At 39.3% G+C, this 55,454-nt stretch overlaps 3 protein-coding genes and 1 pseudogene across 3 annotated transcripts; 3 read left to right on the plus strand and 1 right to left on the minus strand.

The window, feature by feature from the left end:
• Positions 1–2,379: 2,379 nt before the first annotated feature.
• LOC115231924 lies at positions 2,380–3,516 on the plus strand (annotated as a pseudogene).
• Positions 3,517–14,579: 11,063 nt separating this feature from the next.
• Positions 14,580–15,506, plus strand: LOC115231927 (innexin-11-like). The gene has a single exon (XM_029801813.1). It carries the CDS (start codon positions 14,580–14,582, stop codon positions 15,504–15,506), a length of 927 nt encoding a protein of 308 aa, XP_029657673.1.
• A 2,137-nt stretch (positions 15,507–17,643) lies between these two features.
• Positions 17,644–18,821, plus strand: LOC115231928 (innexin-11-like). Its single transcript, XM_036500179.1, has one exon. The coding sequence runs from the start codon at positions 18,219–18,221 to the stop codon at positions 18,819–18,821; it is 603 nt and encodes a 200-aa protein (XP_036356072.1). The 5' UTR covers positions 17,644–18,218.
• A 35,927-nt stretch (positions 18,822–54,748) lies between these two features.
• Positions 54,749–55,120, minus strand: LOC115231929 (dynein light chain Tctex-type 1-like). Its single transcript, XM_036500180.1, has one exon. It carries the CDS (start codon positions 55,118–55,120, stop codon positions 54,749–54,751), a length of 372 nt encoding a protein of 123 aa, XP_036356073.1.
• Positions 55,121–55,454: the final 334 nt, after the last annotated feature.

The following is a 55,454-nucleotide window of genomic DNA, read 5'->3' on the forward strand; positions in this document are numbered from 1 at the left end:
TGAAGACTCAAATAAGTATTGGAAACTCACTCGGACTTGGAGACTGTTTTTTTCGTTTCTGTGCGCCTGGAAGTCTCTCCACGAGATTAACCAACCCATGTGATTGACAACTTGACAGCGGATGATCGGGAAACGTGGAACTCCTCCATCTGGAAATGAGGGGTGGTTATATTACAATGTGCGAGGACAAAACTCTGTAGAGACATGTACAGTCATGGCAGGTCTTAAGTAGGCAGTCACTTCTCGACCATAATTTCCTTGCGGACATTTGGATACCGAAGAATCGACTGAGATAGAGGACACGTATGTTGGTTAGATTGCCGAATCCCAACTTCTGAAAGGAGAGAGGAGACAGGGACGTTGCTACCATGTGCTAAACATCCAAACCTTTTCTCGGATGAGTTTCTTCTCAAAAGCATTTTCTTGAGACGGAACATATTTTTGGAGTCATTGTTGACTATTTCCATGAGGCCTGTGCTACTGGCGGTGTAGACTCCGTAGTGCCTCGCTCTACACTCAGTCACACACACTCACCGGCCTATTCTCTCCAACAGACAGTACATGGTTAAGGACACCTTCCCTTCGCAGTCGCCGAGTAAGCACTTCTCCCTCTCCTTTTGACTCGACACAAAAACAAGTCTTTTCCCCATCTTTGATAAGTTAATTTCAAAATATAAATAAATGGCGGGCGTTTACTTTTCAATTGCCGCGCTGTGGGTAATATTGGGGACAAATCAGACTTTGGTAGTAATTCACGTTCAAAGTAGGCAGAACAGGATCCACGGACTTGGCCTTGGTCGATCAGAGCAAATGGATATATTTTGTCCTCCTGTGGTTGTAGGGTCACGTGATACCTCGAGTATTCGCCGAAATGCTTCTGTGGTGTCATCGGGTGACTGGCTATCGTCTGACTTTACCACGGATGATGTGAAATCTGCTCGATTTTGGGGCAATATGTAAAATTGGAGTGACTTGCAGTTTTTTAGTAGTCTCCAAATTTGGTCTTTGATTGTTTCGTCGAGGACTGGGAAGTTTTCCGAACCTTTCTTTCTTCCAGTCTCAGCCATAACATGTTTAGGGTTATTCCTTTGGTTATATTCACTGTGATGATACTTCGAGTCCTTCTAGGCTGATTTCCTCCACTAAAATGTTTTGATCAATGTCCATTTTTGTATTTTTAATACAATCCCGCTCGGTACCACTTAAAAATAAATAATATTTTATTTATTTTGTCGTTTAAATTTACAAGATTTCTTCTCTTATAAATTAATTTAAATTAATAATTCCATTTCATAAAAACGAATCATTTATTTTTTTGTACTGGAGTACAAAGTTCCGACCGGGTTTGAAAAGTAACGCCATCGTGGATATCTTATCACATACGGACTCCGCATGGGAATGGATTCTCCAGATAGGATATTGAGCTACTTAGCATTTATTTGACCGCGCTACAATAAAAAGAAACTATAAGACAAGAGTAACTAAAAGACTTCCCAACTCGGATTTTATTCAAAAATAATTAACTTTCTTGTTTCTCTCTTAAAAATTGTGTGTGGCTGGCACAAAGAATGTCCCTGGGTGCCCATGTCTGTCGGTAGTGCCGCTAAAGTCAAATAAATTCGAAAGGTTTTCTCTTAGGATCAAAGTTAAAAGATTTGTTAATGTACACAGCCACTATTTTTGAACTGAGCTGAGATGGTTTCGTGAAATAAGGTGTGAAATGTTCTCGAACAAAGCACTATTGAACTTACTGTGGTTGTGGTAGGAATGTGGCTATAAATATATTGTCTCGGTCTAATGTAATGGGAAAATTCGTCGTCTTTGAAAAATTGACACATAGATACATATTGGGAGTCATTCTATCCGTGTCGGGAACCTCCCTGATCTACGGATACGGCAACGGAGTGCTCGACGGTATCGAGGCGGTTGATTCCGAATATTATAATACTCATAGCCCGCCAGAATATTCACTCAAAACATTCTAAGGGAGCGCTACAATAAGTATTACATGGATGGGACGGAATGGGGACTCATCTGGTCGGGGATCGCGAGCATCTACCTAATCGGGGCCACGATCGGAGCCTTCGTTTCACCCATATTGGCTGACTCTGTCGGAAGGAAGCATGGACTTCTCTACAACAGCATCATAGTCATCGTGGCTGCCGTTTTGGGGGCCATCAGCAAGAGCATTAACTCGTTCGAAATTCTCTTTGTAGCTCGGTTGATATCCGGACTGAGTGTGGGTTGGCGGCATTTAGTAGTGCTTAGGCATTCTTGTTCCGATCGTCAGCATGTACGTCAGCGAGATCAGTCCTAAGGAGATCCGTGGGACTGTTATTGCCATACACCAGTTTGCAATAACCTTCGGGATCTTTCTTTCCGAAGTCGTCAACCTGGATTCAATATTTGGTGTTTTTGTGGTGTTTAATCACAGGGAATGAGAAAAACTGGCCTATTTCTCTTCTCATTCCGGGAATCATTGCCGGGGTGTTTATTTGTCTTTTTTACTTCTTCCCGGAAAGTCCCGCTACCTTTTGCTGTCACGGAATAACGAAGCCGAAGCCAGAAAAGGTTGGTGCAGACTGATCAGTGCAGCCATGAGTGAATACAGGACCTCGAATCTCATCGTCGAGGAGGAAATAGAGGAAATGATCGTCGAGTCAAAAAATATTTCCTCCAACAACATTTCCTGGGGAGAACTCGTCAGACAAAAAAATCTCAAAAATCGCTTGCAATCGTAATCGTCTGTTTCATCGTCGCTCAACTCACCGGAATTAATGTGGTAGTCCTCCTCATGCCAAATGGTCTGTCAGATCTTCACCTTTTCGCGGAATATATACAAAAGTGCCAAAATCCCCGACGACAAGATCCAATACGCCTCCATGGGAACGGGAATCATCAACTGCGTCGCCACCATCATCGCTGTTTGAGAACTGATTTAATTTAGACCCCATTCGTGGACATTGTGGGTCGAAGACCACTACTCATATGGCCTCTGCTATCTATCATCATTAGCCTTATCCTGGAAGTCATTTCCCTGGTTTACTCAGTCCCCATTCTCTCTGTTCTGGCGGTCTACCTTTTGTCATTTCATTTGCCATTTCCTTTGGGATTGTCCCTCAGGCTATCATGGTCGAGTACTTCAGACAGGATGTCAGAGCAAAGGCTGCTGCGGCGGGAATTCTCATTGCAAACGCGGCCAACTTTCTTGCTTTTTGGATATTCAAACCTGCAATTGAAAATGTAAATGTCAGTGCTTTATTCTGCTTATAGGAATCAGTCAAAAATTATATTTGCTTGTATTTGCGGCTTTTTGCTCCCTTGGCTTTATTTTCATATTTCTTTTTACTCCAGAAACAATGGGGGAAACATACAACGAAAATTCAATTGCACTTGCTAACTGGAACACCGTTTTCTCTCGACAAAAACCCAGTTCAGTTACTGACTTTTAGTATCCCTTCTAAATTCGGCTAATTATTATTCTCACTAAACTAATTTTTGTGACCAATTTTAATATTACCCCCATTAAACCTTTTATTTCTAGGGGTGTGTTTACTTAAATGACTCCCATTAAAAGAGATAATGAGTGACCAGTATTTCCACGGATTCGCCAATAATAAATGACAATTGGATCTTGTTTTATTGTCAAAAATTAAGATCATTTTTATCAGAAATTCTCTAATAGATTTGTGAGCTTACATGAATTGATATGATAGGATGTTATCCAGTCATTTACAAAAACAACAAAAAGCACACCGCAAAGTAGGTGACTAAGGTTTTGTTTATGCCAGCCATACAATTTTTCAATAACAAATAAGATAGTTATTCTACTTAATTTCGAATTGAGACATGAATTAGTTTCTCTTGATTATACGTTTTATTTTTAGTGGAATGCGACTGTTGAATACTAATAACATCCCATCTGGAAATCCATTCATATTTTGAATACGTATGTGATAAGATGTCTATACGACGTAACTCGTCAAACTTGACCGAAACTTCTAGCAAGGAGTCGGCAACCTTTTTGTGGCAAAAAGCCACTTTTTACTTAAACAGCAATTAAGCATAATTAAAGAGCCACCGTATAATAATATTTTGTAAAGAAAACATGAAAGAAAATTTAAACATAGAAAGTATAAAATAATTAATGCGACGATTGTCCCTGTAATTCCAGCAATAATCACATGATTTAAATAAGACAACGAAAATCGTTAAGTCCCAGCGGCCAGGACGCAGTGTGCGTTGCCCCGAACAATGGCCAGGCCGATGCGCTGGCGGAACCAGAGGCCCTCTCTCGTGTCCTTGAGCCTCCTCCCGATGGACTGCCCGACCTCGTTGAGGAACGAGTCAGTCTCCTTTCCCGCCGTAACGCGGTAGCGGTTGGTAGCGGTTCGAGAGCGAAAATATTTTGTATTTTCGACGTGGTTTGCAGCCGAACAAGGGTTTGCGGCGGAAGAAAGGATCCTCTAGCAACAGATTCTCGACCATCCAGTCATTTACAATTATTTAAATTGCTTCTTGTTTACAATTTTTTTTGAATTGCACTTCAAATACAAAAATTAAATATTTCCATTTATTTTGAGCACCTTTCTTCAAGTACTGTTAAAACTAATTCAAATTATCTCATACCGTCATTTCTCAATTTTATTGTACCCCACTTTGAACAAATCTTAAAATGTATTTGTTCATTTTCATATAATTTGATAGTAAAAATGTGAAAAAATGCAATTTATTGTATTAAAATAGAATTAATGAGTATGTTTGCTTCTCAGCATTTGTTTTTTCAACAATGTATTAGAACAACGATTATATTTTATTAGTTGATTAGGTTAGGGTAGATTATTATTTAACGTTTGAGTTATCGATCAAGTCCCGATAGAAAAGCGAATAATTTACCAAATCTTGTGTGTTTTTCTCAGTGCAGATGGATTGAGTTACGTTTGGGGTTTTCCAGTCAAGCACATTCACTAAATTTTTGTAATCGATTTTCTGATCTTCGTCACAAAATCTGCCAATTATAGCAACCACATTTTACCTCCCGATCAACATCTTTAACAATTCGGGACGGATAGGAATTCTGATGGACTTTAGAGCGTTTGAGGTATTCTGTAAACTCAATGACCCAGTCCTAACCACTATAAATCGCATTTATACCTGTCGACATCTAGATGTTCGAAAAGTAACAGTAATTCCTTAAAATCAGTCCACAAATTTTTTCTCAAAGATTCTATCGCAACATTGATTAAGCAGTCGGTGGAGATCTCCGCCTGTTTTTCGCAGGAGTATTTCCTCGTGGTATTGGGGAATGCCAAACCTGGCCACTGTCATGATTTCCTGGAGAACGAGAGAAGGAAAGGCACGACTTAAAACTTCCCTGAACTGGTTGTATTCCATGGGTTTGTCTCGATCGACCAAATCTAACATTTCTTTGATTTGACTATTTTCTTTCAGTTCTGAATTGATTTTTTTGGAAATCAAATCAAAGTCGGAATAAGGGAACTTTATGAGTCAAAGATGACATACCTGACTTGGGTGGGCTTCCATGTAATTGAAGGCGTACTTGTCCGCATTCGATAGCAGGAAAACGAACGAATTTATTTTTAGTGTGTTGCCAATGTACATGTCTTGTAATGAGTAATATTTTGAGAGTTCTGTGGGTGTACCGGGTTGGTCTGGCAACCGAACTTTTTGTCTGCTCATAAACTTGCCTGCAGAAAAGCCTGGAATGAAAATATTCCAAAATACCGGAATTGTTTTTAGAATTCTCAAAAATCAGAAATGTATCGTCCGACAAAAAGTATGATATAACAAAGTTCCGTTCAGAATCGATAGGCTTGTCTGACACAATTTTTGCAGTAAATCTCAGGACGTTGCTAATATACCCGCATCCTCCATATTCGAAAAATTGGGAGAGGTCTTTGAAAGGAGGTTTCAGTTCCATCATCATGCACGACACGAGAGAGTCTTCTTCTGTTCCATACCCAGTGTATGGTGGGAACTTTGTGCTCGTGGGGGGCAGTCTTGGTTTTTGTACTCAATTGGCTTGAAGTCATCTAATTTGTAAGATTTAACAGCACGTGCCTAGTCCATAGACTTGTTTGTAGTAACTTTGAGTGAACTCATCACAACTGACAAGGACCACCTCCCTCCCGTACACATTCAACGAGTTTCCAATTCTCAAATCCGAGTCTGTGTAATAGTCTATTGGTTGCTCTCCAGTCTAAGTGTAATAGGGGAGGAGTCCTCACCCTGAGGCTGTCTAAAATGCTTCTACTGCCTGCACCCATCGGGCCAAACACGTTAAGCACTGTTCTTTTCGTGACTTGTCCGTGTATTGGAAGTCTTTCCAACGATTTTGGTAACTTGGCTCGTCTGAGAAACACGGGAGATTTGTCACGCCCGCAATTTTTGGGGAATATCTTTGCTAACAAACAAGTCACGCACCTCAATAATCTCGATTGTGTCGTCACTCAAATAATAGTGCAAAATCAAGTTGCGGACATCTCCGTAGAGAGTCTTTGAGTCATCCCAGTAGCAGCGGAAACACAACACCCGTTTGTCCATGGCCAGGAACTGTCCCAGAGTGTCGATAACTTGGTAAGGCTTGAGAGGATGCATTTGTCCCTCGACCTAGAAATGGGATGTTTAACCCTCTAACTGAATTTCTGTATTTATTGTACGGATCCTGAGGCAGTTCTTCAGGGTCGTTGATTTTAATTCCGATTTTATACAGAAAATCCCTCGTAAAACTATCGCAGTTGATAATTCGGTAGGTTCTTCCATAAATCTCCAAATCCATCGCAAGATTCAAGTCCTCGACCCCCCAATAACTATTTTCACATGTCGAGTCTTTCAAAACTCGGTGTCGTTTCACAACATTCCCTGAATGTCATCATTTTATAGCAACCCTGTGTCAATCCTGATTTTTGAATCGCGGTTCGATGATCTGTATTGTGGAGTCCTCCAAATAGAAGTAAATTTTGCAATAACGAATTCTGTACTTTTCGAAACGACTCTCATCCACTTTTTCGCGGTACCAACTGTCAAAACAAAGAACCTAATTTGCTGTTTTTGACAGTTTGTAACTTTTTGTCAAATGCAATCCAAGGCGGGATTTGATTTTCGTATTTATTTGCAAAAATGTCATTTCTTTTCTCTTTAGTGCCGAGTAGTTTTGTCCCCCAATCCCAGGTTTTCCTTCGACAAGAATTGGTTCGTCCGAAGAAAAGTTAAAATGTTGGGGTTTGTGAAATTTTTCAAATCCCAACTGGAAAAATCAGTTTGGCTAAAAAAGTACTTTTCTATTAAAACAATTTCCAGGCAGGAAAGGCAACGCCATTTGAATTATTGCATAGTAACAAAATTTGAGTTAAAGATGGTCAAAAATCCAAAATTTTAAATAATATTTCGTTTATTTTAATAATTTTACACAGTTTATATTCCTGTCAAATTGACTAAATTTTTTAGCAACATTCCAGCACCAATGTTATAGAAAATAAATAGGTTAAGTACTTATGGGGACAGGAGATTCTTAAAATTCGACAAAAATTACCATAAAATAGAAAAAAAGTCCAATTTGTGCCAATACATGTCGAATTTCCGCTTAAATTTCCGCTTAATAAGGAAATGGTTCAGGATTCACATAATATAATTTCAGTCATCTACTTAATAGGTCAAATAACGAATTAAATATTTTAAAAGGCAGCGAGGAGATGCTCTAAGAAAGCCACATGCATGTAGCGACAATTTGCGCATGTACAGTTCTGAAATTTTAATTTCGTGAAACCAGTAGAGATGGCACCTAAGTAGACTAATTGCAAAAAATGGCAGAAATAATGCTAAAAACTATACAGCAAAATCAAACAGTCAATGTACTGGAAAATAGGCCATTAAAAGTAGTAATAAAGACCACAAAAATGTATAACTGATTACTCCATCAAACTATTCACCAAAAGTGAGGATTCTTAACATCTGGACTATAAATGAGAGAAAGCACATCAATAATATATGAAAATAATCTACAAAACAATGTCACGTCTCTTTTTTATGCTTATCGTGCTGGGCCAACACATCAGGAGGGACAAGAGCTCTCAGAGAGTGGATTTCATCAAGCAAAACTGCCCTGTCGCCCAGGTCGTCAGGACTCTTGACAAGTCTCCCAATCTCGGCCGTGACATCACGGATAAGGTGATCCTTCACCATGTCCTACACGTCGATATATCCCCTAACCATGGCCTTCTCGATCCTCTGACTTATCGACTCTCTTCCGTCGGGGAGGCCAAATTACGACCATCCACAATCAGAGGGTCGGAAGTGACAGACTCGGAGGTCTTCTCGGGGGCAGGCTCCAAAACTTTTTCCTGAATTTCGGGGGTCGTAGAAGAAGCCTTGGATGAATTGAAAGATGCTACCGTGATTTGGGTGCGTTCGATGGACTTGCTGGTGGCAGGGGGGTCAAAAAATCAACGCATTTCCACCTCCCGTAAGAGTGCGTTTTCAGGGTAATCACCGTAAAACGTTTAGAGGAAGTTTCGATCGGTTTTTGAACTGAAGGCTTCACGTCCACGATTTTGTAGGAAACACACTTCTTCTGCGAGTTCTTCGAATCGGATAACTCGCTGGTTTTATGTGTCGAGTCCATGAGGATTCCTCCTTTGAGAGATAAATAGATTTTGTGGTAATGATTTAACACAAATCAGCACCAACCTACGCCACTAAACGAGTAATAGGATTCAAACAAATAAAAATTCAGTTTTTGAACATTTTACTTGATAAAAAATGTTATACTTTTAACAAAATATATAATTCGATTAAAATTTTTCACCTATTTTACACATTTTTATATATTCATTAATTATAAAATAAACACATTTCTTTATTCTCAAAACTTGGTCTCTCAAATACGTTAAACTGAGTCTGCGAGATCTCAACGTCACTCAATTTCAACAGCTTTTTTTGCACTTTCCAGAGTCATCAAAAACCTTTCAGTTACAAAGATCTAATCATTCCTTTTTCCCTAATTCACCTTACCGACAACGCTGGATCATGAATTCAAAACAATTTGGAAGAAAAACTGAAATCGATAGATGATCTGAACGACCTGAGAGATCTTGCATAAAACAGGAGAAAATGGAAACTACTAACAGAGCGTATTCTGAGTTGCGTGGTAAAAATATAATCTTAACTAACCTTTTGATTTCGCGTGAATTGCATAATAATAAAAAATTCACTTGAAAAGAATCAAAAAACTCCTCTTTACAAAGAAATTTGTTCAATTCGATTTCATCTCTGGACCTCTTTGTGGTCCTTTTTTTCAAAATTTCCCTTTTTCGAACGTTTTGAGTTGTCAAATTTCGAAGTCGCTCTAGACATAAGGTTTATTTATCTAGAAATTGCGGAAAATAAATGTTCCCAAATGGAGTGAGATGCATTTATTGTAAATCTATTCTGAAAAATCTACGCTCCTGTTCTGACTAACTTGATCTAGCTGCCGTGAACACTCTTTGCCACGCCCATTCTGGTGATTAGCTTGGTGCTGTCTCTTAGGCTTTCACAAAATTCTTCTTTGATGAAGAGTCTGTTTAGATCGTCGTTGGCATTCGTCTGGCTCTTAAAGTGGGCCAGCTTTATGCTTTTCGGTGCGGGAAAGTTATCGACTTTAAGGGATTTTATCTTCTTTCTAGAAAACTGAGTTCCAAACATTACCCTTTGGCAGGCTTCCGTTCCATTTTAGAGACTGTGAATCTTGATGGCAAAGACAGGAAACCTTTAGACCAGATGATGCTTCTTCCTTTTGAAATAACAAATTTCTCGTCTGGGATGTCGCCTGTCATCTTTAAAAAAATATAGTTAATTCTGCGGTCCCGCATCCGAGTGCGGTCAGTACTGGAGATTTCTGGGTGACAAATATCGCGGAAAAAACCATCGGTATTCTCGGAGTGGAAAAATGTAAATTCTTTTTTTATGGATTCTCTTATCTCAAAAAGACCGTGAGACTTCAGAAAGTCAAGCTAGCTGTTTCAGCGTGTCTTTTTTGCAACTATACGCAAAAATTGTATTTAATTCTCTGGGGACAAGGGTGTTTGCTTTTTTGCTTATGAACTTTTTTTGCATTAATTGACTTGACTTTGAACACATTTTTTGCACAAAATGGCAAAAACCGAATTGCAATTCTTTAGTGGTCAACAAGTCTCACACGTCACATTTAAACAAAGGTGAAAATTTATTGATTGCTCAAATTTTCAGTTCTAAATTGTCTCCCAAACACATAAGAAATGCTGTATCTCTATACGATAAATACCTGACGCATTCACGGGCGAATTTTTTGTTCTAATTTTCCGCAGGCCTGTTCAAGAAATTATTTGATTCAATACTGTTGTAAAAATACGGAAGTAGACGCAGCAGGAGTTTAATAAAATCCTAAAAAATGCAAAAAATGTTTTTAATTCAAATAAAGATTAAATTCTGCGATTTTAGAATTTTTGAATGCGGTGAAGACAAAAAAGTGATTTTCAGATAGAGTTCTGTATTTGATAGTTTTATATCATCCATCTTGTTCGCAACATGTCCTGGAAATCTTTTTTTATTCGCCAGCATGATTATACATTTGCAAAATTTGCAACTTATCTAATTGTTGCAATTTTTATTTTACTTTTTAGAGGAATAAATAACCAACACCACCCTCTATTTCTAAATCAGTTCCTTTTCCCCACTTGGTTCAATTATGAGGTTACTGGTTGAATTTATCTCTCCGTCAGTGATTTTGATCTCGTAACTATCTATTACCATCATACTCTTTAATGTTTTATCAACATTTTGTGTGGATATGATCGACTGGACTCGAGTATCCTTTCAATTGTTTGACTGCTGATTCCATACTTCCTACAAAGATGCAAGTATATCTCAAGACTTCGCTATCTTTTCTGACATAATCACTGTTTAGCATTTTTCCACAGTAGGTTGCAAATGATTAACGGTTTTTTGCTTCTTGTTGTAGTTTAGATGCACATTCCACCTGTTTATCACAATTGCAACAAATTTGATAAACCAAGAAGGAAACTTGCGTTTCACAGGCACTCAACGAAGTAGGCCTGATCAACCAAGTCATATGCCTTCTTCACATTTACCCACATCGACACTGGTGAGTTTCCGTGGACTCTGGAGGCATTTTTTGGTTAGTGCCGGCTCCTTAGATCCCTGGCAATCCCGCCAAGTATCTAACTGGTTCTCGGACAGAATCCCATTCACCTCCACAAAATTTCTGACCTCAGTAGCCACCACCTTAGTCATCAACTTGTACAGGTTGGGAATACAGGTTATCGAACGATAATCTGTCGAAGCGGAAGGATTATCTACTTTAAGAATCAAATAAGTGACTCCAGTACATAACCACTCTGGAATCGAGTCAGGGTCAACGGTAAACTGTTGATTGCTTGACACATGCAATCATGGATTGGTTTGCAATTTTTTATAGAGAAATTATACACCCTATCGACCCCAAGTATCTTTCAGTCAGAGAGACAAATTACTGACAAACGGAAACGACACACCACTGCGAGAACGTGCTTTCCACATACTCCCCCGTGTATCAAGAATTTTGGCTTTTTCTGGGTACCCTCCTTTGTCTCTCCGTGCAGCCGCTGATAGAACAGCCTGCGATTAAACTCAAACAAGTTGTTTTCTCGCTTGCGCTGACACCGAGATTCTGATAAACGAGGTATAAATAGAGCCTTACGCACGATCGCATAAGATATTGCATGATTGATGCAAATCATAGCGTCACTCCTGAGTTCCCACCAAGGTATCTTTCGGGTCACTTTGCGGTCCGAAAGGGGGACAACACGATTCGCAGAGATATGCCTACTAAATATCTTCTTAACTTGCAAGAGTAGCAACAACTCGCTACTCTGGTGCTCGTGTTGTATAGAACACAGGGGCATCCCCTCGGCGTAGGCGTCTTGGCCAGCTTCTTCAGTGCCTTCAACAATAATTTCGAGCTAAAGCAAGAATTCGCATATTGATTTTCTTAGTTTATAATAGATCTCACGTCTTGAGACGGCGTATTATGAATCCTTAATTTGAGATGATAGAAAGGGATTAAAGAAGGTCGAACAAGTTAATATAGTGAACAATCACGGGGACCATTTTCCGGAAAATATAAGTATATTTTTACAGAAAATTAGAGTAAAATCGTTTGAAAAATTTCTGTCCCTGGTCTAAATCATTAATTGATTGCTTAAAATCATCAGTGAAAACAATTTGTAACAAAGTGCGTATTTCATTCTATCTGCTAGTTTTTTAAATTCTTAATGACTTCAAAGTCAAGGAAGTAAATGCGATGATAAAAAGTATTCTAAGAAAAGGAATGATAAGAATGAGATTATTTCGATAAAAGAATTCATTTTAACAAATATGTTGCATTTTTGAGAAGATTGAACAGAAAAGTCAATACAGTGTGCGGAAAAAAACGGTTTTCTAATTTCTGTATAAATCAACTCCATGATATGAGGTACTTAAAATAAAATGAGATTTGAGTTATATTAAAAGTCAAATTTCCTTAACTATTATAAGAACAGGAACTAGCTAATCCTGTGACTCAATTTCCATTAAGAATTCTAAGTGGAAAATGACAAGTCAACTTTTATAGTCGACTTCCCCACAGAACACGTTATTCTTCAATAGTTCGTCGGTTTCTTCGGCCGTCAAAGAATCCCCTGAGATGAGTCATTGCTGACTAACCAGTGAATGTCAGTAAATTTCTGAACTCTCTTTCTGAAATCTTTCCGTTTTGTTCTCTGTCGACCGTACTGAAAACTTGGACAAATTCGTTAAATCCGTTTGTTGTTTTGGCCCCCATTACTGATTTTACAATGGACAAGACTTCCTCGATAGTTACGCGTGAGTCTAAGTGAAGAAAACATAAGAAAACTTAAATTGTAGTTCGTTGTGCATTTATTAATTTCGGCCATACTGGCACAAATTCCGAGGTTATAAATCACATCTGCAATGTTTTTGTGAGGGATTTTATTGTCGCCAATATTGTCGAATATCGAAAAAATATCCTCACACTCTTAGATTTTTAATCGAAGGAATACCGGCAATGAGGTCTGGTGATAACGTCTCATTTCTAGTCATTTGCAGACACACTTTTTAAAACAGTTTATTTATTTGGATTAACCTTCAGAAAAAAATTTTTGTCACACTTAGTATTTTTGTAAAATAATTTTACTAAAAATTTGTTCCTTTTCATTATTTCTAAACAAGTTTTTGAGCTTGTTTAAACAGCAAAAAGTCCGTAATACTATTTACTTTGTGACATATTTCAGTTATAAGTTAATTTAACTATTCAGATGAGTTTATTAAGGACAATAGTTATAAAAATTCATTTGTTTTTATGGGGCTATAATATCATATTTTCAATATGCGTGATTGAAGTAGAAATAGTCTAATTTATCATTTAAAGTACTTATTTAACTGATAAAATGTCGAAAATCAAAAAATCAGTTTTTTAAATTAATATTTCTTTAATCTTGTCCTGTCTCATTTAAAGACTCCATGGTCTCTTTTTTGCCCGAATGTTTTTTCCTAAAATGATTCAACAATTTGGACGGTTTCATTGCATCATTTATTAATGACTTATTACACAGTAAGCAATATAGTCCACTATAAAAGAATTTTTATAAATCCAAATTCCAAATATTCATTTTTAGGACGACTCATACAAAAACAAAAAACAAAGGTTTACCACTTTTAAAAATAAACTAACTTAATTTAAAATAAAAAATTTTTAATTATTAAATTGATTTCGATCCCAGGTTGAGAATATTTCAATTGGACTTAAGAAAATTATAAATCTCATTCCTGACTAAAAAAAGTTTTCTCCGACAGATTCTCTCCAAACAAACTGATCTCGTCAGTTGCCGAGGCTGGGTCGGTGGCCAAACTCGCGGAGTTCAAAAAATTAAGAAAATACTCTTCCCTGACCAGAAATCATATTTTTGCGCCAATAGCGGTCAAGACATCTAGGGTAATAAGTTCGGAAACACTTTCTTTCCTTCGTCGGCTTAGGACGAAGATCGCCAAGAAAAGCAAAAATTCCAACGAGACTCGTCATCTTCTCTAAGGAGTCTCGTTGGCGATCGCCCGGGGAACAGCCAGGATATCCTATGTGCCGGATATTCAAAATTGTGAATTCAAATTAAACTGTGTTAACAAAAACGTTTAAAAATCGCGAAAAAGAACCTCGAAATTCCATCCTCTCTAAATTCGAAAAATTAGCACTTTCGGGATTTATAAACCCTACAAAACATGAAAGTAGTCCCGGCAATGGATTTGGTCGAGATTGTGAAAGGAGTAGCTGATAATAGAAAAGACGACGACGTCAACGACCGTTTCAACCACTCCTACACAGCAATGGCTCTCATTTTGTTTGCACTAATTATGACTACTGAAAGCTATGTTGGAAATCCAATAAAATGCATGGTTGAAGGTGAAGCAGGTAATTCTCATTTTCTAAGTTCAAAGGCATTGGTTCTTACGCCGAATCCATGTGCTGGGTTAAAAACACGTACCACGTCCCAATGAACCAACAAATCCCCGAAACAAATTTTTACGAAGGAAAACCACAGCTGAGATACTACCAGTGGGCGCCGTTCATTTTCATCGTGTTTGCATTTATGTGCCAACTCCCACGTCTTTTTTGGAGGTCAAATAATGAGACGTGTGGCCTAAACCTGCAAAATGTTATCGAGATCGGGGAAATTTATCACAATGCAGAAGAAAGGGAAAAAAGAGACGACCAAATAAAACTAATCACCATACATTTCAATCGCTACTTCAATTTTAAGAACCGGCAGAAAAAAGGCTTTAACATTTTTTGGACAAAATCGCTCACTATGACTTATCTCTTTACCAAACTGCTATATTCTCTGAACGCTGTGGCACAGTTCTTAATAACAGATCTCCTGCTTTCAAATGGGAAATTAAAACTCTATGGTATCACTTTACTCAGAAATCTTATCACTGGAGCCTCACCAGACTCAGGTTTCTTTCCAGGGCAGACTTTGTGCGACTTTAATGTTCGAAAAATAGGAATGGAGAAATTTGGGCAAAACTATACTGCCCAGTGCGTTTTGTCAGTAAATTTTTATTTGCAGGCTATTTTTTCATTTTACTGGTTTTGGCTTGTTTTTGTGATTTTCTATAACTGTTCTAACACATCATATTGGATGTATCACCTTCTTTCAAAAACAAATTCTCGTTATTATGTCCGCAAACACATCCGTCGAGAACTTTTTTTAAATTCTCAGAGTCAGGAAAATTGCAATGAAAAAGAAATGATGAATAATTTTATTAATCAGTACCTCAAAACTGACGGAATCTTTGCACTCAGACTCATGTCAAAAAATGTCAGCGACATTGTTTTGACTGACTTTATAAGTGCCCTTTATGAAAATTACAAAATCATGGAAATTGCTAAAAAGACCGAAAGCAGTTCTATTTTATAATTCTTGATTTCTTAACGTTCCTTGGTTTTAATACAATTAATTTACTTATTTGCTTTTACACGACTTTACAGCGCCCTGCCTATCAAGTTCAATGTTTATCTGAAGACAAACTTTAATGGGAGACTCTGAAGCGTATAGATTTAATAGAATTTGACCATCTTTTCAAATATTCTCATGCTCACGTGCAGAGTTCTATTCACTCTCGGTCTTATCTGACAATTTCATCATGGACTTTTGGTTTTGAAAATTTCGTGAATCATTGTGTCCAAAGCAATTGGAACGAGATCAAATACTAAAAATCGCGCTGAATTTTCAAGCTGAGGCTGGCCAATGAATGCATTGAATAACAACCTTTTTTTAAAGTGTGAAAATTACCTTTGAAGAATCTTTTTTGCTGTGATTCCCGGATATGACACTTCCAACGATCCGCTTTTTCAGGTGCTATTTTTGTTTCCCTTGCCTTTGATACCAGTGCTGTCTTCTGCAAAGCACGGATCTCCAGGAGAATACGCTACAAAAATTGAAAATTATTTCTGTAAAGCACTGCCAGAATATTCTTGTGTATTATTGAAAACCATAAAAGTTAGATAAGCATTTATTAGTTTTAAATCTATTCTAATTGATTTTTTAAAGAAACAAGTTCTTGAGCGAGTAAATGCCAGAACAAGTGGCGTCCCAAACAAGGCATTTCCTGTCCGATTAAGAAAAGCCATGATTCTGTTTATACGTTCTGCTCCGGTAATTTGAACTAACTGAGGCGACTCATTTATAGTCTGATTTTGAGGGGATCCTGCACCGTCTGCAGAATAGATCGGATATCCAGACACAAGCCAACTGTCATCGTCTAGCAAAGTCTCCAAGAGTGGAGATTGTACTGCATCTAGACAAAGTTGGCTAAAGGTAGGCATCCTTAGTGACAACAACTTGTCGGAAGCATCCTTTCAACAATGATCCATAGTAAGCTCCAGGAAGTAGCCCTTTTATAAGACAAGCTTCAGAAGAAGTACATGTTCTCCACATGAGTTGTAGATAGGCCTGAAAAGTGAGTCAGGTTGCCGCAAAAAATTCCCCAGAAGTGCACAATAAATAAACAAAGTGCAAGTTTTGTATGTTCACGTCGAGGCCGATAAAGCAAAAAAACAGGTTACAAAGAAAAGATATTGGGAACCCCCAATGATAATGTCATTGAGAGCAATTTGATTTTCTAGACAGCTCGATCGATTTTTGCAGAAACAACTTGATCACAGTTTTACCAATCAATATAGAACTCCCACAAATGTAGGCCAGGCAGATCAGGCCAAAGATCTCTGGTGATCGTTCCAATCATGTTTATAGGATGCAGTCTCTCGTGAGGGGCTGTTTTTAATGTCTAGTTGATCGCATGGGGCTTGGCTTGAATGGCGTATCAGAGTTGGCTTAAAATTCCCATGTGACTTACATCCGTTGGGGATTCAAACCCCAAACTGTGACGGCACGACTTTTGACACCTCTGAGGAAAAGCCTCGATGTCAGACGGCTGAGTATTTAAAAAACTATATTTTTAAACAAATTTATAATTCTGCAAACATTTGATTTACTGTCGTGTTTTGTTTGCGTGTGTCATTTTATGGTAGAAGTTGACACACTTAAGAGGAATTAATGTCTATTTACTTTCGAGTGGGATACTCAATTAGAAACTTCTGAAGCAATTTAATTGTTATTTATTAAAAATAATCATTTAATCCGGTCTGGTTCTATAATCTCAATAATCCAGACTTAATCTAATGACAAAACTATCGACTAATCACTGAATCCCCATTGGAAAATCTTATTATTGTTGTCACGCTGTTGAACATTGAAAATCAGCTTTGATTGGCATTTCTGTCTCAATGATTTTATTTTTTGTGAAAAGGGAATAATTATGTGAGTAATCCAAAACTCCCAAAATTGAATTTCGCTTTTTACAGGTGATAAACATTAATAAATTGAGGGCCATAGTGGAAATTTTAATTTTTAATTATAAAAGACAAGATCGATATAAAAGATGATGCAATGCAGGCTAAAAATTGCATCTTCTGTTAAATCTGAACGATCGTACAGTCTGAATTTATATAACGCTCATTACGCAGAAAATAGTGTTCGTGATGGATTTGGTTGACATTGTCAAAGGAATAGTAAATACAAGAAAAGATGATGACATCAACGACCGCTTTAATCACTCGTACACAGCAATGGTCCTCGTCTTGTTTGCAGTGGTAGTGACCACCGAAAATTATGTTGGCAATCCAATCAAGTGCTGGACGCCTCCCCAATTCACCGGTAACTTTTTTTTGATATGTAGACAATTTTAATTCTTACACCCATTCCATTTGCTGGGTCAAAAACACGTATTACATTCGATTGAACGAAACAATCCCTGAAACAGACTTTTACGAAAGGAAACCTCAGTTGCGATATTATCAGTGGGCTCCGTTTATCTTCCTCGTGTTTGCACTGCTATATCAACTCCCTTGTCTTTTTTGGAGGTCGAATAATGAGACATCGGGCATCAACCTCCAAAATATTGTCGAGATTGGGGAAAAGTACCACGAAGCAGAAACCAACGAAAACAGAGACGAGCAAATCAAACTTATTACCAGACATTTTAATCGCTATTTTGGGCTTAAACAACGATGCAAGAGTGGATCTATCATTTGGAAAAAATCGCTCAGTGTGACTTATTTGGCCACAAAAATGTTGTATTTCCTCAATGCTCTGGCTCAGTTCATAATCACCGATCTTTTGCTTTCCAACGGCAACTTGAGTGTCTATGGTGTTACTTTAGTGAGGGATCTTCTGTCTGGGAGGACACCGGAGTCTATTTTCTTCCCCAGACAGACTTTGTGTGACTTTTATGTCCGAGAATTGGGATTGGAGATTATTGGGACCAGACATACTGTTCAGTGTGTCCTTTCTATCAATTTGTTTTTGCAAGCCATATTTTCATTCTATTGGTTTTGGCTCCTTCTGGTCCTTCTCTATAATCTTTCTAACACATTCCATTGGATGGTCCACCTTTGCTCAAAAAGCAATTCTCGTTCTTATGTCCTCAAACACATTCGTCAAGAACTTTTACTCAATTCCAATCCTGACAAGTGTTGTAGAAACGACCCGCAGATTAACAAATTCATCGACCAGTACCTCCAGACTGACGGAATCTTTGTATTGAGACTGATTTCCCGAAATATCAGTGATATTGTTATGACTGATCTCACGAGCGCCCTCTATGAAAATTTCAAAATTATGGAAAGTGTGTCTAACCTGGAATCCAGTTTTAGTTTCGCTAAAAATGTTTGATTTAATAATTTCTCTTTATTTTCCGAATGTTTGAGGTTTCTTGATCACAATCAAATAAATCGTTTTTTCGGCTAAGCTAATTCCCCCGCTGATAAGTGATTTGCCAAAATATATTTACATTACTTTTATATCAAAAAAATTGTTTTCTTACTGCCTAGAATTTAATTCGTTAGAATGGCCGTACTACAGAAATACGGGCATACGTATCTACCAACAATTTTTTTCACTTGAGTTAAAAATTCACTTGGGATAACTGCGTAAACTGTGGCTCACTAAAATATATTGTAGGTTACCTTTTCTCCTGCCCACCCCGTCCGTTTCCTTTTATGGATATAAATTCGAGGCGGAACAAGAAAAAAAATATTTTCTTATATCTACAATTTGATCTCCAAAATTTAAAGTCTCTTTATTAAGTGTGACGGAATTCAGATAAACAAATTTAATCGTGCAAGTTGGGTTGCAGATTATATATCAAATATAAGTATTCAGATTATTTAGGGGTTTCGTTCTTATCTCAGCAAAATTTGCATCAAAAACAAGTTTAGCCAATTAATAGTCTTGACACTGGAAGAATTTAATCTATACATCATTTGATCTCTACATGTCCCGTATAATAGATATAGTCAGAAGGTATCGACAAATTAGCAAGTTTTGCCTGACAGAAACAGATAAATTTAACCTTTTTTTGTTAATTAACATTTTTAAAGATCCTGTGACCAAGGGCTGTTCATAATTTACCTAGAAGCGAAGTAATTTACGCCAACGACATTGATTTTGTCTGTCGAAATCAGAACTCATTTGAAAACTAACCGCGAATCGAGATGGTTTTTCGAGCGGATATCCCTTGCGATAGTACGCTCTAATTCTCTCTCGATCGCGTCGGCTCCCCGCCCATGAAGCTTTTAATTAATTAACTTGTAATTAAATACTTGTTTCATTAAAAAAAATTAAAAGTGATCTTTCATTTTTTGAAGGACTTGTCTCTGGTAATAAATTCAAACAAAACAAACTACCATATCCTTTGTCGGGACGAAAAATGAGAAAAAGTGAAGAACATGCAGGAAAGTTGGATCTATTCTTGAAGACTCAGAAAACGTCATTCAAAAAAGTGCAGCCTGTTACCTCTTTCGAGAAAATATGGACGATCTGGATGCGGCGCAAGTACGTAAAACACGCCTTCGAATTCGATTGTACAACTTCTTTGTCGAATCAATCTTGCTATATATCGCGGAGACGTGGGGTCTAACTGCCAAAAAACAAAAACAGCTCAACTCTTTACACAGAAAACAATTAAGACTAGTCCTAGGAAATGCTGGCCACAAAAGATGAACCACAAAGTACTCTAAAGAATTACTTATACATCCGAGATCGCAAAAAAAATAATGTCCAAAAAATCGCTGTTCTTTGGACATGTCCTATGAGCCTCGCAAATGATGCCAGCCAATCAGGCCATGGAATCTTACTTCTGCTTACCAAACAAAACAACATATCTGGGCCGACAAAATATAACATTTGGATGACATATTTATCATGATATTTTTTATAATTTTTAAGCATCGAATTCACTTTGGTTTAAAAACAACACTATTTAAATTTACCATTATTTAAGTTTTGAATAAAATTTCACTTGGCCGTGGTATGTCGTTGGGGGATGAGGATGCATGTGATAACCAGGACAATAAACGAATCGAACAAACTTCAACCGAGGAATTAGGGCTAAAGATAATTGTTATACAATATGATAACAAATATGACAGAAACGGTACCTGAATCCGAATTTTGATCTCTACAACATAACACACAAACCAATCACTCTCTCTCAAGTCGATGCTGACGGGGAATATACTCTATTCAACAAACTGATAGCTGAACTGGACATTGGGAATATATCCGGCAAGACTGAGATAGTCTGCAATGCTATTCACGTGCTGGGAGTGTCTCACATGAGCACTGAAAATGTGTTCTCCTCGTTCTCTGAATATTTCCCAGCAGAAGTGGAGTGGATCGACGACAATTCATGTGTCCCATTATAAGCACTAATCATAGGCAATGTCCTGTTCCCTTCCCCTACCCAAGTGGCCGAGTTGCTTGGGGAAATGTTGGTCCCGGCGGGAGATTGGGACTGTCCTTTCTCGGTCTCCGAATATGGAACTTTGGGCACTCACTGGAAGGTCTTTCGCTTAGCAGACGAGCGATTACTCCACATTCGACTTAAATTGATCAGTTTGATGGTCACGCGTCATTTCAGGTGATCGGAAGAGGGCTGGGGCCGAATCGCGGAGTGAATATTACCGTATTCACGGAAACCCCAACTACAAGAACATGAAAGGGTTGATAACAAGTTCTTATCGTTCACGTGCTAAACGGAGACCAAATCGGGGCAATGGGGCAAAACAGGAGTCGGGGAATAACGATTTGCGGAGTCTAATCAATCGAGCTGATCGTTTTTCTTAATTTTCTCATTCATTGTTTGTATTCAGTCGGGCTTGCTTTCTTCTCAGGGGGCACGTCGATGGTGATAAACGTGGAAATATTTGGTAGAAACACAGATAAAGAGAGTAAAATAAGCATGATTGTCAGAGAGCGTGGAATCGTTTCATGTTCATTCGTACCGAGCCGAGTTGTCTGTCAATTTCGTCCAAGCGAGTTTCGATTTCTTGCTAAGAAATGAGTGGGCTGATTACGCGTTTGTTGCGATTTCTCAGTGACACCTTTCCACTCCCGAAATTGCAGGATATTCTAGAAAGCAGGGATGAGAGCTGCCATTAGTTGGGCTCAAACCTCGTTTTTTTCGCTTATCAGTTTTTTCATCTCCTCTTTTAGATTATCCACCGTTTTTATAGTTGTGTTGTCGTTGTTTTTTGGACTTGACTTGGTTTGTTTCTTTTCGGCTAATTTTTCGTTGGATTGTGAGCATATTTTGCCTTCCCGAATCCGGTCGAGTGCAGCCGTGATTGCTGAATGCATTTCTAAGTCTCCTTCTGTCGGTGCTTCAAACGAACGAGCCTGCTTTTCTTCTAATTTGGGTGTCTCAAGTGTGTCTCTCTCATTCAATCTCGACCTTTTGAGGATTTCCTCAGCAAGGATCAGCGGGGAGTTAAATTGGTAGTTTTTGCTTGTCCCACTGAAGTAATCACGTGTAAAATTACTTTTCTGTGGTTACAGGTGTTTTTTTTGGTGAAGCATGGACACTTGTCGGCATTTTCGCTGATTCTCTGGTCCTCGCCGTCCTGTTAAGTCAGGGTCCGTAAAATACAGTTTGAAGTCCTCAACCTCATTTCTCAATTCCGAAATGACGTTTTCATTCCAAGCCAACTGCTGACGTAGTTTGGTCTCCTGTGCCATTCGGGTGTCCATTTCTATGCACATCTGGATGTGAATGGAAATGATTACTTTTTCGTACTTTTGGCATTCGACGGTGAACTTTTCCTTCCAAATGGTTGTTTTCTAATTATAAACAAGACAGAAGACGTGGAGAGAGTTGTTAAGCTGGTCTTTCAAACTGTCACATTCTTGTTCTAACATTGAAATCGACTCGTTCTTTTCCACATTCTCAGCTCTCACCTCGTCGATTTTAGAATTCAATTCGTTGATGATGGCTGTGCCTTGAGCATTTTGTTGTCTCCATCGTTGGAATGTCTGCCTGTTCTCCTCCAACTGTTCGTGCATCTCCTTTATGGTTCTGCCAACTCAAGGCCACAATCCAACTCGAGAGCTTCGTCATATTTGCTTTTTATTGCCTCGATATCTTCGGTAGAAACATTTTCCTGGATCTCCGCTTTGATCTTGTTTATTTCGACTTCAATAAAATGTTCTCTGGTCTCTGCGTCTCTTTTGAGTTGAGTGAGCTGGGTTTCGTAGTAGTTTTTGATATCTGCAAGATGCCTCGCGTGTTTAGTCTTGAGTTGACTGATTCTGAAATAGTTTACAAGTCACAAGCCTTTTATCCTCAGAATTGCTGTCCCTGTCCCTCGTCGGGTGAGGATTTTGAGCTTCATCAGTGGAACTATTTTTCAGTGTGTCGTGCAGTTCTGTTTTTGCAGTCTTTGAGTCATTTCCCAACAAATTTATGTCAGCACAAACTGTAGGTGACTGAGACGTGGTCGGGTTGTAGGAGGAATTAAGCAAAGAGAAACGCTGGACATAATTAATTAATGGAAAACTAACTTGTTCAAATTCTTGGTGAATGTTCTCTTTCACGGAATCTTTAAAACAAGTCATCAAATCCAACAATTCCGACCGCAGTCCTTCCATCATGTTAAAATCAATCTATTGGGTAATGATGTTAACAAACTGATTTGTTTGAAGCAATTTCCAGGTCGTCATGTTTACTATTATACTGGAAAAGTGTCTACCCTTGTTCGTCGTTCTCACTTTCTTCAAATTCCGAGGATTTACTGAAAGTGATTCGTTTAGGATTAGATATGGACTCTTGGTCGGTCACTTCGCTGTCTTCCAACACATCCTGAAGATAATTAATGCTTGATATTAAATCCCGGTCGACATCTTCCCCAAATTCCACGTCAGTCAATTCCTTTTCTTTTGTGATTAGATTTGTAACCAGTAACCCATTTCCGTGTTCATTGGTGCTGACATTTCCATTATTTGTTGTCAAGGTGAATAGTCGTTTTAAATTCGAATGCGATTAAAATGGAATTGCGTTTATAAGTTTAACACTACAGATTTATTATTTTTAGCAGTTCTGGTTGAGATATAGGCAGTAAAGGAATCTTTATTAAATAAACTAATAAGTACAGTACCGCTCAAATGTTTCGGACCACCCTATTTTTCTCAATTTCCAAGTCAATCCTAAATTATTTTTATACGGTTCTTTAGAGAAACTTATTAGATAAGCTTAAATACATTTATTCTATTCTAAAATTTTCTTTAAATATTTTTGTTTGGCGCCAATTGAATATAATTGATTTTTGACTCGATCATATGTTCCGGACCAGTTGCAATCATATGTTTCGAACCAGTTAAATCTCTTTAAATTTAAATAATTTTTGATTCAATTAAAAACAAAAGACTAATAAATAACAAATGCCGCGTGTTTCACTGGTTGATCGGGTCGCTATCATCACTTTTTTTAAAGATGGAGCTTCACAAAGAGAAATTGCCGAAAAATTAAAAATATCCAAAACTGCTGTTCAAAGAACAATTTCCAGATATTCATCCGTTGGACTATATTCCGACAGACCCAAATCTGGTCGACCGAGATTGTTATCCCCAAGATCTGAACGCAAATTAGTGAGAATTTCGAAAGCAGACCCCACAAAAACGGCAAATCAAATTAAATTTGATATGAAATTAAATTCTATTGTAAGCACAAATACAATTAAAAGATGCCTACAAAGAAATAATTTGAATGGGCGAAAGCAATGCCCAAAACCAAGTCTTTCCATATGCCATAAAAAGGCTAGAAAAAATTGGTGCATTGAGAAATTAACTTGGAGCCAAAATGATTGGGGTAAAATTATTTTTAGTGATGAATGCAAAATAAATTTGCATTCAAACACAAAAAATTATGTTAGAAGGCCACCAAACTCTAGATTTGACTCAAAATATTGTTTAAAAACACGAAAATTTTCTCCTAGCATTATGGTCTGGGGAGCTATTGCTGCAAATGGATGGAGAAACATTGTCTTATGCATTAAAAATGTTGATTCCGCAGAGTATCAGAGAATTATAAATGTTGGACTCGAAAATTTTATGATGAGACCATGTATCTCCAGCAAGACGGCGCTCCTTCCCATCGGTCCATGTCGACAATGAATTTTTTTCAAAGGAAACAAATAAAAATCTTAGAAACTTGGCCGAGCCAGTCACCCGAACTGAATATTATTGAAAATATGTGGTCGGTACTAAAACAAAAACTTTATGATCTGGAACCAAAAGATCTTCCAGAGCTCTGGAATTTGACCAAAAAATTTGGTACGAGATTGATAATTCGTACATTGAAAAATTATACAATTCACTTCCAGAGCGAATAAATGCTGTTATAACGAACAACGGAGGAAATATTAATTATTAACTTTTTATAAGTTTAATAAATTTTCGGTTTTTTTTAAACTGGTCCGGAACATATGATCGAGTATAAAATCGATAATTTTAAAATTGCGCCAAACATGAATATCTGTCCAAGTTTTTAAAATAGAATAAATGTGTTTAAGCTTATCTAATAAGTTTCTCTAAAGAACCGTATAAAAATAATTTAGGATTGACTTGGAAATTGAGAAAAATAGGGTGGTCCGAAACATTTGAGCGGTACTGTACTAAGTCTTGGATTGCCAACAATGGACGTCGCCCTGTAATATTCATCTCTAGCAAAACCCTGGGATGAGCTAGGATGATGTTATTTTGATTTCTAAAGGTGCCAGGTACTCAATGATCCGACCAACTTTAAAATCTCAACAACATATGCCAAGTGCTTCCGTCTTCGGCAACTCGGATTGTGGACAGAAATGAAAATCTTTAGTTATATTGATGACTTTCTGTTTTTAGTGACTTGATCTGTACACGTGATCTGTCTGGACATGATTTTTCCATAATGATGAAAAATATACGCCACAATTCTGATTTAGGAAGTCAGTGACAGAATGATGGGCCACATCAACCTAATGAAGAACATCGAGGACATTTGATATCTGTCCAGGAGGTTTAAATAATAACATTATGCGAAAATGAATAATCGACATATGGACAGCTCAATTTAATCTGAGGAATAAAACAATAAAAAAATAGATTCCTGAATAATTTTTGAGGTTGACCGAATTTAATAAAATTGTCTTCTTTTCCACAGTAGGGTTAGTAAATAGCACATGTGTGATACCAGCACCTTCAGGCGGCAGAATATGACAATAGATTATACTAAGAACAAAAATAAGATATCGAATGTCCGCATTTTAAATATTTCTATTTTTATTAGTATTTAAAAGGGAAAAAAAGTCAGGACAAGCATGAATGTTGTTGTCAGTGGCTGCCGTTCGGTTCTCGGCAATGAAACAGTCAGTGCCTTTCTTTCCAAGGGGTACAACGTATTTGGCATCGACAAAAAATCTCCCGACGAATTCTCCGACCACAAAGACCAGTACCAGTACATAGAGACTGACGTTACAATAAAAATATTTTATTATCAGATAACTCAATTTGGACAAGTGGAAGGGGTATTCCACATGCTGCAGCAAAAGGAGTGCATTCCTCGAGTCATCGTCAACTGTGCTCAATTCGCCTACAGCCAGAGTTGCTACAACATGCACACAGACTCCACTTTGGCAAGTCTTATTTTAATAAAATTCAAATGGTATGGATAACCTGTGACCCCCAGACTAACGTGGTGGGCACCTACAACATCTGCAGGGCGGCGATTGGACAAAACACGGGGTTAGGGAACAAATGTCTCTCAGCATTGTCAATACCTCCTCCTTCGCAGAACACGGCATGGCCGGACATTCTGCCCTCGCCTCCACCTCTGCGGCCATCAATTGCCTCACTATGAGTTTGGCAAGGTCGGTTAGTCGCACGAGGATCAGACTGGTGGCTGTGTCTCCTGGTACTTGGTTGGGTAATCAGGCTTGTTCGACACGGAATTGATCGGAAACATTCCCGACGAAGTTAAAAAGACTCTTTCCTTCATGAATGCTTTTCCTTACAGATTCGGGAAGGCTGAGGAATTTGCCAAACTTGTCACGGATGTGGCCGACTATGATCTCGGGAGTCTGGTCATTCCAATCGACGGAGGACTCAGACTGTGCCCCTGAAATGATCACTTTTTTATTTTTGTTGTGTTAAATTAAACTTATTAATTTGTTATAAGTTGTGTTTGTTGGATGGGTTATTCTTTTTATGTCCAGTGTAGGCAGAGAGAAGGGAGTGCAGGCCTCCTCCAGTGAGCAGGAGGACATCATAGCAAGGCAACTGTCCCGAATCAACTCTCTCGAGTATAGACTTGAGAAAAGCGACCAATTCTCCAACCAGGAATTAATTCAAATAAAACTCGAGTTTAATCAACAACTGACCAAGGTTGGTCGACATGTTGACTGTCAGTACATCCAAACAATCGACCGACTTGAGAAAGAGAAAAAATGTCTGGAAGCCCGGATTGAGTCCAACGAGTCAAAACTGTCCGAACTGACTCAACTCAACGCCCAGCAATGCGACCAACTGAAGGATGCCATTGTCAGTGCCTCCAAACTGACCATTGATTTGGAGAACTCTGCTTTCGAGAACATGGCCCTCCAACAGGACATCCAACAACTCCGTTCGACCATTCAATCAAAGAACGAAATCTTTTCCCAAACCACCAGTTTGGCAGATCGACTGGAAGGACAATTGAAGGTAGTCACATTACTTATTTGTGCAGGAAATGCGTGGAAGGTTTCTCAATGTGGAGGACCAGTTGGAGAAACAGTTGCTGGCCAACTCACAACTAGTCCATGAAGGGGAGATGCTCAAAGACTGTTTGGCAGAGCACAAATTGGAGGGGACTCAACTCAATGGGCGTGTGAAGACATTGATGGCAGAAATGGAAATCAAGGAAAGACAACTCGAGCAATTCAAACATGATCTGAGAACTCGGGAGGAGAGAGTGAGTCCATTCCATTATATCCCAGCACAAGACTGAGTTGGAGGACAGAACATCGCAGATTGAGGAGTTGGAAGGGACTATTCAAGAACTAAGACACAGTTATGAAGACCGTGAGTCCTACGAGGAGACAATTCGGGGACTGCGAGAGGAAGTGAGTGAGTTGACAGGAGAGAGGAGACGAGTGGAGACGGAGGGTATGTGTGAGGACTGAGTGTTGAGGGGCGGCCAGTGCGAGGGAGTTGGCCATCGTGAAGGCCACTCTTTGCAAAGAGAGAAGACGATTTGTCTTGGAGAATAGAGTATTGTGTCTGATTGGCAATTGAGAGAGCCTAACCAGAGACATTATTAACCTGCGGAGACTCCAGAAAGGGGAGGAGATTGTGTCCCTCGATAACAATGACGGGAGTAGTGGAGAACGTACGTCTCTGTCCTCCTTCCTCGACGTGCATGAGTTGTGGGATCGTGTCATTCTCCACAAACAAGAGATATGCCACTACAAGGAACTTTGCGACAATCTCAAGGACTCGGTCGACAGTCTTAAGGCTCAACTTGAGCAGAAAGATAGGTTGGATTGGTCAGGCCACGCTTAGTGTTGTCAGGTATTGCCTTCTCCTCGTCGGGAATGTCGATCCCTCACATTTGCTCGAGGTTGGTCGTGATATGCAGAGTTGCAGAATTTGTCAACAATCAACGGGATTGACGACCGACTTATCAGTGCGGGGTTTTCTCCGGAGAGATCTGATTTGTCTCAGTTCTGTTCGAAGGATCTCACTCTCAAATTGGCCGTGGAAGTAAACAGACGACTACAGTCAGTTCTCGAGTCCCTCATCATGGCTATGGACAATGCTCGATAGAAATTTTATTTTTAACTTTTGTAATTAATGATCAAATTTGCTTCTTTTTGCATTGACGGTAATAAATGATTTGGAGAGCCAGAATTCCACTGGAGACACAACCCGAGATGTACCCCACCAGGAGAATTCGGTCCCCACTTTCCTGCAGGGTGGTAAACACCCTCGCCAAAGCCCCCAAACTCATAATAGCCACTGTAGAGAAGGACAGTTTCCCAGTCCCCTTGTTTGTGTGGTTAGCAACAATTTGGAGCAACTGGGACAATAAACCAGAAGGGAACCCTCCCAGATATGGCGAATGGGATAGTCATTAGCTGAGCTGCCCCCAGTGCCCTCACATTGCAGTAGGGGACTGACAGTAAGCCCAAAGTCGTCCCCGACAACAAAAACAGGACATGTCTGTGTCGCTTGTGTAGGTACAAACACATGACCAACAGCCACCAATTCTGCAAGGCCAAGCAAAGACTGTCTCCATAAGCTCTGGGAATAATGTAAATGGATGCCTGAGGGGGTAATTGTTGGTGTATGAATATATACTGGTCAGTTGATAAGCACAGGTCTCCAGGAAGAGGAGAGGCAGCTCAGTCCCTCTGCTGTGCCACTGGACATGATTAGCACAATTTGGGGCAGTTTAACTGACTAATATCACACCCAAACTACCAAGTGCTGATCCCGCCGAAATGGCATATCCGAGAACTCTGGCCAAAGCGAGTTTGAGGCAGACAACTATTCAAAATTAGATATGCTCTTACAGTCAGTCCAGTCCTGGCACTGTGGAAGCAACAAGAACATGTTCTCTTCAATGACGTGTATTATTTAAATCGAATAAATAATATATTTTGAATTGTGGGTGATGCGGTCTGTGGGGACAGTGCTGAGGAGGATCTCGACCTGGGACATTCTGACCAAGAATGAGGAACATGTGACCTTCAATTCTCCATTCGTCAAGTCAATTACTTCCAACCAACTCCCCTCCAACCCCACTTGCGAGGATTTTATGTTTCGCACTAAATACGGGAAAAGAACGACTTTATGGTGGGGGTGGTGGACGGGCATGGGGGATCCACTTGCGGAGACATGTGTGCTCGAATGCTGCCTTATTTCATGGCTGGTTCTCTTTACCCTGCACTAATCCAGTCCTACATCACTCACAACGTTGGTTTGGGCTGTAGTGTTGTAGACTCCACTCTTTGAAGAGCACGTCCATAAAGTCACCGACCAGTCCTTCATTGACCCTATGATTGGGCCGGACACTGCTTTGTCGGAACTTTTGTCTTTGAGCTTTGTTAGATTGGACCAGTCAATTGCCGACTATGCCCTGGCTGGCCTAACCGAGCAAGTGAGTGGCCTGGAATCCATTTATAGTCCCTCAGCACTGCACTCTCCGGCGCCTGCACATGTGTGGCATATATTACTGACAATCGGGTGACTGTGGCCAATGTGGGTGACTGTGCTGCCTTTGTTGTCAGGCAAATGGACGGACAGTTCAAACCCATCCGGCTGAGCAACCCGCACTGCATGGAGAACTCGAATGAGGTTGCCCGTGTCCTTTCATCTGTCCCTGACAACGAGAAGAACGTGTTGTTGTGGAATCGGAGACTCCTGGGCAGACTTATCCCCTTCAGAGCATTCGGGGACTTTCAATTCAAATGGTCTCGGGATATTCTTCTGCACGTGCAGAAACATTTGTCTTCGGAGGGAAATGTGGATATTCTCCTCCCATCTTTCTACAAATCTCAGCCCTACGTCGTGGCCTTCCCCGAAGTCATCACCCCACACCCTCACTTCGGATGACCTGTGTTTGTTACTGACCACTGACGGGCTCCTCGATTTCCTGGAGATTGACGTGGTGGCTGATTTGGTGGGCCGACAGTTGACTGGTCGGGAGAAATGTGGGAATTTGGTCACTCATATAATCGCAAGTGCACTGCAGGGATTACGTGATGATTCCCGTCTACTAAAAGAGTATTTGAGACTGCCATCAAAGATCTCACGTCGATATCGTGATGACATGACTGCAGTGGTCGTGTCTTTTGTGTGACTTATAAGCACGTTATTATTGGCTATTAGTCCTGTTGTGAATCGATCGATGTCCATTGATATTTAGTCGCGCTGTCCGTCTCACTAGCCACTATGCACAAATGTCTGCTACCCAGAACATCCCCACGCTGGTCCACGTTGCCCTTCCCCACAGCCAGACCAAGTCCTTCCGTCTAGATGTAGCACTCATTCATAAGCAATAGAAGCGTCTCACTGGGGCAGACGTGTTCAGAATGCTCAACAGTATTCTCGGTGAGTATGAAACACACTTCTTCGGACTGCACTACGTCGACTCTTCGGGAGCTAAGGTGTTGTCTGTCCACATGTCCTAGTGTTGGATAGATTTGGACAGACCTCTACACCGAGAATGCATGTTTGGGGGGGAGGTGTCTCTCCACTTGGGGGGTGAGAATATATCCCGTCGACGTAGAACTCTATCCTGTCGGAAGGTGGGTCACATTATTCATTTTAGACACTCACATCAGTGCTCAAAAATAAACTGTCCAAAGGCCTTCTGTCCGCTCTGCTCATAAAAAGTATCGAGTGTGAAATCAGACTAGACGAGTACTCCGACGAGGAGTTGTGTGAGCTGGAATGCTTTCCTGTCTACTTCCCTGAACAAGACGAGTCTGATACACTTTTGATCAACTCGTTGCTCATGGATTTGCAGTTTGACTTGATTCATTTACATTGACAGAGGGATCTCTAAAGAGGAGGCTGCAACTCGATTCCTCAGATGCAGCAGTTTGCTCGATTCGTACGACTGCGAGTACTACTTGGCCAATGTAGAGTTGTAGTGATACCCCAGACTGTTGATTATAAGCGTGTTCATCTCTCAGTGAACCACAGAGGAGTGCGTGTTGAGCACAGACAGGCCTTACTTCGATACTACATGTGGGACTCAATCAAAAAGTTGACTTTCGACCGCAAGTCCCTGACAATTCAGCTTGTCGTCGGACCAGTGGGGGCTTTGTTTAAGTAGTAGAAGTCAAATATGAGCTTTGATTTGGAGAGTTGTGCCCGATGTAGAACATTCTGGCAGTTGTGTGTGGACTATCATACATTCTACATTAGTCGACAGTGCATTTGACTATCAATATACTTTTGTCAGTCCACTCTCTAATTATCTTTCCATCCACATATCCTCCTTATAACAAATTGGAAGTGCTCTGTTTCACTATATCATCACGAGTTTTTGGAGCACTTTCTTTATTCCGAAGTTTATTAGTTGTGGCCGCGTGGGTTTTCCTCCTGCAGTGCATGTTGTGAACTTATTTCGGTTAAGTCGGTCAATGAAGTAAATAACTTGTTTCGGCCAAGATTTGGAGGAATTGGAATCAGCTCTTACAAAAATTTGACTTTGCTGCATTAAGCTTTGTTCTTTTCCACTCTATTGAGATTACGGAGTATCCGTGACGTTAGAGGCATGGGGTTCTCTCGGATACTGGGTGCCAGAAAAGACCTCGATTCAGACAAGTTGAGACCATTTTTTAGTGGAACTAAGATCCAATGCTGACCAGTTTGACGTGGGATCACTTCTCGCTTCGTCCAAGCCAATTGGTTGAGAGCCTAACTTTACTCTTTAGTTACTTTCTGATGAGTCAGTTCGCCTTGGTTGAGGTTGGAATAAAAATTTGGTACCCTCATCGCAGCCGTCCTGGGGAGCTATAGAATCCTCCCTCATACCGATTCAACAATACACGCCTTTAACAAAGTCGTCCAATGGACTCTGCTCTGTTGGTATCAACAGGTGCAAAAAACGCCCATATGAAATGCCAACGCTCCCTTTCCATGGGGAAGTATGAGATCTAATTTCATTTCTAAAAATACTTTTTGCTCTCGTCGAGGACCCCTCTGGCCAGTTCGAAAGGGATCAAAGTACGCCTCTCTCCAATCAGTGTTCAAGGCTAATAACGTCGGGTGTGAGGTAAAGGCACTTTGAGGAAGATGGGTAGACGAATCACTTTTTTGAAAGGGAAAGGGAACTGCATCTACTGCATAAGGATTATACACCATGGACAAAAATTTTATTTATATTTTATTTCTCCACATATCACATGTTTTAGTCATTAATTTAATGTTTGTTGTATAAGTTATGTCGTGTTATGCAACAAATTAGCGAATCAGAAAACCGACGCAACACACTACGAAATCTCCTCAGTTTTCTGACCAAAAACGATGAAAGAATTTCCCCCGAGGCATTTTCCGAGATATCCAACCACTTGCTACACCACTTGAAGACCCTCATTTCGGTGGGACTGGTTCTTCTCTCACGTAGAACGCCTCTGCACACCATTTCGGGTCCAAAGACAAATGTCTAAGTCCATTGCACATATCCATTGCACTGAGGGAAGTGATAGGCGACCACATGGGCATGGAGGACGGGAAACTGATGGAATCACGTCAAGTGGAAATAAGCAAGAAGGATGTCTTTGTGCGACAAAAGCACTGCATAAACGCCTGCTTCAAAGGTTGAGTGGTGGATATAGTCAGGCCACTGGCTGTGCATTGACGGAGTGCAGCCCACGACAGTCTACAAACCCAGTGGACTCGGTGTTGGACAGAGCCAAGTCATGTGCTCTGGTGAGACACAGTCCTTCCTCCAAGCCCAAAGTGTGTTATTGACAACAAGAAGATGGAGAGTGTGGGAGAACTGTCAGGCATACCACATAAAACTGCCCCACGCCCACCAAATAACATGTGTATGCTGTCTCAGTCACCCACAGGAGGAGCAGTTGTTCTACATTGAACTAACCAAGACGTTGGTGGAGTGAACGACAGCAGGAGAATGGTAGTGTCCTTTACTATTGAAGGAGGCCTGGCTACTCTGTCGATGGACCCCTCAGTGGCCTCGATTATGTCCCCGCTGGGGTGTTCATATCTGAGGGGGTGAGTGGAGTATTCATTGTGGCAGACTCGGGAGAACATTGCCTTGTGTAACTTCCCAATCCTTATATATATTATTCGAATGATCAATGCTGTCATCAGGAATGACAAAATATACGTCGAACAATATGTAGTCTCATTCCTTACTCCCAGTTGGACGAACTCCTCCCATGTGTCCTCAGCTGTATTGTCACTAAGGAGATTTGTGCTGCACGGGACTTCCACAACCAGTGGATTACTTAGGGACTTTGCTGTGTCCACGATGGAGAAGATTGTGAGGTAAGAAGTGGGGTCCTGCAGTCTGTTCGACTCGGATATTACCCAGATCAAGTGAGGGTGTGCAGAGTGTTGGAGACTGTTCTCTCAAGTTCTCATTCCTCCACACCCGCCTGCTACGGGAGCCACATGATTGGATGCTGTCTTTGGGACATGAGGTTGGGTGGCTCTCTTAGTCAGGTGGTCAAATCCTAACTCCTTCCCCACGCCAGCTACGTCACCGATCGAGTCAAGTCCCTGGCGGAGAAACACTTACCCTGACTTTGGAGAGACTGGCGGCCGACAAGTACATTGGATTTTTCAAGGTACATTTCCTGAATCATTACTTAGACGAAAATGGGGGATGAGATCATCCAGAATGTGTCCCGCGAAGATAGGCAGAATTCATCCATAAGTGGGGAGATTCGGCATTGGAGTGGCCGCATATATCAGAGACAGAGGTCGGGGTCACACCCACACCTACTTTGATTAGAATTATTTGTTAATTGAATACGAGTAATAAAAACAATGTTCTTGCTTGCCTTAGCCATCTGTTGTCCTATATTAAGCAGTACCACAGCAATGAGGAAATAAAGCAGTTCTTGTTCCGAGTGCATTCAAACTGTCCGGAGATAACTCACATTGTCGAACTAAAGAACTATTCCTTTCATTCTGAGACATTCAAGGGATTATATTCGGAAAAAGCCCAAAGAACATACAATTGGTAATTGCTGATCTCATTTAAAGGAATCCCGAGTTTCGATATTTGGGAATATCCACGGAGATGAGACAGTGGGGAGGAACTCCTGTTGCTGTTGGCCGACCATTTGTGTCATCAGTATCTCAACAACGAGTGCCAAAAAGGAGACTTGTCGACATGACCAGAATTCACATATTTCCTACTATCAACCCCGACGGATTGACTTGAATGTCCGAGTGAATGCTCAGGAAATTGACCTCAATCGGGACTTTCCCGTCTTGATCCAACAACAGGCACTGGAGCAAAAGAGACTGGTTTTTCACATTTTGAGCAATTGAGAGCGAGCGAAGGAGACACAGCGAATTGTGGAGTACATGGACAGTCTTCCATTCGTCCTGGGGGCGACACTCCACGGAGGATCCAACGTGGTGGTTTACCCGTTCGACAGGAACCTGCAGAACGAGAATGTCTACACCAAATGCCCCGACGATATCACATTCATGTTTTCTGACTTCTGAACTCACAAAGCTATATATCTAGACAGTATGCGGACTCCCTCAGTTCTGGCACTGTAAAGTGGTGCGGACGACTGACTGAGTTCGACCGTGGGGTCGTGAAACGGGGCCTACTGGTACAGCATGAGTGGGGGACTTATGGCTACACGTATTTGGGGACCGACGGTTTTGAAATGACGATTGAAATGTCTTGCACAAAATTCCCTAGCTGGGACGAGATTGGGGCGTTTTGGGAACAGCACAAATCTGCCTTGGTGAATCTCATCTGGCAGGTGTTTCTAGGTTTGCTGACCTCTCAGACTCATCTCGGAGTGAAGGGACTCGTCTTAGATGGGGAAAAGTGGAGACACTTAGCAAGTTTATGTGCAAGTTATGATTAAGCACGAATGAATATATTGCACACAACGTCTCTACAAGTGCACTTTTGCATGCAGTCCTTAGACGTACTGGGGGAGAATTACAGGCTCCTGGCACCGGGGACCTACAGACTGGTCGTCCAGGCACTGGGTTCAAGAGGACTGAGTCTGAAATCATTTTGAGAGACAAACATTGCTGCTGCGAGGCTAAAATTGTCGATTTTAGATTGGAAATTGATTTATGACGTACTTACTAATTTAATTTACCTAAAATACTCAAACTAATAGTGTTCCTATCCTAGGGGCGGCAATGTTATGAAAGACTCGGTCCAAATGCACGGAAAACTTATTTCATGCCTAAACGAGTATGCCATCTCAGTGCTAAACTATACGTTGCTCTGATCGATTCGAGCCGAAATGAGACGATGCATGAAATGGACCTTAGTGTCCGAAAGAGTACTCCTTTGAGGAGAATCATGTCCACGTTGTTGGCGTAGCAATAAGGAAAGATTGTACTTGTCTCCGCAAAAACAGCTAGGACGTGGAAGCGAGAGTAACATGTACACTTAAGTAAGCAAATTCTCACTAAGATGCACGGACACCTTGTTGAGAGTGGGTCGATGTATCCAAAGGAGGCTGCCATTCCCTTACTGCTTGAAAAGGCGCGTCGTTGCACAACCTGGGCCATAAAAAGGTCACGATGTCGGCAAGTTGGTCTTGGTGAGCTTACCAAGTTTTTGTAGAGTGGAATTGATTAAACAACAGGGGAACCTTAATTAGAAAGATCAACTGTGAAAATCCTTAACCCAAGACTCTCTTAGCAGCATGGCACAACCGCCACATTGACGTATTTCGTCAATTTGCGGGCAGAAATATTTGAATAACCTCCCGATAGAAGGGTTGTTTTCATATTTGCAGGGATAGAAACTTTTTTAATGGTCAACGGAAACAGATTGTAATTTTTAGAGTAAGGCATGTTACCGGTTGACCATTAGCCACGAAGTGCGGGAGTTTGGCTTTACCCTGATTTACACCGGGAGCGCAGTGGACAGACTGTTTGCCGCGGAAAAAAACGATGAGGGCAAGGGAGAGAAAATATAAGGAGGAGCTTCTCTAGAGAGTCCTCATTTTTTCCCTGGCGTTCTTCCCTTTTTTTCCGTACATTTTTTGTGGGGGCATGCGGGGTGTGTCATCGGGTACGTCGTCACGGAGAGTCCCTCATTTTTCCCTGGCGTTCTTCCCTTTTTTCCGTACATTTTTTGTGGGGGGCATGGCGGGTGTGTCATCGGGTACGTCACACGTTTTTTCATCAGTATCTCCTCAAAGTGGCAGCATTTAGTTGTTCATTTTGCTTTTCTTCTAGAGTTTTGCACATTTTTGACTGAATTTTTGAAATTTTTTCCCAATGGTGTAGCTGATCGTATTACCACCACGCTACACAGGCGCAACTAATTGTGGCTTACATGTACTGTTTATAGACGGTTTGGCGAGTGGCGAGGTTCGTCCACTGTCTGCATTTTTGAAGGAAAACTCTAAGTATGTTGAGTTTCTTCATACATTTTGTGATCACATAATTAACTTGCTGCTAGAAAGACATATGGTGTCGTATGTTACTCCCAAAATGTTTTGCGATTTCGGAATCTTTTGGCATCTGATAGTAAATAATTGAAAAGAGCTGGTAATAAAGGCGAGCCTTTGAGGTACTCCATTTGGAAAATATTTCGAGCTTGATTTTGCACTTTTCGTATAGATTCTTCCTCTTCGCCCAGTGAGAAAGTAGCTATCAATTCTTCCTCATCATGAATATCTCATTGATTTTTTCACAAGCTGTGTCTGCCTGTGTGGTTTATTAGTTTTGTTAAAGTTGTGATGAGTATATGAAGTGTTTATCTCCAATATAAAAAACACAATTGGTAAAATAAAAAGTAGATAGGGGGATTCTTCAAGGAGATAGCATGTTGTCGCTGCTTTTTTGTATTTATCTCGAAACCATTGGGTAGACTTCACAACGGCAGACATAGACAAATGTCAATAACTCCGCGGATACAGAGATTTCCTGGGCACGCTTTTGGCCCATTTCTGTGAGACCTTTTCTTTATTCCTTTGTAACACTGCACAACACCAAACCAAATGGTTTGGGGAGAAGACGCAGTAGGACTAATGAAACTAAACCTATCTAAAAACAAATCAATTATATTCACAGTTGTCAAGCCATCTACAATGATTGTTGGACGCTTGAGACGCTATGCGTTTCCCGAAGAACAAACTCCCAATCGCTACTAGGACAAGATACCTTACGGAAAACTGCTGCATTTACCCCACACTCGAGCAACTTATCAATTCTCTATAGATAACCACCTCTGCTCCGTGGAAACTGGTCTTTCCCCCAAATGACAGCTTAATAAAAAGCATATATATAGCTGCTTACAAACACATCGGAAAACAGATCAATTAAATTCACTCGGGAAGATATACCATTCAGATGTGTATGCACTTACTGTTTAGCAAAAAGATCATAAACTCAGAATCGAAAATAAAAACGACTGTAGCAACAAACATGGACTCAAAAATACAACGACGCATCAAGAAATTGGACATCCCGGAGTCTTTTGTAAAGGAAATCGAAGAACTCAAGGGCGGCACACAAATCTTCCAGGACTACATAAAAGAGGAAAACACAGCAAACTCAAAATCATCGATGACAGTGAAAAATTTTTTACGAACCTACTGTTCAAGCCGAACTAATAACTGATCATTTTGAAAATCAATTGTGTAAATATTTATATTATTTAAAAACACTAAGCATAATTAGATTAAAAAAATACGTATATACTATTTAGGTTGGGCATGAGCGACTACAGTCTGATTTCCTCTGATTTGGAAAAAATATTCAGTCAGTATTATTTATTTGAGAGGCCAAGACGACGCATTGAGTGAGTCGGAAGAGGCTTATTGGACTAATTTCGAATTGTTCGTCAACTACGTGCTCCGGGATATGAACGCCTTGGACCCTGCCTTTCACCTTCTCAACGTCAAGTTGTTCTCAAAAATCCCCGAGGCGTCTGTTTGTCTCTTGAGGTACTTTCGGGCTGACTTATTGAGATTGTCCACTCTCTCATGAACAGGCTTTGTTTGTACGTCCAGCGAGAAGTCAACAAATTTAAGTTCCTGAACCAACTTATTTGGTTACTTTCCCCACAAGTAATCACACGTCACCATATGTCAAGTTTCTAGGCAAGTCGACCCCGGAAATGATCAAAAAACGGATTACGGAACTGTTGTATTCGTGGACTGTTGTGCACCCACGACTGGATAAGATCAAACAGGCCTACGACGAGCTTAAAAGCAAAAAGATTGTCACCGAAGACCCCCGCTATCTTTTTGAGGGACCTTCAAAGACCCAAGAAGACTTCACCTTCGATCAGTCCTCTGTAGATGTGAGTCTCGATTGTAGAATCTAAAACAAATGCTCAACAGCAAGAATAAAAAAGACCACGTAACTGCCAATAGCATCATCCGAAAGATCTTTCAGGAGGTCTGATTTGCATATGAACTCAAATAGCACGAGACTGACATGCGCATGCAAGTAACACAGGAACGACTGATGGAGGAGTTCTCGAATCAGTCCAAAATGTTGTCCTCCATTGCCCAGAGACTGTCCTCTCCTCCCAATTCTTCTGACCTGATTGATATATCCCCCGAGGTGGGTCACAATTGGATGGAGCACAGTCTGGGATTCTCGGAGTTGGGTATTTGTGGAGTCGGAGGGACAGTCCTGCACCAGTCCGCAGTGACTGACTCCCTCATGTTGACTATTTACTCCTCTGAGAATGAGAGACACTTGTTTGTAGGGGTTCTCTCGAATGTGTCTCCTGAAGATATCTCACAAGTCCAGGTTGAATTGATTGACAATGTTTTTCCTCGCCCTCCATGTTAGGAGTTTGTAAGAATTGTGAAAAGTACCAATACTCACTTGCTGGCCTTCAATCCGATTACACCTTCTTCTCCGCACTTGTTTGTGTTGTCAGTTGACAAACTAAAGTCGCCTTTGGTTGGCAGTTTGGATTAGTTGTAGGTCATTCCCAAGGACAACTGTTTTATTTCATTCGAGAGAGGGGGACAACTACAACGGGTAGTCCTCGATTTGTGTTATATATTTTATGATTTGTGATAAAGTTTTATTTTTGCGGATTTTTTGTAAGGGGGTGTCTCCCATTGGGTCATGTGTGTTGCAGACCGCGTGGTCATAAAAGTACATTAGTAAAAAAACTTCCAATTAATGTTAATACTAGCAAATTAGTCCTGGAGGGAGGAACTTTCGGATTTGGCTTCGTGCGACTCCTCGACTAAAATATTAGGCTTTGCTGACTTTACTTGAGTTATTGGATTGGTTGGAATTTGATTGAAGGAATTTCTGGGGAATTAGAATTTAATCCACCTCAAATTTAATTTCGGGAAATTCGGTCGACGGTCCGTGGAATTCGTTCCAATACTCAAGGTCTTGTGCTGAGTCGATTTTATCAACCGTTTCGGAGGCCTGTTTATAAATTGGGTCGGTTTTATCAATCAGGACGTCTTGGAGAATTTGGGAGAACCATTCGAAATTTTCTTTGAGGAATTCAATTCGACATTCCTCAAACTTTTGGCATTCTTGAAAAACCAAATGTCATGCTTATAAATGCTTTGTTACTGCTTTCATGTCGCTTTGGAAATCGTCTTTGGCTTTTTTTAAAGCAATGACGGCCTCTCCGTAAGCTTTTTCCGTACCTTTTTGATCATTTTCGGCAACTTTGTATTTTTGTTGCTTTTTCCTGTCCTACAAAACGATAATCACAAATTCTCACTTCTTCGGTATCGTCGTATTTAGGCATTTGTTTAGCATTTTTCTTAAACGCCTCCAATCGGTTGGCAGCTTCCAAATATCTCTTTTTCTTGGCATTGACATCAAAACTAATTTTAACCATTTCCTTTCAATCTAATTAAGTTGTGGCGTGCTGGGGGAAACCTCAATAAATGCCTTTTTGTTCTCTTTGTGGTGATTTGTGTTTTTTAAATTAGTTTTAAACCAGTCTTTAAAAAACTCCTTCTTTCTGGTATGCACAATGCCGGTAATGCTGTGGTAAATCTTGGCCTCCTCGTTTGTGGCTGACAGCAGGTCATCCCACCCTTGTTTCATGGTCCCGTATTCGTCATCTTATAAAAGCTATTACGTGACTTGTACTTTGCATTATTTTCTTCTTATATTGTCTGGCGAGAGCATTTAAATCTCTGGCATATTTGTCCGCAAGAATAGCTCTTTGAGTTACAAATTCGTCGAGAATTTTTACAGATTCTATTCCTGTCACTATCCTGTTAAGGGAGTCGGAATATCCTTTGGGCTTCCAAAAATTATGGATTTCTTCTGGCATTCAAATAATGCTTTTATGTTAAATATCTATTAGCATTGGTTAGCCGGAATAAGAAAATACAGTTAAATTTAAAAAATAATCAGAAATTAAACACATTAGTTATCTAATTGAATAATATATTTAATACTTATTTAAGTATGTCGCTTAACATTCCTGACGTTTACGTTGCCTCAATCAGTGCAGTTTCGAACATTGGAGATTTGACAGAGGAGGTGTCCAAAGATCTGATCAATGCATGTGTCGAATCTCTAAGAGACAATACTCTCACATGGCCTCGGGTTTGTTTGTGTAAATTCATCAAAAGTGCAAGTTCCTGTCCCAAAACTCGAGTTTCAAAAATTCCACGAGGCCATTTTATCGACGTTCTTCGAGGCCGCCAAGCAAAACTGCGACCAAGAGGAGTTTCAGTGAGCATCTCTATTACATACATAGGCGGTGTCTGGAGGATAATTTGATCGGAGATACTTTTTCTAAAGTCGCCGCACTGAAATATGCCGTTTGTGGTTTTGCTTACTGTAAGAATATCAAAGGAGAATTGAGAGGCATTCTGTCAGCCAAGTCCTTCCGATTGGGACAGATTGTGGACATTGAGTGGGTTACTGACGCCGTGCTTGAGGTAGTCGAATTGGAATATATCAGACAAATGTTCGCCACACTGTCGACAGTGCCTCGGTTAGTATTGCGCTCTGTGTTCAAGTTTGGTTGGTTATCGCACGTTTAGGAACAGAATCAATTGAGACGGATCAGATTTAAGTGCAACACCACTCAACTACAGGTTGTGCACTCCACACACTCGTAGTTCCTACTGTCCGAGTTGCACTCTATGCTCAACACAATCCAAACTTATCTTTGATTGCACTTACTACATTTTATGATAGTAAACGTTTTCGATTTTCAATAATACATTTTTTCATAACCCCCAAGTTGCACATCATAGTGGAAACTTAGGCACAAACAACAGTCATAACTAGCTAATCGGAAGCAGAGACAGAAGAAAAGAGTAGTTTGTGCCGATCGACATATACGTCCTAATCTTTATTCAAAGAGGTGGGGAGATGGTAGAGACCCAGTTCCAATTTATGTCAATTTCCTACCGTCGCTGACCGAACTTGATTTGTTTCTCAAAATTTTTCATTGGTAATGTAAATCAGGGAGGTAAAAGATCCCCTTCTAAAAACTGTGTTGTGGCAGAAGGACTCGCCGTCTTACGGAAAGTAAACAAGATTAACTCTAGCTCAAAAGTAGCCTCTTTTGTACTCGAACCCACGACGGCCCTACTCCAGCATCCCAAGCATACTCTTCAGCCAACAGGACTACATTTAATGATAATGAGGGTGGCATTTTAAGAATTGAAAGACAATCAAATAGTTATATTTTACGAAAAGGGAAATTTTTTTTCAATTTGAATGAGATCATCCAACAGTTTTCCCCAGGAGGATTCATCCACGCGCCGTGGAACGTGCGACAAAATACGAACCCTTTCGGCAATCTGATCTATTTTTGCATGAACAAGTCCCGACTGGGTGGCTGTGACATAAAATGAAAGAAATCAACCAGAAATGACAAAACTGTCGACCTGATCAGATTCAAGATCTAATTGCTTCTGAAGTGTCTCAAATGTGAACACTTTCACCCCCGAATTGGCCATATCAAGAAATGTCAACACCCTCATCTTCATCCGTGCATCGGAATGTGATATATCTAACAATGACCAGAACAACCCGACCATATTCATCAAACAAGCACTTGTTATTCAGATAGAACTCATCAAACTCCGTCAACCCCGTGCTATAAACACATTCAACAACTAACACAGATATAACAGTCGAATAATCACCTCAGCAATCCTGGGACTCTCTGGCTGGGTGGAAAAACTCCTAAAAGGGTAGAACAGGAAAAAAAGCGGATCTTTGATACATTTGACAATAATCCTAGACTAAACAACACTCACAGACCTGACTAGTCTGTCTGGTGCACACTCAGTCACACGAAGGGACTCGATGAGGGTAACCACACCTTCGTGACTGCCATTGACACCCTCCAATTAACCTCATTTCGCAATTTTCGTAAATCTGGGCCAACTTGTCGTACAAAAGAACCACGTCGGAGGAAGCAAGTCGATAATTCTTGACCACATTACCGAGCTTGATATGACAGAGGACTCACTTCTTTACTGTCCAGTCGGTTGTACTCCAAGGCAGCAATAGTCCGGCAGAGGTCCAGTATGGAGGAGTACACACACGTCGCTATTTCTGAGGCTGAACTAGCGACCGAGAGTATCACTTTGAGTCTAAAATGGGACAGTCAGTCTCACATTCTGAATTTATTTAACGACTTTCCGATTGACAGATGGGTCACAAAATCCACGAGTTTTTTCAGTTTGAGGAATCAGACTTGGACAGGTTGGCAGCCAAATAAATAATGCTTTCGACGTCTGGAATAAATATGAACAGGCACAACCGAATGAGGACTCCACACACTGCCATGTCTCGTAGAATGAAGGGTCCAGGTAAGTCAATATTTCAGGGACCGATTTTATGTCCTCGGAGAAATTGTTGTTTGAAAGGAATGTGTTTATTTCCTTGATCTTTGTTTATAATTACATATTTCGGATACTATACCATCACATTGTCGTTAACAGTCACATAAAACACAGACGACATTACAAAATTCAACGTGCACTGTTTACTATTTAATTAATAATTATACATAAGCATAATTTATTTATTTTATAACTAAAGTCAAACCCCTTCAAAACGACTTCTCGGAATACCGAAATTCTCTTAAAACTGGACTAAACTTCTGATCCCGATTCATCTTATACCCCATCACTTTATCTTTTGATATTTCGGATCTTCTCTATTTTGAATACCAGCTGTATTTTGTTGTTCCAACTTGAATTTTCTTTTATTATAAACTGGCCTTCTGAGATCAATATTTTGTCTAATCTTATTGTCTTTAGCTTTGAATTGTAATAAAGATATATTCAAACAACTCGACAAAAAAGCAAAAAATAAAAGATGATAGCTCCGCGATGAAAACGATTACGTTGCGAATTGTCTTCAATGGAGAACATTCAAATAATAAACACACCTAAGCTGACACAAAAATGTCTCAGCATGAAGTATGGATTTGGATGAAGCATTGTATCAGAAGTATTTAAAAAGACTGATATTGATTTGGAATTATTAAATAACAACGCAAATTCTGTTAGAAAACGTTTTGACAACAACAAATTTGAATAAAATCACTTAGGAGTGGTTTCAAAACCTTTTGTTTGTCAGGACTAATTATTATTGCAAAAGCTACAGAGCTTGCTAAAGCACTCGTGGAAATGATTATAAACCTTCCACTGGCTGGTTATGAAAGTGGAAGTTTTGTTACTCAATTCAGTCGTACTGCATCAGTGGTGAAAAAGCAAATGTTGACAGTAACGTTGTTTCTGAGTGAATGGAACGTGTACCTTTTCTAATTGAAGGACATCGACCAGAGGATATATTGAACTGCGACGAAACTAGACTATTCCAAGAAAGAATCATCGTGCCCTTCCTGATCAAACACTATCAGTAAGAAGTAGTCATCACAGTGGATCAAAGAAGTCAAAGGAACGTTCTACTGTGATACTTGCAGGAGAAAAGCTAAAGCCAATTGTAATTGACAAATCTCGAGAACCCTCACGTTTTCAAAATATTAATCTGAATAAGTTACATGTTACTGCTTTAATGTTAAAGCCTGGGCAAGATCAAAATTGTTTTTAAAGTGATTGCAAATGTGAATATGCAGATGCACCAGAAACCAAAAATTACTATTATTTGGATAATATAGCATCACATTTACAAAAAATATTCGAACGTGAAACTAAAATTTATTCCAACTAACACAATGAGTATCATACAGGCTCTGATCAAGGAATTATTCGCCCATTTAACGAAAGATACAGAAGACTACTAATACCTCCATGAATAGACTAGTCGATAATCCAATGACAGAAAAATAATTTGTTAACAGATTTGAAAGATTTGAAAGTACTCAGTGAAAATCGAAAACTAGTTAGGCAATACCAAACAGTCTCAGCTTCTAAAGATAATGCCTGACTCAGATTCTGATAAGCAAACAGAACTAAAAACATAAAGAGAAATTAACACGCAAAAATGTTCAAAAAATGCTAGACCAAATCTGTCACTTTGCATGCATCCAACACCCTGCATTACTTGATCACGTCAACAGACTGATTCATCTGAACAATAAAGCGATTGCTGAATCGAAACAAAATATGAGGCAATCTTTATTCTATTAATTTTCCTGTTTCATTTTTTGTTATAAGTAAATTTAATGACTTGTTCAATATATCGACCTCCTCTTTATACCAGACAATTCTATCAGTCTCGAGAGGAATCGGTTTAAAGGGGTTTGATTTTAATTTAAATTAACCTACTTTTGTGAAAAGTACTAATATCAACACGTCCACTATAAATGAGTATTTGCAAAAGACAACATTATACAAACCACTTTTAAAACATTAAATCCAAAGCGCTATTTTTTATTTCAACTTTTGAAATTTTGTTTGACGACAGTCTCTCTTTTCTTTTGTATTGTTAAAGAATAGGAACAATCACGATTTTCATCATTACCATGCATTTAATAGTTATTGACCCCAACTATCTGTAAAAATAACTTTCGGGATTCTGTCCAGACTATGTTTAAATTTATAATAAAAACACTAAGACCGCCAGAAAAGAATGTTAAGATAACTAGGTTAGGTAATCCTGAGTTTTAATATTCCTTTATTGCATGTCCCCCTAGCGATCCAACTAGAGTTCAGGCGTCTCTTCTGTAGAATTATTCAATTGAACTGTAATGTTGATCCAAATTTCTTTGTCTTGTTAACCCTTTCTCTCACTGGGTTTTGCGACTCTTTGCATAAACGTAGAAAACCTCGCCCGTCTTTCAAGCCCGTCTTTCAAACCCGCTTTCTTAATGCGCTAATTCTGAAAGAGGAAAGAACAAATTTCCTAGCGGAGCAGCCACACAGATTACTGATTGCAACAGATGGGTTAGATTTACGTCTCAATTATTAATAATAGATACTCAGTTTCATGATGAAAATGGCTTGGCATCCAGTGCTCATAATATTACTTTCCTGACAGCAGATGGTGTAAAAAATCGCGCTTGCAAGGAGAACAAGTTTTGGAATCAGTTTTAAGTCCTAATTTTACGAACGAAGTGTTATTTTTTTCAAGTTTATGTATGTTAAGTCATGTCTGTTATTAAATCTCCGACCAATTTAGAATTGTATTGTTTCTATTCCATTTTTCTTCCAAGGTGCGTTCATAGTATCTTAATAAGTATAAAAAGCTTAAAACATATAAAAAAGATGAAGTTCCTTCAATCTCTCCAAAATCAATTGACTAGTTCCTGTTTTATCAAATTTAACTTCCAAATTTTTAAAAGAGTCTCTGAGTTTGACAGAAACCGCGGATCCTCGCGACTTGAACGAAACAATTTGATTCCACATAATTTTCAGCCCAACATTTCTTACAGGAATACAAATTCCCATCACAGACACTCCAAACAAGATAGGCATATTCATGTAGAACTAAAAATCTAAAAATCCGACTCAAAAGTGACAACCCCACTATAGAATTCTACTCCATACAACGAATGCTTCGTGGCCATAAAGAGCAAACTCAGTTTTGAGGCCAGTAAATCTCGATTTTTGAATCTAAGCAAATTAAATGATTTATTTAGCAATGATTTAATGAACCATATAAACATATTAGATATTCATACGGAAATGGGTTTTTTATGTGTTCCCAAATAATTTTGTCTGTGCCCTTTTCTTTTTCTGGGGAGAATCTTTCAATAAAGAATGCGTGGTCCACAATTTTCAGAATATACGAGCAAATCGGTCTTAAATGAAAATAAATGCTTATACGTCTTTTTTATTAATAAATCGTTCAATATTTGATGTAAAATAAGATCACTAAAACGTCGAATGTTTTAAAATACATTGTTTTAGGCGAATTTTTAAGTTTATCCATGGAGTGGTGGGAATAAAATTTGGGTAAAAAATCAAGTCGAAGTACATCTAGAATTAGAATTTTTGAAACTATAACTTTTTTCGGACACATATTTGAAAAGTTGGGCTTTTTCATCCACCCACCACTAAACATTAAATGGCACAAATGTATCCTTATCATATTTAAAAGAAAACCAATTCAGATAATCTAATCCAAGTTTATTGGCAACATAAACTTTGATTTCGTAAAGTTTTGTCGTCTTCTATTATTTGATGAAAGAAGAAAATTATTTTACCGGATAATTGCAGGCAATTGTTCTACTAATTGGCGTGGATACATAACATTGACAGTTTTTGTGCTTTGACAGCATCCTCAATAGAAATGCAATAACGGATTTATATCATTAAAAGCAACATATGGCATACTTAATTGAGGAGAAGCTCTCAACTTGCACGTAGCCACTCATTTTAGGGCAATTAGAAAAACATTTCAGATTTATTTGCTTTAATCAACTTAATATTGATAATTTGACGGAAATATCGACAAAAATGTTATCTTCCATTTTCAAGACAGTCTTTGAAATACGTGTTCTTTTGTCTCTCTAGTCCACAATCCAGAGCAAGATTGTCTCAGATTAAGAAATGTGGGCGAAAAAAACCCTATTTGAGAAAGTTAGGATGATTTTGTACCTTATGATTAAAATATATTCATAATCGAGCCAGTATTGTAATAAAGAACCAGGGCATATAAAGATTCGAAACATTAACGTCGGAAATCTTGCACATTAGCTGTCAGGAAAAGTCGAAAAAGTTAAATTGATGACAAATTATCCTTGAAATGGGACTTCAATGTCATAAATAATGAAAAGAAAATAATCTATAGGTGGATTCGGGGTTTTCTCTGAATTGGTGATAATATGAATGTGTCGTAGTTAACAATCAGTCAGAGATGGCAAAGCGTAGTGAGGAAAGTGTACTTTGGCGAGTTGTACTTTGTTTGAACGTAACGCGCATTCATCAAATCATGCCGGCGCAGAATTAGATAGAAAAATTAAAGTTGTCGCTTAAGCGTGAACTATTAGCGTTAGGTTGGTCTACCACATTTACCACATTCAATTTCTGTGTTTATATCCATATTAGATATTATGGACAGCGAATCCTTTCCACCTCTCAAAGCATCAAGAAATGACGAGACGAACGAAAAGTTGACTTGCATTGGCAGCACAGCCTTCCAGTGCACTGTCCTCCCCCAACATGGCGATCCAACAAGAGTCTTCCAACTCCGTTTAAGGTAATGCATGTTCTGGCATGTCTTGTGAAAAATAATTAATTTGATTTGTTTGACATTAATATCTTGATTATATTAAATCGTTGTAATCAAGGACTGTGCTTGTGCTTTAATCAAGGATTTATTACATTTTTACTCCCATTAATGTTTTAGATTATGACTGGCACTACTAACATTGAAAACGGAATTAAAGTGTCGGTAGCAGCTGGAAACGAGGACTACCCGAGTGCAGAACTACGCAACTCCACAGCAATAGTTAAAAAACGGGGTGGCAAAATTCAATGATCTCAGATTTATTGGTCGCAGTGGAAGAGGTACACTATTTACAAAAATACATTATTTTGTGGTCTATGACGCTGTTTACTCGATTAATCATTGTTTAGGCAAAATGTTTAACCTAACAGTCACTGTCTTCACGTTGCCTCCTCACATTTTGATTTATCAGAAAGCCATTAAAATTACTGTCGATGGCCCACGTGATCCAAGGACAAAAAATAGTTAAATTTTTATTATCTAAAAGTACAGAGTCCAGAAATGATTTCTACGCAAAACCACTCTACTCGCTTCCTGTCCAGCCACAAGGGAGTGAACTCAGTTCCAATCTTGGGTATTCCTTCTATTTTATGACGAAGGATAAGTTGCATGGAACCCTGCGATATGTCTTCGTGTTATAATTCAACTTCTGGGCATATACAAGTGGAGGCAGTACAGGAACAGGAAAGATCAATATTTTACAACGCATCCGAGGAAATAAAAAACGACGAGATGCATTCAATGGACCAAAACCAGAATATTCACGACCCTTCCGTATATTCGATGTTTGAACTATTTTAGACCTACGAATGGATGGTGAGCGACGTCCTGGCTTGTCAGGATAACCAAAACTACATGGTCTTCAATAACGGGAATAACCACGCCGCTCTGGCCTACAATCCGGTTTTTTCAGGAGACGACATCAGGAACTTTGCACAAATACCGATGGTCTACCAACCTATTGGGAATCACAATATTCTTTTTAATCCCCATATATATGGAAATGTGGAGAATCCAGTTATTTGTCTCAATCCAAATACTGGATTGCCTTTTGGATCTTCTTACGAATGTAACAACTTTTTTCCTGAGGAGAATAACCAATACCCGTTCAACTCGACACTTTCTGGCGAACAATCTATTTTTACGTCTCAGAGTTTCGTGGAGACCAATTTTGAGAAATCTTATGAAGAAAGTCTGCAGACTTCTCAATACATTTTTGACGAAACTTCCGAGGAAACGAGGAATAAATTAATGTGGAGGCCTTATCATCATAATCAGCAAATCTAGAAATGCACTTATAGAGTTAATCTTCATATTTTCTTTAAACTATATTTTAAAATTATTGGGTGGTTTTCTTTTATTTTCGAAAATTTAATTTTTTTGATAACAATGAATGTAAAACAATAGCTGAATTCAATTAATGTTAATGTAATTTTTTCAAATAAACTTAATGGTTTTGAAGTTTTTACTTTATTGAATTATCAACACTTTTAGAATTTGGGATGGTAAACAAGTCCCAGGGAAAACTAAAGAAGAAAATTCCGTACAACGACTTGAAGGAGAATAAATTAATTGATTCGTTCCTTTGAATATCCAATTTCAAAAGGTACTTTTATAAATTTTTAACATTAATCGAAAATTTAATGTATTTGCTGCACGTTATAAATTTGATACTTTTGGATTTGGATTTTAATATTTTATCTAAGTTTTTACAATCTGCTATCATAATAAGATTATCTACAAAGCAATTAGAGTTAATCTTGATTTAAAGATTAAGATTATACATTGATAATTTAATAGATATACAAAATATTGAATTTTTTAAAAAATTGTCTTTTTTGCCTGTGTTTGAATTGACCCCACCTTGCAGAGAGAATCAAACTAACAAATAGTGAGAAACACAACCGAGACCACCAAACATCCGAATATCAAATAGTGGTTGATTTACTGGATTTACTGCATTTTATGTCGCTATGTTTCTTGAATCGATAAAAAAACTTTGTTTTTGACTGCTATGATCTGACATAACTGGATAACCCAGAAGAAAAATTTAGTTATGACAAACAAATAATTCGGTACTCAAACATTTCCAATATTAATACAAAATTCAAAACCTTATGTTCCTTCCAAAGAGTTAGGAGTTTAAGGATAGGAGTGGAAATTAAAAGTAGGTACTTTTTCAGAAACAATGCTGAATCAAAATTTCAAATTTAATGTAAAAATAATCTCCGAGCTGAACTTTTATTGTTAGCTTTTTTTCGATTAAAAGCACTTGAAGAATCGATGGCTCTTATTTGTAGAAATTCCCAGATTGGGATTATTAAAGACTCACTAAATCACAATTGGGATAACAAAAGAAGATGTTTCCAGAACGAACAGACACGAGATGTTCAGAAAAAGAGATGTGTCGTTCATTACGTCATGATACATTTTGTATCCTGGAGTAAATACAATTATTCGGAAAAATTTTTAAAACTTTTTTTTTACAAATGTCGACTTGATATGAAATCTCACTTTATTCTTAAACCTGATAGTTACATAAAATAAGACTGGAGTGCAGAACATACTCACGAAGGCATTTAAATTAGTATTAATCTGCTCATTGAGAAATAAATTAAGTCGCCATACTTTTTACAAAAGACTGATCTTACGAGTTTTTTAACGAGTCTCAATCATTGTGCACACATAAAACAAGTCACTAAATTTTTTGGAATTAGCCAGTGATGCCAGAAAACTAAACCTACATTTTAAATTATTTAATTTGATAATATATTGATATTAAAACAATTTTGACATGTTCAAGTAAAATATTAAATAAAAAAAAAATAAATATTAAATTACAACTGATGTTTTGTGGTGATGATATTATCACCTCTATCAAAGACGAATTTTACGAAAATCTCAAATCTCTAAATTTTTTCATACCAAAAAAATGGGGAATCACCTGTCAACTAACACGGTAAGAACTATAAAAGTCAACTGAAAGAGACATGTTTGATAAACCCGATTCGAAAATAGCCCAGACAGTAATAATATTCATCCTCTCGTGCATAAACGCCAAGAGAGCACAAGACGACTTCAAGTTCTGACATTGCCTTAGTGTAGAATCTTCTTACCAATCAAGGACGACAAAACCACGTTGATAGAGTTTAGAAAAAGAGTTAAAAAGTGGATCACGGAAATAAAGACCGAGCCCGAACTGGCCTTTAACAAACACTTCCTTTAACAACACTTCCAATGCTTGGATCTTCCCGTTTTTGTTGGCCTTCGTTGTTACAGTTTTTTATCATCCCTCTCCTCTCTGGCCCTCCGACTGAATTTGACATGTCTTGATGTAGTTGATATTGTAGGTCGACCAGTCCTCCGCATTGGAGGGGATTCCCAACTTATGAGGGCACTGACTCGGCAAATGAACGTAGAATTGCCATTTTGAGGATTCCTACAATCGTTGGTCTGTTTTTAACGAGTAAGTCATAATATGTCATTTTTGGTATTTAATCCACGAAATCGAGGATATCAAGACCCGAATTACTCAACTTGGTTCGAAATATAACCAAATTGGTCAGAAACACGAAGATTTGACGTGGCTGCGACTCGTCGACGTGGAGATTGAGCAGACTACAGTCCCCCGCGGAGGACTCCCCAATCTCACATTCCGCCCCGATTCAATTCCCTCTCAAACACAATTAATTCCCTATTTGAACTGAGTGCTTGTCTTTCTACTAAAAATGGGATTGCTGGACATCTCAGACAAACAATTGACTCATTATGGAGGAAGTAGATTTCACGGTGTTAGGGAATGTGGTTGTATGTTGGCAGTAAGGAGGTGGATTCGCTGTTTGAGTCAAAATATCCGGACAGGGAATTTTACACAGTCCGAGTGGATTGTGGCACTGAAAAGACAGTCGACGTTCTTTGATTGAGGAGGTTATGGAGAGATGTGATAGAAATTATGAGAAATTGGAGGATATTGTACATTCAGTGAGGAATCAGCAATTTGAGGTGTATGATTCTCCTATGTGTGAGGTTGTTGTGGAATATGAATAAAACATGTTCAATTTTATTGTTTAACATATTTGAATTGTTTAAAGAAAAATCGAGGATTTGTGTTTGGACGTTTATTGTGATTCCCATTTTTTGATTTTAGATTTATTAGGTTATTGGAACAATTTTTACAACTCAACTAATAAGTTTATCCATCGAAGTGAGTGTCCCCATTGGAGGGTCAGAACATGGTTGATAGGCATTAAGAGGGATATCCTGGCAACAGATTGGCTATACGATATCCATTAAGTGTGTCGTCAGGTGTACGACAGAAACCAGTGCCACTTATCAATTGTTAAATAAATAGATTTTTGTACACTTTTTTAAATAATCAATAAATATCAGTTTTTGATAAATTTTATTCTAACATCATTATCATCGATCAGTCATGTCGTGTACTCTTCACACAATCGTACTAAACAGATTAATTGAAGATATGTATTAAATTATCAGTTTATGGATTTTGTGTTTATTAAATAAATAATTTAAATTTTAATGCAATTCTCGTGGACATGATTAGGAGGAGAATCGGATTCGAGCCTTGTGGAATAATATCGATGGTCCTGGCCTACATTCTCATCGTATTTGGGGAATATGCCACCTGTGTGGTCATTATTCATTCATAGTCACCAACATGTAAGGCCAACCATAACCACAGATTTGTCCGTGTGTTTTTTGAGTTTATTCTACTCTTTCTTCTCAGTCATGTCCTCATCTTCCACACCCTCTCCTTCCTCACAGATCCTGGGACCTTCACCGTCCTTTCCAACATAGAAGCCGACGTAACCACCCTCTCTGACCTGTAGAGACACAGAGGGTGGAATGTGTGTGGAAAATGTGGCCTACTGAGACCCCCTCGTGCCCCACCACTGCAGCACGTGCAATGTGTGTATTTACGGAATGGACCACCACTGTCCCTGGTTACCCCTCCTCCTCATTCTTAGGATTAACAACTGTGTGGGACAGATGAACAAGAAGTACTTTATTCATTCATTCACTTTCTACATTGGTCTGCTGTGTGTGTGATTGTAGCACTGAGTTGTCTATTCTCCCTTCTGGCCACAGTCGCCCTCTTCGCCAAATACCCTCTGGTGGAGATTACTCGGACTATGTCCTTGTATATGGTCGTGCTCGTCCTCCTACTGTGTGCTCGCTCTTTCTTTTATTTACTGTTTTGATTACTGCCAATCAGGTTGTGTTGTGTAGGATGGGTGTAGATTTGGTCCATATTCACGCAGAGGACTAAATTGATATTTATACTGCTAGGAAGACCGACATCCTCTTCCGCAGGCGGAACAGTCCCGTTTTGAGGCCTTCAAGTCAGTGATGGGTTCTGGGCTTATTCATGGGTGTGTCCAACCAGACAGTCCCTCACAGTGGAAGAACTCTTACAAAATAGCTAATTTTATAACATATTATTGTGATGTGGGGATTAGGTTAGTCATAGCGAACTAAGGAATATGCTCTCAGACTCCAAGTAGGACTGAGCCTAAATGAGTGTGGGGAAATTAGGGTACGGTCGAGGCCGCATTCTTCATTCTGAGAGTGGCACTTATTCGGTCGACCTCGTTGGTTACTTCTGAGTGGTATTTCATCATGTCTGCACAGTTGTAAGCACAGACCTTACCCTCCACCTTCACTGGACTGATCTTAACTGGGATATGCTCAGAGTTCATTTTCTTTGTGTTATATCTCCACTGATGTCTTCTTGACGAGGGTTCTCTGGTTGGGAGATGTTGGATGGGGGGATAGTAGTCTCCCAGTCTGTCGAACTGACCTCTCAAAAACTCTCGTAGGTCTTCTATTTTTGAATGAGACTGATTGCTGAGGAGATTGACCGTGTAGCACAGTCTGTCACTGATTTCTCCCAACAATTCCATGATTCGATCGACTTGACCTTTCTCTAACGACTGGGACTTGGCGGACAGACAGGACTTGACCAGAGTAGGCTTGTTTTTTGAGAAAGAATCCCCTTTTTTGTCTCCCCCAAGTCGTGTTCCATGTCCCCAATACTCTCCTACAATTCACTCCAGAGGGACAACAAATTTGAGTCAATTCCTCAGGCTTGTCCCACTTGGACATGTGGAGACTTGTTGATTCCCTAATCTCGGCCAAAGTCTTGACGATCAGAGACTGCTGTTCTTTGGCGGACTCCACCTGGTTTCTGAAATAAGGCCATTTTTAAACTTGAGGTCTGAAGATAGTTGAGTCAGACGCTCAATGCTTGAGAATTTATATGGTTGTTCTCAATTGCAGAATTATTATTGGTTTTAATTTGTTTAATCTGTTATATTAATAAAATTTATTACTTCTTCGGTTAGCATCAATATTTGGCGGGGAAACTGCATTATTGTCCGTGGAGTCCTCTGATTTGGTTGTAAGTCGGGGTGTTTCGTTCTCAAATAATTTGAAGGGCGAGTCCTCTTTGACCTTCCTCTGTGGGATTTCCCCCTTATCAGTGGTCAGGGTCCCTCTCAGAAATGTTCTGTGGGACTTAGGGCACCATTTCCAACATCAGTCCTCCTTGTCGACGATTTGAGAGAACTGACTGGGGACACTCGCTGCTGGTTTCTCTTGGAGGCAACATATTGTCCAAAGAGTTCATCCGAACTGTCGGACTTGAGTTCTGCAGATTCGGAAACATAGACTTACTGGTTTCCCTGGGTTCTTGGTCGAGGGCGAATATGTTGGATCTCTCAGTAGACTATAATGTAAGGAATGGCTTACGCTTATTTTTCTTTGCTCGACTAGGCTATAAGGGACTGTCTTACCCTTGGATTTCAAAAGCGAGTCAAAAAAGTCAGAATCGTCAGACATAACAACCAGAGAAATATCCAAGGAAACAGTTAGTTTATGTCAAATAATGTTAATTATATTCCCAGACCAAACACACTCACAATGCAGTAAGTCCACTTGTTCTCCCACGTGACAGTGCAGGATCCTTGCTAGTCACCCACAGAGACACAACCGTCAGTCTCCGAGTCCCAATAACACGAACTGGCTGTATGAAGTCCTGCCCCACTCTTCTGTGAAATGATACATGTGACTGCAATCCCCCTACACGACCAACCAATGTATTTGAAAGGTTTGTTCAATCGGGAGAGGTTGTTGAGACATTGGTCGATTATGTCAGCTGTCCACTGGTTCACTAGTTTCTGTTGGTAGACGTTGTTTCCGATGATGCTCTCGATCGACTGTCCGTGGAGAAGGGGAATACCTCTTTGACGATGTTGGTCACTTCGTCCACCACGAACACGGTCTGCAGTGTTAGACATGGATAATACTTCCTCCGATTCCTGATAGTCGTTGGCCAGCATTTCAAATCCATGGGAACATTTTTATTTATTTCCATTAAAATTCAATCAATTCAAAATCAATTATATAACTATGCAATTTTAGAGATATCTGGATGATAATATTCCAACAGTCATACTGTCGAAATAGGGACTTTCTCCAGAAATTTAATTTCTCTGAGAGAGTCAATTTTCTCACCCACACATTTACTAGGATGATGCCCCCTTCAATTTCATATTCTAAATTTAGTCAAATATAGCACGTTATATTGTCACGTTGCGATTGTTGTATCAACTGTAGATTTATAGAGATAATTATGATTTCTTTAAAAGGGAAACACACCTCCTGGTTTGTGGC

The sequence above is a fragment of the Octopus sinensis genome, unplaced genomic scaffold (assembly GCF_006345805.1).
Source record: "Octopus sinensis unplaced genomic scaffold, ASM634580v1 Contig18959, whole genome shotgun sequence".
Lineage (NCBI taxonomy): Eukaryota > Metazoa > Mollusca > Cephalopoda > Octopoda > Octopodidae > Octopus > Octopus sinensis.

What these genes read in the sequence shown, in the direction of transcription:
- LOC115231927 (XM_029801813.1), top strand. Translation starts at nt 14,580, where the DNA reads ATGAACCAACAAATCCCCGAAACAAATTTTTACGAAGGAAAACCACAG.
- LOC115231928 (XM_036500179.1), top strand. Translation starts at nt 18,219, where the DNA reads ATGTTGTATTTCCTCAATGCTCTGGCTCAGTTCATAATCACCGATCTT.
- LOC115231929 (XM_036500180.1), bottom strand. Translation starts at nt 55,120, where the DNA reads ATGCTGGCCAACGACTATCAGGAATCGGAGGAAGTATTATCCATGTCT.